The 72,089-nt window shown below is 35.4% G+C and overlaps 1 protein-coding gene across 3 annotated transcripts; it reads right to left on the reverse strand.

Moving 5' to 3' along the window:
• Nucleotides 1-23,401: 23,401 nt before the first annotated feature.
• On the reverse strand, nt 23,402-28,720 carry LOC104896657 (uncharacterized). Of its 3 annotated transcripts, XR_007274928.2 has the most exons (4): nt 27,369-28,720; nt 25,814-26,984; nt 24,862-24,958; nt 23,402-23,649 (listed from the first exon to the last, which is right to left on the reverse strand). XR_007274928.2 is itself a non-coding variant. In XM_048645755.2 (3 exons), the coding sequence occupies exons 1-2, from the start codon at nt 28,592-28,594 to the stop codon at nt 25,814-25,816; spliced, it is 2,397 nt and encodes a 798-aa protein (XP_048501712.1). In that variant the 5' UTR covers nt 28,595-28,719; the 3' UTR covers nt 23,402-23,649. The 3 variants fall into 3 exon arrangements, 2 of the variants coding, with proteins under 2 accessions (XP_048501712.1, XP_048501711.1); XM_048645755.2 differs by lacking the exon at nt 24,862-24,958 and having other exon boundaries at nt 27,369-28,719; XM_048645754.2 differs by lacking the exons at nt 23,402-23,649; nt 24,862-24,958 and having other exon boundaries at nt 25,519-26,984; nt 27,369-28,718.
• Between the last annotated feature and the right edge of the window lie 43,369 nt (nt 28,721-72,089).

Raw genomic sequence — 72,089 nt, forward strand, 5'->3', positions numbered from 1 at the left:
TTCTTTTGCTCTAGTTGAAACTCTTCCAATGAATGCTCCATGGGATTCCTTTAAGAATAAGTATAGTGACCTGATAGGTAATGGGTTTCCAAATTGGGAAAAATACTTAAGGTTTGGATTAGGAAGACCAAGATGGACCTCGACTTTTGAAGAATTATCGGGAGAACTGCTAGCTTATAAGAGGGACCACATGGTATTTGTCTCGGATGATGAGACAGAATCATGTGGAAGTATTGATCTCAACAAGGACCAGGATACACCAGGAAAGGATGGCGACGAGTAAGGAAGATATCAAGCTGAAGAAACTCTTTTATATATTAGGTGTTAACCATTTTTGTCTGTATAATATGTTGACACTCGGCTTAAGGTGATGTAGGGTGCATATTTTGTTGTTTTCACCTTATCGGATGGTTGAATAGAAATAGGTTTGGTTAATGTACTAACATGCTATGTATAATGTCATGTATACATATATATATATATATATATATATATATATATATATATATGTGTGTTTGTTTGTTTATTATACTCCTATTCATTTCACAAATGCTAAACTAACCTAACTGCAAATACAATTTTAACTTCTATCTTTTATGTATTTAGGATAATGGAATCTGCAATTAACCACTCTACACAAGAAAATTAACCAGTTCCAGACCATGATAACGGAGAGGGAAATGTTAAGGAAGTCACATCACTTTTATTTGAAATGCTTAAAAACAACAGAAATCATGAAGAAGAAGAAAGTGCAAGGTATTTTAGAAAAATAGCCAGTTATAATCCTAAAACCTACGACGGAAAACCTAACCCTATAGAATTTGAGGATTGGGTAAGAAGTATGGATAAATTGTTTGATGCTATAAATTGTCCTGAAAAATGGAAAGTAGGATTTGCTGTTTACTATCTAGTTGGGCAGGCAGATCTATGGTGGGAAACTGTGAAGGAAAGGAGAAATAATGAAGATTTCGGATTGACTCAGTTGAAGGATCTTATGAGAGCAAAATTTTACCCATTAGCCTTGAAAAGACAAAAAGAGGAAGAATTTAATCAATTAAAGCAAGACAATAGGTTTGTTATGGATTATGCAGCAAAGTTTATGGAATGTCCCGATTTGCACCACATCTAGTAGCAACTGAAGAATTAAGAATGAATAAATTTGAGAAAGGTCTTAATTGGGAACTTCGTGACCGACTTTCCACCCATAATTGTCATAACTACCAAGAGATGTATGATAAGACATCAAATGCTGAGAGAATAATTAGAGAAAGAGAGGCAGAAGATGTAGTATATAAAAGGAAGTGGGAAGGAACACGTACTACAAATAGAAATTTTCAGAATAGGCCTAATTTCGGGAATGCAAAACCCTTTGTACCTCCAATCCACTATCCAAAACCCCCTTGTGCCAAATGTGGTTATTTCAATCATTCAATGCAAAAGTAACTACACTTAATCCCTACACCTCAAAACCTACCTCTAGATATCAAGGTGGAGCTATCTAACGTTAAAATCCAACTTCTGGTCGTGTGTTTATGATAAATCCACAAGAGGTCGAAAACTCAAGTGAGGTAGTTACGGGTAACATTTCTATACACTCTTTCCCAATACATGTTTTATTTGATACCGGGGCATCCCATTCATTTATATCCATTACCATGTCTAAAAACCTACATTTGGATCCTAGTGAGCCAAATTTAGAATTTTGCATTAGCCTCCCTACAGGAAAGATCATCCCATGTCAAACAATATATAAAAATTGTCCTTTAAGCATAGAGGGAAATATATTTCATGCTGACCTAATTCAATTTGACCTTAAGGGATTTGATGTTTTTTTAGGAATGGATTGGATAAATAAACATCGTGCCATAGTTGACTGTCAAAAACAATCTGTAACCTTAGTAAATTCTGAAGAAAAGGTAGTTCCATTTCAGAATAATAAGACAAAACTAGAATCTAGAATCATCTCTTTTCTTCAAACACAAAAGATGTTGAGACAAGCTTGTGAAGGATACCTTTGTGATGTTATTTAGTACTGAAAAATCTGAACTTAAAATTTCTGACATCCCTGTTGTTAGAAAATTCCAAGATGTCTTTCCTGAAGAAATTGTAAATATGCCTCCGCAAAGAGAAATTGATTTCACTATTGAGTTAGTACCTGGGGTAGCACATAATATCTCAAAAGCACCATATAGGATGGCACCTGCAGAATTAAAGGAATTGAAGATACACCTTGATGAGTTATTGGAAAAAGGATATATTAGAGCAAGTACGTCACCGTGGGGAGCACCTGTTTTATTTGTAAAGAAAAAAGATGGAACCCTAAGGTTATGTATAGACTATAGAGAACTTAACAAGATAACCATTAAAAATATATATCCTTTGCCTCGTATTGATGACCTTTTTGACCAATTACAAGGTGCGTCAGTATTATCAAAGATTGACTTACGATCTGGATATCATCAATTAAGAATCAGACCTTTAGATATTCCGAAAACTGCTTTTCGAACGAGGTACGGGCATTATGAGTTTCTTGTTATGCCTTTTGGTCTTACCAATGCCCCAGCTGTATTTATGGATCTTATGAATAGGATTTTCAGACCTTATCTAGATCATTTTGTTATTGTGTTTATTGATGATATTTTAATATATTCCAAAGATAAGAGGAAGCACGAGGAACACTTGGGAATAGTTCTAGAAACTTTAAGAAAGAACCAATTATTTGCAAAGTTTAAAAAGTGTGAATTTTGGTTAGATAAAATAGCGTTTCTAGGACATGTTGTGTCTAGAGAAGGTGTGCAAGTAGATTCCTAGAAAGTAGAAGCAATCATTAATTGGCCTCGACCCACTAATGTGTCAGAAGTGCGAAGTTTCCTAGGGTTAGCAGGATACTACCGTCGATTTGTGGAAAACTTTTCCCGAATAGCTCAACCTATCACAAACCTAATAAGAAAAACAACGAAGTTTGAGTGGAGTGACAAGTGTGAAGTAGCATTCCAAGAACTGAAATTTCGTCTTACCACAGCTCCAATTCTTACTCTTCCTAGTGGTACCGAAGGTTTAGAAATATATAGTGATGCCTCCAAACAAGGGTTGGGATGTGTGTTGATGCAACATGGGAAAGTGATAGCTTACGCATCTCGTCAGTTAAAACCACACGAGCAGAATTACCCTACCCATGACCTTGAACTTGCTGCCATTATTTTTGCATTGAAAATTTGGAGATATTATCTATATGGGGTTAAGTTTAAAATTTACACAGATCATAAAAGCGTTAAATACATCTTCACTCAGAAAGATATAAACATGAGACAACGAAGATGGTTAGAATTTATAAAGGATTATGAATTGGATATTCAATATCACCCTGGAAAGGCCAATGTGGTAGCTGATGCTCTTAGTCGGAAAAACTACACTACCCTTAACTTACTTACAATTTAGCCCGTTACCCAAAGAGAACTTCGAAAGTTAGAAATTGAGTTGATTGTAGGTGAACTGGAAGGATATTTAGCAGACTTAGAAATCAAACCAACCTTGAGTGAAGAAATTAAGGAGTTGCAGAAAACAGATCCGCAATTAGAGAAGATTCATGAAAGAGTGTTGATTGCGAAAGAGACTGGTTTCGTGATACAAGATGATGGGTCACTTCATTTTCATGGACGATTATGTGTACCGAATAGGACAGATTTGAAAAAGAAATTAAAATCATGAATGAAGCACATAATACCCTTTACTCTGTACATCCAGGTGGAAATAAGATGTATAAAGATCTTTGTGGTATGTTTTGGTGGAGTAACATGAAACAAGAAATTGCAGAGTTTGTTGCTAAATGTCTGACTTGTCAACAAGTAAAAATAGAACATCAGCGCCCTTCAGGACTTTTACAGCCTTTGGATATACTCACTTGGAAATGGGAGTCAATCGCAATGGATTTTGTTATGGGGTTACGAACAACTCCTCAAGGGATGAATTCTAATGGGTTATAGTGGATAGGCTTACAAAAAGTGCTCATTTCTTAGCAATTCATAATACTTGGGATCTTGAGCGATTAGCAAGAGAGTATGTTGAAGAGATCATTAGACTTCATGGAGTACCTAGCTCTATTGTGTCTGATCGAGATTCTCGATATGTGTCTAAGTTTCGGCAAAAGTTACAAAAAGCATTGGGCACACAACTAATCATTAGCACAGCCTTTCACCCAGCTACAGATGACCAGACTGAGAGAACAATTCAAACTTTAGAAGACTTGTTACGAGCTTGTGTTCTAGAATTCAAAGGTTCATGGGAAAAGCATTTGCCATTAATAGAATTTTCCTATAACAATAGTTACCATGCTAGCATTGATATGGCACCTTATGAAGCTCTATATGGACGAAAATGTAGAACTCCTTTATGTTGGAGCGATATAGATGAATCAAAGATAATCAGACCTGAAATGATACAAGAAACATCTGACAAGGTTCGAATCATTCAGGAGAAAATGAGAACTGCACAGAGTCGTCAGAAAAGTTATGCTGACCTTAAAAGAAGACATGTAGAATTTTCAGTAGGTGAGTCAGTATTTCTAAAAGTTTCCCCTACTAGAGGAGTAGTGAGGTTTGGCAAAGCAAGAAAACTTCATCCTGGATACATTGGGCCATTTGAAATTATCGACAAAATTGGAAGCGTAGCATATCGATTAGCACTCCCTAGTGAATTTTATCGAATTCATGATGTGTTCCACGTTTCACATTTACGCCGATATATACCAGACCCATCCCATATCATTACTATACCCCCTGTTCGAGTTGGAGAAGATTTGACTTATGAAGAGCAACCTGTTCAAATTTTAGATCACAAAGATAAAGTACTACGCAACAAAGTAATTCCGTTGGTAAAAGTGTTATGGTCTAATTACATCGAAATAGAAGCTACATGGGAAGTCGAACAGGATATGCGAGACAAGTACCCACACTTATTTTAAGGTAATTTAACTTCAAGTTTCGAGGACGAAACTTCTTTTAAAGAGGGGATAATGTAATAACCAGAAAAAAAAATATTAGTAAGGGATCAAAGGTTATAGTATTATTATAAGATAAACTAGTTCCTAAGATCTTATATACGTTATTTTGTCGTTTATATGATTATTTTAGGTGAAGTTATGTGTTTCCCTTGGCTTTGTACATTTGCTCAGGGAATGTTATATGTGCATACATATATCAATTTATATTAACATTATAGTTTATAAAGTACTTTAAGGGTCAAAGATTAATAAAGTTATCAATTACTAGTTTATGAGCTTATAAATATATCTAGTAAGATTTTTAGTAAGTACCACATAAACCTAGAATGCTCCAAACTCATAAATGGTTAACCTAATGACTAACGTTATTTAGTTTTTAGAATCGTCACTAATGATTTTACCTAAGATCATACAATCGCTTCCCGTTTAAAAAGAATATGTAAATGCAACTTTTATAACCGAAAAAAAAATATAAGGAATAGCTTATATTGGATACTTTACTACAAGTATATCTAAATTATCCATTTAGATAGAATACATGCATGCTTGGTATAATTCACTGAAGAACTTGGGCTCCAAAAGAAATTTTTCTTCTCTTATATTTGACGTGTCAAAAAAATGAAGTGTATGAATTTTGCATATCAGTTGTGTAAAACCAGTATATGGAGCAAGTCATTTTGCTAACTACTAACCTAAAAAGGTAGTTGACTTATTAAGACATTTGATTAGGTAAACCGGCATAAATCCCCTATAAAAGCATGTAGAAATGCAAACTATACATTACATCTCACAATATAAAAAAAAAAAATAATAAAAATAAATAGAAAGGATATAAGAGTACCAGAGGAAAGTTAATACGTACAAATTAAGATTACTAAAGTACATTCTTGAATACCCCTTTTTAATGTTGTTTTGCTACAATGTGTTATTATATTAATCTTTTTTGTAGAAATATAGTTTTACTTAATAATAAAGGTACATTGTGATTTGCAAATAATGTGGTTATAATGCAAATGGTATTTGTCACATTATGATTTATATACAAAGGTGATTCTAAAAAGATTATCATATGTGGAAATAATGAGATTATATAAAGATGTTACTATGATAAAATGAAATGGAGTTTCGGGGTGGAGGAAAGATGTTAAAATAAAATGGAGGTTCGTAGTTTGTGTTGGAGGAATGAATTATATAAGGAGTGACGTACGTCATTATAGGGGTGTGCACACAGAAGTATCACGAGAGGCTAAAGGCCTAAAAAATATTATTCGGAGTGACGTACGTCATTGTAGGGGATTGCACACGAGATTTGTCGGAGAAACTAAACCAGATAATTTTATACAATTATAACTGATTATTTTATATAATTATCTACAAGGTGTTTTTACATGGTATTGAGAATGTACTGGACCCTTTTGTGTTGACTATTATAAAATCTTTTGTTTTCAGGTACCAGTACTGGAAATGGGCAAGAGTGAGGGAAAAAAACTTAGGATTAATATACTATATGTTGTTAACTTATGTTTTATAATATTAGTATCATGTTTTAGGTTGTTTTCGCCTTGTATTTCTATTATTAGGAATACGACAGTAATATCCTGTAAACTCTTTGTATCCCATAACAAATAAAGATGTAATATTTGGTTCGATCCTGGTACTGACATTTAATGTTCTTTTATTAGAATTGTATAAATTACAGGGCGTTACACTATGGGAATGTGCATTTTCCTTAAATTGTTCAGAAAATTTTTGTGGTTTCTTTCCACACTCTTGTGATTTTGAGGATATACATTTGAATTCTTTAGTCATTTGATAAATGACCAGTTGAGAATCCCCATATATCTTTGCTCTCTTAGCTCCCAAATCTAGCAACATCTCCGATCCGATCAACAAAGCTTCATATTTAGCTCTATTGTTAGTGCATGGACCTTTTAGGGTTACTGTTAATTTAGTTGGGATCCCATAAGGAGATAGAATATATATTCCATTCATGTTGTTTCTCTGGTGTTGGATCCATCAAAGAACAAGATCCATGGAAGGATGTCCTCATCAATGATTCCCGAGTCACGTCAAGGATGGGTTGCTAAGAAATCAGCTAGAGCTTGACCTTTTAGTGTCTTTTGTAGCACATATATTAGGTCAAATTTCACTAAATGTAGGCTCCATTTGCTTAACCTTCCTTTTATAAAAGGTTGAAATATCATATATTTTATGACATCTGTTGGAGATACTAATTCTACTATGAAGGCCATGAAATAATGTATGAGCTTGATTGATGCATCATATACGCACAAACACCATTTTTCTACTATGGTATACCTTTTCTCTGTGTCATGTAGGATTCTACTTAGATAGAAGATAGCCTACTCATGTCCTTTCTCATTTTCTTGAGTAAGAAGACTACCGATGAAATCTTCACATGCAGACAGATATAACCTTAATGGTTTTTCATTTTGCCTTGGAGGGATCAATACAGGAGGACTTATCAAATCCTGTTTGATTTGGTCAAAGGCCTTTTAATGCTCCTTGTTCCATTTGAATTCTGAATCATTTTTTAGTCTTAGCAACGGTGAAAACGAATCTTTTAACATAATTGACATGTCCAAGGAATCTTTGTAATTCCTTCTTATTATAAGGTGGCTTGGCTGCCAATACTTCTTTTGTCTTGTTTTGATCAATTTTCATTCCATTTTTATGATTGAGAAGTCCTAAGAAGTTACTAGCTTTAACTCTGAATGCACATCTGAGTGGATTCATTGTTAGGTGATATTCTCTCATTCTAGTGAATGACTTAACCAGATGCTTTTTATGTCTTAAAAAGTTATTTGATTTTACGAGTATGTCATCCACATATATTTCCATGATCTTACCGATCATATCCTCAAAGATTGCGTCCATTGCTCGTTGGTATGTGGCTCCAAAATCTTTTAATCCAAATTGCATGGCAACATATTCAAACAAGCCTAATGATTTTGGACATCTGAAAGCTGATTTATTACAGTCCTCATGTGCAATCCTTAACTGGTGATATCCTGCATAACCATCCAGAGAAGATAATGTATTCATATCATGATGCTACATCTATTAGGAGATCAGCTACAGGCATGAGATATTGATCTTTAGGTGTTGCTTTATTTAGATCCCTAAAGTCAATGCAAATTCATATCTTGCCATTTTTCTTAGTTAATAGGACTATATTATAAATCCAGTCAGCATATTGGCAAGGCCTTATGAACTTTACTTTAAGGAGTTTGTTTATTTCCTTTTGTATAGGCTTTGTCAGTTCAGGCACTAGTCTTCTAGGATTTTGTGGCACATGCTTTAATCGTTCCGTGATAGGTATGTTCAGCTATTTTCCGATTAATGTCAGACATTTCATGATGTTCCCAAGCAAAACAGTCCATAAATTCTTTTAGAATTTCAATTATTTCATGTCTTTCTTGGTTGGTGAGGAGCTTACTTATGTAAGTAACACATTGATTTTTACTATCCCCTAAATTTACTTTCTCTAGTGGATCATGAACTTCCTGTTTAATATCCTCACTTTTAGCCCATACTTTTTCATCCTCCTCTACTAAGGATTCAATTTCGTGTAAAGTTGAGCAACATACATTAGAGTTTATACGAAAATCCTCTTGGTATTTTCTAAAAACTAAATCTTTCATAACTTGATCAACAATAGGGGTAAACCCACTACAACATTCTTCTTGATTTATAGACATAATAAACTTATATAAGAAAAATACTCACTCCGTCCTAGAATACTCTTTACACTTTCCTTTTTTATCCGTCCCAGAATACTCTTTACACTTCTATTTTGGGATATGACTCACTATTATTTTAATCATTCTACCCTTTAGCTATTGGCCCACACTCTCTTTCCTCAAAATAAAATAATAACATTCTTATTACCAGGACCGTCTCAAACATTTTGGAGTCCCTATACTAATAATTAAATTTGGGCCCTAAAAAACACAAAATGAAAAAAGTTACCTTTGAAAAAAATAATGTGATAAGTTTCGTATATATAATTATTATTGCTCTTTTTGCAACTATTTTCTTACTAGATATCACCAAAAGTTCTTTAAACTAGTATATTGATACTGTTATGAACTATCTAAATTAACTTTAAAATTATATTAATAAAAAGTCTAGTCACATATTAAAAAAGTACGATTTTTTTAACCTTACTTAAAATAAAATTACAATCTTCATAATCTTACACCTATACTAATATATTAAAAAAAGTTCCTAAGAACATACATGTGCCACGTGTTACCATCCCTCATTCAATAACATTATATCCACGTCTCACTCATATAGTAAAAAAAAAGGTATTCTTAAAGTGAAGATTTGAACCCACAATCTCAAGTATGAATGAAAGAGATCCAACCATCATTCCAACATATTATTATTGCTTATTTAATCAAAATTAGTGATCATATATGAATCGAAAACATTTGAATCCATTTAACGAATGAGATGGCTTTTTTAAATGAGTATGAGATGTCTTATTTAACTACTACTACTAAATTGTAGTACAAAGAAATCTCGGGACATCGCTCGAGCCTAAATATTAGTTACTACTGCTTAGTATACTACAATAACCAAGAAAATTAAATGAAAAACACTATTATGAAGCTAAGATTGGTGTCAAATAATCCATTTAACATAAGAGTTTACGATTCATCATCATTGTTGTAAAAGCAACCAATTAACATACACAGGAAAAAAAAATTGGTTCAAGGAAAATGACCAACCTTTGCCCTTATGTTGAGGGCACGTGGGCACTTGGAGACCCTTCAAACTCTTCTCAAGAGTTTACTCCATTATCATTCTCTTTCGTTTAGAAAAAATAATACTTCCTAGAAAGGAGAAGGAGAAAAAAACACTTTCAGACTCTTACACTTCATCTTCTCATCTTCTTCTCCTATATATGTGCACCATACCAACACAAATTTTATTTCTCCAGCAACAACTGTTTCAATTATGATTTTTTTTAACTCGTATCTGATTCACTATTTGCATGTTAGGAAGGAGTGAAAAATAAAAATAAAAAAAAGAGTTGGGGATTATGAGTATTGATAGTCTGCTAAGAGTCATTTTGGGAGCAATTTACCCTTACTCTTTGCCAAGATTTTAGGAATATGTATCATTGGCAAACCTTAATAGAAGAAGGAAAGGATCTCTTAACTTTTTTGTCAATTGAATATATGAAAATTATATGGAGTCATGGAGTAAAAAGAGTTTTGATAAAGAATCAGCTAAATTTTAGGCCTTCCCATTTGGAGGCCTTGTTCTCTAGAACTGCTTGCATCGACAATTAGCTGACCTGCTTATTACCTACCAACTCGAACCATTGCCCACATTCTCTCACTTTAAAATAAAATAATACTATTTTTACTAACTAGTAACTCCTATCACATCTATTTTTCAACAAAATAATAATTAATAACCAAATAATAACTTATCATATAAAACTATGTGCCTTGATAAGTGTCAAGAGTATTTTGGGACGGAGGGAGTACATTCTAACTCTATAAGCTAACAAGAGCTAGTGGTTGATCATAGTTGACTCCTGTTGAATATATTCATATTCTGATTGAATGTGTTCAAATTCTGGGACGTCCTCGACTTCTTCAATGAGAATTGCACTTGAGTCTTCTATCTCTTAGTTAGTTTGTGATTTAAGTTGTAGAGCAACCTCAATTTTGATAGTCGGAACTGACTTTAGAGAGTCCTTGATAAATGCTTATTGCTGCGGTCAAAAAGTGGCCTATTACGGCGGTTTTGGCTGCGCAGCAATTAAGGGGGCAGCAATAGGTAATAAATATATTGTTGCGGTTTTAAACCGCAACAATATTTGAAAATATTGCTGCGGTTTCTATGTAAAACCGCAGCAACACTTTCTTTTTTTAATATTATATATTTATGTCTATTGCTGCGGTTTCTTCCCAAAACCGCAGCAATAGATGCCTAGCAGGGTAAAAAAAACAATTTTTTCATTACTCAAAGTGTAAATTTTTTATCTAGTTATATAGTACATTATAATATAAACGTAGCTACAACAATCTACTACATGCTAAACAAATTCATTCACCACATTCACATCAAAATTACAAATTCATGAACTCTAACATAAAATTCATTCCCAAAAATAAAAATCCTAACATTTAAATAAAAAACATCTGCCATTATTGACCGAGTAGATAGCCTCGTTTAATTACAAAGAGTATATCAAAAAATAAGAAATAAAAATCAAAAAAATCCTAAACAAACAGATCTAAGAAAAGGATTAAAAACGGAAAAAAAAGAAAAACAAAAAACGAACAAATTCAGATCTGGTATACTGATAACCAAAAAACGAACAAAAAACGAAAAAAAAATCGAACATCATCACTGATAACCAAAAAAAAAACAACGAGAAAAAACAAAAGGCTGGCAGATCTGGATCGAACAGCGGAGTAGAGGAGCACGAACACTCTGGTCGAGGCCGATGGCTTGGCGGCTTCGTCGCGTCGCTGCGTTTGAAGGTTGACGGGAGCGGTCGAGGCTGGTGGACGACGAAGATCGCGTCGCTCCGTTCGAGGTTGACGAGAGCAGTGGAGTTCGGTGGAAACGCCGGTGAAGTTTGAGGGAGAACGTGTCGCTCCGTTCGAAGGGAGCAGTGGAGTCCGGAGGAAACGCCGGTGAAGGTTGAGAGAGATGAGAGAGAAGAGTCGTTGAGCGAGAGAGGTTGAGAGAGATGAGAGAAAACAGAGAAGAGAGGTTGAGAGAGAGAGAGGGTTGAGAGAATGGAAGGGAAACGGCTGGTTGTGAGGATTGACAGAATGAGAAGGAAAAAACCCTAACACGCGTTTATATATATTTTTTTAATAATATTGCTGCGGTTTTTACCAAGAACCGCAGCAATATAGTAAAATATTATTTTTTTAATATTTTAATATATTGCTGCGGTTCTTGACCAAAATCGCAGCAATATGTTTGGTCAAATAGTCAACTTGTTTTCAAATTTTTTTCTGTTGACACCATATTGTTGCGGTTTTAAGAATAAACCGCAGCAATATCTTTATTTCATATTTTATATACATTTTAACGTGATATATTGTTGCGTATGGGTAAAACCGCAGCAATATCACCGTAGCAATAAGTAATTATTCTACTAGTGAAAAACAGAATCAGGAGATGTAATTAGACAAACTTTCTCATCTGCTTGCACCATTTCATAAGTGTCGCCATGCCATAGAATTAGGACTTGGTGGAGTGATAATGGAATAGCATAATTATGATGTAATCATTCTCTTCCTAGTATGCCATTATAATTAGTACCACTTTCGACTATGAAGAAACCAGAATAAGTAGCTTTAGTTCCTACCCTTGTCTTTAAGATAGCCATTCCTTCCACTTTCTCTAACAAACCAGAAAAACTAGTTATGTTGATTTGTATGTTATGAAAATCTTTTCTAGTTTTTCCTAGTTTTTTAAACACATAGAGTGGCATAATATTAACAGTGGCTCCAGCGTTCACTAATACTTTTCCTAAACGAACTCCCTCAAAATCGACATTTAGAAAGAGAGCTTTCGTGTGCTTATTATCAATATCAACTGGCCTAAATATTTTTTCTACAATTAATTTCTTTAGGATAGCTTTTAGAGATGTCTTATTAGGCACTTTCTTATGAGGTGCATTCAAATAAGATGACAAGTTTCAAGAAGAAGTAATCTTAAATTTATCTACCTCTCTCTTCCTTATCAACTTCGTCTACCCATGATGTAGTATTGGTCTGGAATCCTGATTGGTCTTCTGACCTTTTAAACTCTGTTGGTTTCATGACCATATTGCACTGCATATTTTGGCCCTCTTCCATTTCTGGCTAAGGCTCATTCGTCAGTGGGTCTCCATTCAACGCTAAGTCATTGTCTGACACCAATATGCCCAAATCCTCAGATCCAAACACTAGTAGAAAAAGGACGATTTGCGTCCCCCCATGTGCGTCGCACAAAAACGGAAACGACGCAAAAAGTGAATTTGCGTCGCATGGGAGCCAGAGTGCGACGCAAAATAACTGCTCAAACCAACAGATACGAGCCATATGCGTCGGATCCAGACGATGTGCGACGCATATCGCTCATGTGCGTCGGACCCCGAGGCCCATTCGATGCACATTGTTGACAACTATCTGCGTCGCACGTCGTTGAGGTGCATTGCAAATTATTAATTTGCGTCGGACCCCAAGCCCATGCGACGCACATCAGTTGGGCCGCCCTAACAAATACTATCCCTCTTAACCTAAAACGAAACAAATCCTTATACCCTAACCCAGCCGCGTCTCTCCTTCCCTCTCTCGCTCTCTCTCTCCCCCCCCCCCCTCTCTCTCTCTCCCTCTCCCTCTCTTTCACTCGCCGAAATTCGTTCATTTCACTTTGAAATTCGTTCGTTTCACTTCGAAATTCATTCGTTTCACTTCGAAATTCATTCATCGAAATTCGTTTCATTTCATTTTTTCTTTGGCCGTTGTGAAGGGCATCGTTACAGATCAAGGGAGCCGTTGTGAAGGTATTCTTTATTTTTCGTTATTTTTCTTTATTTTTCCTTATTTTTCTTTATATCTGATTTTTTTGTTTATTTTTATGGCATTTATCTTCTCTCGTTTTCAGATCTGAAATTTCTTCTCTCGTTTTCAGATATGAAATTTTAAGTAAAAGGATGGTATTTTCCGATGAACTTTGATTTTGATTCTTAATCTTTTCTCCTTTGCACCGAGGTTGAATTTTGATTTTTAATCTTTTCTCGTTTTCAGATCTGGTTCTTCTTGAAGTCTTGTAGTTGCGTTTGAGGTGAAGATCTGGATTGCTATGAAATTACATGAAATTCTCGAAGATCTGAAATTTCGACTGGATTGCTATGAAGATTGCGTTTGAGTTTTCTATTTTTATTTTTAATTTTATCTCCCCTTCATCTTCTGGTTAGGGTTCGAATTTCTTTTTTCTATTTTTGATTTAGTTTCTTGATTGTTCTCTATCGCTTCTTATTTTTTTTTTGTATGTTTTAGTTATAGATCTGATGTTAGTGGTAATGGTGATATTTTTTTCTTCTTGTATTTTTCAATTAAAATTATATAAAACAAGTTCTTCATTTCCTTTTCAATTACTGCACACCATGTAACTTCTAGTTTTTGTTGTTTCCGTACCACTACCAACTCCACTTTCTATGCTTTTTTAGCAAGTGTACATGGATGTGCGACAATTGGTGGCTAAGTCCTGCAATCGCTAGTTTTTTTTTAATAAAAAAAAATTATTTTAAAAAAAAAATTGCAATTTGCGTCGCACGTAGCCCAAGGTGCGATGCAAATCACTCATCTGCGTCGCACCCTAGGCGATGTGCGACGCACATTGCCCTTTGAAGCTTGGTGTTGGGCTGGGGAGAGCCATCTGCGTCGCACCGTATACAACGTGCGACGCAAATAGCTAACTAATCTGCGTCGTTTTCGCATACGACGCAAATCAATTTCAGGTCATCTGCGTCGTGACCTGTGCCGTCGGACCCAAATCCGACGCAAATAGGCGTCCAGGGTCTGACGCAAATCGACGTTTTTGTACTAGTGAAACTTTGAATCATAGTCCTCATTAAAGCCATTTCCTAGCGTCTCCTTCATAAGAGAATCATCTCCTTGAGGCGTCTTATTAGGCACTTTCTTATGAGGTGCATTCTTTTGTAGATGATGCTCCACACTATTCCTCTTCCAAAGGCAACAATTTAGTGATACCAACTTGTAGAGCCTCTTCGTGAATTCTTATGGTTACAATAAAAGACTTTGCACATTTTGAGTGCTAATTTGAGCCCTTACTATAGTAGCTTTTGCACTTAGCTCTTTCATCTTTAACGTCCTACTTTTAGGTAAGTTTTGGAAATCTTGTAATGGTAATATCCTCACTACTGATTTGATCTTTATATCTCCCTGGTCCGCATGGGATTGTAATTTTCTTTTGAGAATTTTGGGCACAAGAGTTTGACTCTGCTCCCTTTCTTTTCCTTTTGAGAAAGGGCGTGACCAGGGACCATTGCTTTTTCTTGGTCCTTAACTTTCAGACCTTTTATGAAATGGACGCTAATAATCATGTACATAGACATGATCATTTGGAATGATCTGAATTCTAACCATTTCAAAGGTTAGCCTATCTGCAGATTGCGAGCACATTCCATCCCTTAGAGCCTTTAACCCTTCTATTACCATGGTTTGCAACTGGAATTTCTAAGCAGCCTCTTTATAGGTCTTAGCTCTTTCCTCAGGCATCGCCAGGCTTGGAGCGGGGTTGGATTAACAAGCGCCTTAACTTTGGCTAAGTTGGCCTTGTAGGCTTCTAGCTCCAAGTCATGTTGCTCCATTTATGAGACAACCAATCTTTTGAGACTTAGTTGCCTAGTTAGGAATCCTCTGAATACTCAACACTGGTATGTTGTATGTGATCCATTCATATCTCATTCGCACATATCTTCCAATCCTTCTTCATTGGCTATCTTTGGCATAACCAAGATTCCTTCATCAAGCAATCTGCTGAAGAGTTGGTTACCTATCTCAGTAACTTAAGATGCCTACAAGGTGATAGTAAACACATTATCGATATCTACCATACCACAGAATAATTCAAATGGTTTGTCCATTCCAACTACATTAGCATCTTCATCATCATGAAAAATGATATTTTTCTTATCAATTTCATCCTGGATTTTATTTTCAAAAACGATGCATTAAGAAGTGTCATGAGTTACTGCATCATGAAATTTACAGTATTTTTTACCCTTAACTTGCTCAGCAGTTCTTACTCAATGCCTTCCTACCGGTTTTATCTTTTTATTAGATAATGACCAGTCGAAAATAGCATTGGATTTCTTAGCATCAAAGATATATGTCATCTTTTTTTCCAGATTTCAAATCCTTTGGCGTCAGAAACTCTTTATTCTCTAAAGGAGAACACTTATAAGGTACTCCATGAATGATTTCTGACACGCCCACTTCTTGTGCAACTTCAAAGTGTAAGGGCTCCTCATTCTCAACGAAGAAACTTCGGTGCCTTGCTGCACTTTCAGCTTGTAGGTTTCTCTCATATCTTATAGTTAATTCTGCTAATTCAACAAAATCGCCAAAGGCATGACCATTAAACTTTTTTCGAAACTGAACTAACACTCCCTCTTGAGCCATTTGCACAAACTCACTTTCAGGATTGCTAACATGACACCTAATCTTATCCATTTTGAATTTAGATAGGTATTCTTCTATAGACTTTCCTAGCTTTTGTTGGATTCTGGCCATATCACTAATGGTCACTCTGGGTTATGTGCGTGCAAAATGATTTGTAAATTGCACTTGCATGTCCTGCCTGGAGTGGATAGAATTTGGTGGTAAATTGGTATACCAACAAAAAGTCGTCTCTGTTAGAGACATAGGAAACATTCTAAGTTTTAAGAAGTCATTGTTAACTGCTCCCCTACACTAACAATTGAACCTAACTAAATGTTCCTCAGCAAATACTATGTCATTGCCTGAGAACAAGGTAAAGTTAGGTATCTTAAACGTTCTAGGAAATGGATTGCCTCTATCAATCCATTCATGGTAAGATTTTTGACCTATTTCCCTCTTATTTCTCCTAGAATTATCCCTACTAGTCTTTGAACTAATGCCTCAACTTGTGCCGCCAATGGATCCTGATGCCTTCCTGGTATCTCATATTCACATTTCCTACGCCTCCGCTTGATCATATGCAGGATTAGGGTTGGGATTGAAATGTTGATTTTGATAACCTCCCATAGGAATCTCCTAATGTTGTAGTAAATTACGATTGGCTTCTCCTTGTGCCATTTGTGGTGGAATGTATGTGCATTTGTAGGGATCCCCTGAAGATAAGCACCAGTTGCTTCGGTAAATGGAGCTTGGGGATGTCCATACCCCGGAATATTCCCATAATGAAGCATACCAACCATAGTTGGTTGGTTATGAGGCAAATAAGCATAGGGGTGAAGAAAGAATCCCTGCCATATTTGGTTGGTTAAGAGGCACATATGCATGCAGGCTATTGTTGTTTGCAACAAAAGTACCATGCCTCTGTCCTCTTTGTGATGGTCCAGATTGGTGTGTGTTGTCACCAACTTGTCCAACACCCATGGAAAACGAAGGCTGATGATGTCCTGACGCTTGGTGCCAACCTGGCTCCACGCTCGCTGCCATTCCATCACTTCTCCTAAGGTTTTCATGATTACCCTCTCCAAGGCTCAAGGGTTTTGCCCGTGTTGGGTGCTCATAGGAGGAAGTTTGTGGATCATTTGATATTAGTGGATCTCTAGTTTCAGGATGGGAGATATGTACCCTTGGAGGGTAGCTTATTGGAGGAATATTTGGTGATGTGCCACAACTTCCCCTCGCTCTATTTAATGGGACCTTTTCTAAGGCCTTAAGCCTTAACTAATTTCTCGTTTAACTTAGTGTTTTTCGACTAGTGGTTCCAAGCGAGTAACTATTTCAGTTGCGGGAGACTTTGCCATTATTGTCGTGAAAGTTGCACTCAGTATCATTGATATCTACGAGTATCCTATCAATTTGCCTAGAGTTAATTTCTCAATTCTCCTCACTTATCCTTTGGAGGATGTTTGTGAAGACTCTTGCAGACTCATGGGCTAGAGTTATGAAGTTAGAATCAAATTGTTGTATATGACTCTCTCTGGCTTCTAATAGTAAATTCTTTACAATCTTTGGGAATTTTCCATACATTTGATGTATAAGTCCACGACCATTAATTACTACCTAGAGATGAGCCTTCTCTTTGTCGGGTCTCCCCACTTGACTCTTCATGACCATGGTGAATTATATCACCACTTTTACCTTGTACCCTAGTTTCTAGATGGATTGAAGAACTAGTTCCATGTTTTGAAAACTTGATTATATTCATCATGAGCAACTTCTTTAATGAAAATGACAATAATTGTTTTTTACAGTTAAATTGTAAAAAGTATGAAGAAGAAATTTCACACTTCGATTATGAATCTTCTCTTCCCATTCTGGTCGCCAAAAAACTTGTTGGTGCAAAATCAGTTGTTAACCTTGCAAATAATTTAATGCACATCCAATAGTTTTATACTAAATGTCACGGGAGGCTTAGTCCTTGAGGGTTACCGATTTTAATTAGATAAAACCTCGCTAACGTACTTTACTGTAATTTAATTAATGATTAAACTACAATGCCTGTTAAATTCAGGCGAATTGCAATAAATAGAGCAAGTGATAATGAATCTTTTAATTAAAACAAAACAACCCCATATACATACTACAAACATTAAGAAAGATTTTCAACACATAAGAGGATAAGACAGGCTGGACACCTAAAGGGAAAGCACGAAGGCTGTTACCTCCATGGTTTCTTGCTTCAATCAGAGAATTATAGAAGTTGGCACCAAAACATGTTCTAAGTCTAAGGTGCTAAACTATAACCGCAGAAGGGGGTTGGATAGACTAAGGCTAGGCTATGCTAAGAAGAGAGTAAATGCAAGTTGTTGCGTGTTGTTTGTTTGTTCGTTGTCTACTTGATGATCGTTCATCTATTTATAGGAAGACGTGTTATGTAACTTTCATGCTTTCTTGGAGGGAAAACATTTGAATCATCTTTGATTCAAATCTTAACCGTCTTCTGGCGCTGAATAACTGTAACCTTGCATGTTCTTCCTTATATAGATTCATCTCATGATTTTCTTTAACCCTATGTACTTCTACTATTCTTGACTTCCATCTCCTAATAGTCTTGACAATCTTCTTCTTTTGACTTTGACTTATGTTGACTTCCTCCAATGAGATTTATGTTCTAGTTGGGCCTTCATATTGAAGCGAAATTAAACCTTTTGAGGTTTAATAGAATGTACCATAATAAATGCTACTATACATCTAACAATGGTGGTAACAATCCTACACAATAAAGATTTTAGAAATCACACATCCCTTATCATCAGATGAATTGGGTGAAATTTGTGTGCACATACCTTCTTTGGTATTGGGTTGGCTTGACTTGTCATTGCCATTCTTCTTTCTCATTTTCTTCTCCCAAATGGTGCAATCCTTCTTGAAGTGACCGAGATTACCACATTCATAACAACCTCGTTGTGCTCCTCCAACAAACTTAGGCTTCTTGCCTTTGTTTCCTTTGGTGAAGTTGTTTCCCTCTTAATTGGATTGGAAGACTCTTTTGATTTTCCAGCATCCACCATGTTTATAGTGGATGAACTCGGATGTGCATCCTTTTGTCCACCTTGGACCCGAATGCCCTCTTCAATCCAAAGATTGGCAACCAATTGATCAACATTTATATCATCCTTTCTATGCTTAAGAGAATTCCTTACTACAAAGGTCTCAACATTCTTTGATTTTCATGGAATTTTTCCGTGATAGGCCTTGAATCAACCATTTTAAAGTTTTTGAAATTACTAACAAGAAATTTCTTGCTATAAGCATCCTCGGGCATATACTTACTTTCTAAATCATCCAAAAGAATTTTAGCAGATTCAACAAATTGATAAACATTAAACAAAGTGTCGGACATACCGTTAAGAATTTGACCACGACATATGTAGTCATCCTTCTCCCACTTGTTTCTCCTCCTTGTGGCCTTCAGTGTCTCATTTTCACTATCATCTCACGAACTGTAGCCATCTTCGATAAATATTACTTTTGGATTGTTAGGATTACTAAAATCAAGTTACAAGGATCAAGAATTAGACTACTAGAAATAATAATGAACAATCTTCTAGGCACGATTCGCTTTTCCAAAAGTAATATTCCGACCCTTACTTTGAGCACGGGTAACATGAAATTCACTCTCGAGATACAAGGAAGAAACAATGATGATCACGCTTACTATGATAATCGTTAAATGAGAATAAGTGTATGAATGATTTTCATGTGATGAATAATGACTTTGTGCTTTTGAAATTGAGAGAGTTTCTCTTGTTTATTTCATAAACTTATACAGAATAATGAATTAGAGTTCTTTTAAACACAAGAACATCCGGTATTATATGACAAATAACTATCACAAACCAACCGAAGAAACGCGAAACTAACACAGTGAGCGATTGCTCATAATGGAGCGAGCGCTCCTCGCAGGAGTGAGGGCTCCTTGTGCACTTCCATCAGTTTTATTGTTCCATAAAATCTCTATCAATCCTGATCGCTCGCTCTAACCTCGAGAGGACGCACGTTCATCAATGTAATATATATATATATATATATATAATATATATATAATATATATATATATATTATATATATATATATATATATATATATATATATATATATTAATGAACTCTATATCTCATGTTGATTCGAGTCATGACACCATAACCACTGCGACTCAAAACAACGTTACATGAAACTAATACATCTAATACTCTAAATCTCCAACAATACGTCTCAATACCTGAAATTCATCAAAAACACAAAAACATGCCAAATAAGAGTAAAATAGCATAACTTAACAATATGATGCAATAATGAACCTAAATCCGAATCTAAATGCTCTAAAATGTAACATTAATGCACCTAACAATTATATATAAATATGACTTATCATGAAACAAGGATTGCTACCCAAAGGAGCTTAACACATGAGCAAGAAGAAATGAAGACCACACTAAACAAGTTCTTGAATAAGACACGTGGAGGAGAGAGAGAAAGTGAGTGTGTTTGAGTCTTTCTTTTTCATTACATCTAATTAATGTTTAATTAGAATTAATTAGTGTTTTATGAGAATTAACTAGGTTAATTACGATTATATGGCTTAATTAGGTTAATATAGACTTAATGACTAATGGAGTTGATAGTGCTTTAGTCATTAAGGGTAGTCAATGTACTTTTCAAAACCTCCGTGGTAGCTAGAGCATTCTTGGAAATACGAAGACACTTTAAAATTGATACTTCTTTCATTCTTTTTGTTCTTATAATTTTCGTTTTTAGACCATTTTTTTTAAAAAAAAATTCCTACTTAGACTATGTTCTTTTTGAAATGAAATTTGTTGAACAAAATTGAAATTGAACATAATAGAATTAACGGTTTTTTTCACCATATACACCTAACAATTTTTTTTGACACTATATACTCTTTTGAGTTTTGAAATTCACCATATACCCTGCACTTTTTGAAAAATACATCACTTGCCCTTAATGACTAACAACGTTAACTTTCGATAGTTATTAATTCTTAATCTCCCCTCTTACCCTAATTAACTATCCTAAACACTAGCCCTACACCTAATGCTAACCCCTAATATAATACCCTAACCACTCACCACCCCTCCCTCCACCCCACCCTTTCCCCCACCACCCTGAAGCCCTCCCCCCCTCCCCACCCTCGTAGCCCCCCTCCCTGCAGCCCTACAACCGCCCTCCCTACAACACTCCTCCTATTTTCCGCAGCACCCTTCCCTGCAACCTCGTTCTTGCCGCTTTACTACTGCCGTGAATGTTCTCTCGCGTTCCACTGATTGGCCAAGAACCCGACAACCAAAGCACCACCAGCGAGAACCCCTCAGGTACAATAACAATAACATTAATAATAATAATAATAATAATAATAATAATAATAATAATAACAATAACAATAATAATAATAATAATAATAACAATAATAATAACAATAATAATAACAATAATAATAACAATAATAATAACAATAATAATAATAATTATTATTATTATTATTATTATAATAATAATAATAATAATAATAATAATAATAATAATAATAATAATAATAATAATATTGATAATAATAATAATAATAATGATAATAATAATGATAATAATAATGATAATAATAATGATAATAATAATAATGATAATGATAATGATAATGATAATGATAATGATAATAATAGTAATGATAATAATAGTAATGATAATAATAGTAATGATAATAATAATAATGATAATAATAATAATGATAATAATAATAATGATAATAATAATAATGATAATAATAATAATAATGATAATAATAATAATAATAATAATAATAATAATAATGATGATGATGATGATGATAATAATAATAATAATAATAATAATAATAATAATAATAATAATAATAATAATAATAATAATAATAATAATGATAATGATAATAATAATAATAATGATAATAATAATGATAATAATAATAATAATAATAATAACAATAATAATAATAATAATAACAATAATAACAATAATAATAATAATAATAATAATAATAATAATAATAATAATAAAATAATAATAATAATAATAATATAATAATAATAATAATAATAATAATAATAATAATAATAATATAATAATAATAATAATAATAATAATAATAATAATAAATAATAATAATAATAATAATAATAATAATAATAATAATAATAATAATAATAATAATAATAATAATAATAATAATGATGATGATGATTATGAAGATGATGGAGTTTTCACCAGATACTTCTGAGTTTTACGAAATTCATGAGGTACCCTTGCGGTTTCAAAAATTCATCAGGTACCACTTAATTTTGCATATAATGTACCAGAGACCCTCAAGAATTGATTGATGTTTATTCTGTTAACTTAAATGACCTGAAATCACTTGAACTCCAACCTAATTCGCCTATTAACCCACATTACGCCAAAAAGTCCTTTAGAGTGATATAAATGCTTTTTTTTTTCCCATGCGGTCAAGATAGTGTTACTGACGATCTAAATACCTATTAGAAAAACTTGTCTGCTTTTTAAAGACTTTATTGGGCATAATATGAAATATTAGGGGAATTAGGATAAGGGTCAACTAATTATGGATCATTTAAGTTAACATAATCAACACCAACAAGTTATTGACGATGTTTGATATATTATATGCAAATTTAGAGGGTACCCAATAAATTTTTGACATTATAGGGGTTCCTAATGAATTTCATAAAAACTTATAAATATCTAGTGAAAAATCCGTAATAATAATAATACTCCAATAGGTATTCCTACTTTTTTTATGTAAAGGTGCATATGAAAACTTTATTTTCGATCTAAGAATATTCTCTTACTTTATCAAAAAGAAAAGGGCTACAATGATATGCATAAAATGATCGAAAATTATTAAAAGAGACGGTCTAATTTTAATACAAAATTAGACCTAGTCACTAAATGGATAAAACTAGTCATCGAAATAAATTAACCTATTCAATATTGGGCTAATTCTCTTTTTAATATATTAAGCGTATCATTGCTTAATTTTAATTTATAAGTAAGCGGTCTCTTACAAGACAAACTATAAAATGATATTTATGTCCTCCCTTGTTTTAAAGATCTTGTTATAGACTATAATAACATAAATAAAGGTAAGAAAGAGAGATAATGTGCAAATGGGTCAATTTTATTAATTTAAATAGGAAGGGAAATGTAATTTTTGGATAGCGTAAAATTATTAGAGTCCAATAAATAGGCTAAAATAGTGTAGAAAGAGAAAAACACTACTAAATAATGAATTGAAAATAGGCCACAAACATCTTATGGAATACACTCAAAACATAAATTACGAAGATCCTTGGAAATCGAGGGAGTATCCATCAAGATGTCCTGGGCACATGAGAAGCTCCTTGGCTTTCCAATTCCAGAGTAGGAAGAGCAATAAAAAGAAACTAAATTAGTAGAAGCTTAGAAAGGTTCAAAAAAGTTTAGAAAAATTTAGTTTATATATATTCGACAAAATAAGGTAAAGAGAATGCACCAATAATATGCTTGGATAAAAAAGAAAGAAAAGTTTAAGATCACCTTTAGGAAGGTTCCATGAACCGTTTAACCACATTAAAGCTCTGCAAATTTCATACCTATGCCTCTTTTCCTTGTTGTTACACTATTAACATATCCTACTTTGACCGATATATTTTAACTAATATACAAAAACAAATATTATTATGTAAAACATCATCATACTGGTCTCGATCATGTATTTTAATATCTCTGGATTGTAAGAAACAAAGCTCATGAGACTCATCGGAGGATTTTTCCTTATTCCCCTCAAATTATTTCTCTTCATCTTACCTTAAAAAAAATATATTTTAAAAATAAAAACTTCTCATAATTTTTACAAACAAATACGAAAGATAAAAACATATGCATTAGTAAACATAAAACTCGAAAATAAAACACTAATCAAAAGACTGAACAAGTATTTGGGTTTTGTTTCTCAAATGGCATTTTTATAAAAAAAAATTGTCAATTATATCTAGTTGTAATTTGTTTCAAAATAAATTTTTTTAAAAATCACGATTAGATATCTAATCTCTACGACTAGATATTTGAAAAGCTCGAGGGAGCATTGGCATTCTTTACGAAAATATCACATAATTGACAAATTTTGCCAATCTCGATGGTTTATGAATAGCCCTCACAACATGTTTGGTTAGTGGCACTAAATGGTGGTAATGATAATGTTTTTTAGTGTAAATTAGTGAACAAATCTCGATGTTAACATTCATGGTAATCAAACTTGGTGTCAAAACATGTGTTTTACTTCAAAATGTTTCTATTACCAGCCAATACCACCTTCCAAGTAGTAATGGATGGTAATGAACTTTTATGAAGAAAATAGATGTTTTGAGATAAATTAGCATTACCATGAATGTTGACATGAGAATAGCTTCACAAATTTGCACTAGAAATCATTACCATTACCACCAATTTAATACCACTAATCAAATGAGCCTATTTGGTTCCCAGATTCGCATTTTTTTTACGAAAATATCACTTGATTGACATATTTGCCATTCTCGGTGATGTATAAAATTCATTAGTCTACAATGCATTTCAAACCTGAGCACGATCGTAAAATTTAATCGACGTCTTCGAAGGTATGTTGTTGGATCAAGCAAATGGTGGTAGATGTGACCAAATTTCATATGATAAGAAACTAGACAGAGGAAAAAATTGGTTAGTATTGACGACTCCAACCCATATAGTCAAATAGCTCAACACATCACGACACGTCTTACTAAATGGGTTGGATTAATATTAAAATTACAACATAAAGATGACACGCTTATACCCATTCAACACAATCACTACACAAATACGATATGACATGACGCATTTCTTAAATGAGTTGGTTTAGTGCTGAAGATTTCGAACCATTTAGCTCTACTTTGGATGTTTAGGGTGGAGTAAGACCTTGAGATTTCAAAAGCACAGGAGAAGAAAGGTTCAGAAGGCCCTAGTAAGCATCAAGGATGGTGTATGAGCACGATTCTGATAGACCTTGGGAAGCAATCAAAAACGAAACAGAATTTGACATATTGTGAATAATATTTAGAGAATGATTGGTTTGGATCATTAAACTTTGGAATCTAATAAACCAAATGTGACCATTTCTTATCTTTCTTTCATTCAGTTTCCTTTTGATTCCATGAGCTCAACCAAAAGTTCAATTAAGACTTGTAATGATTAGAACTAACAAACTTAATTCGCTAAATGTAAATAATAGATTGACTACATTATATTACACTTATTAACTCCATACATCAAACAAACACAATAGATAAAATTGAGCTTTTACAGTATGATCTCAGTTCACTTCTATATACTTGGAATTGAAATGGAGAGATATAAGATACAGGACACCCCAAATGCTTATTCCCTATATGAAATACACACGTCACACCAATGCTGAAGAATAACTAAAAACAGAAAATAAATATAGTAGATCTTTTAATGTATACCAAATTGCCAAAGGGTTGCTTCAAAATTGACTCTGTGATAGCAAACTAACCTACAGAGGCTGAGAGCTCCGGATTTGTTGTTTGACATTTTCATTTTGAAGCTGAGAAGATCCATCCGGCAACACCATGGCAGGACCTGACGTCACTCCTTGATATTGAGCAGCAAGAGCAGGTGGCAGGGGTTGAGTATAATATATTTGAGCATGAGCAGGATCAGTAAACTCATATGCATAACCACCAGCACCACTAGCTGAACTTGGAGCAATCGATTGTGATGGGTGATGAATCTGGGAGTAACCCATGAATTGTTGTTGCTGGTGAGGCTGAGGCTGAGGCTGTGCCTGGGACTGCGGTTGTGAGTGAGGGGGTTGTTGCTGACTTGGAGGAACTTGAACAAGCTGTGGACCTGCTGCAGTTGCTGTTCTGTAGACACTTGGAGCCATTTCAGGCTTTGGAGGGGGGACATTTCTAGGTGGGTTGTAGGCTGGAGGTGCGGTGATTATGGTAGGGTTTGGGGGGGTTTGGGGACGAGTAGAAGGATTGGGAGTTGGGGCATCACCCAGATTTGGTGGCGGCTGCTGCTGGACAGGTAAGCTGTAACCTTGAGCTTGCCCAGCTGACACATAATACACAGGGTATTGATGAGGGTGATGGTGTGACTGCTGAGAAGGATATACAGAATAGTATGCTTGCATAGGCATTGCACCAGCAGATGGATGATGCATGAAATGTGCACCAGCAGGAATATATTGCTGGGACTGTGGCTGTGTTTGTGCTTGCTGCTGCTGCTGGTGCTGCTGTTGGTGTTGCTGCTGCTGTTGGTGCTGCTGTTGGTGTTGCTGCTGCTGTTGGTGCTGCTGGTGCTGCTGCTGTTGTTGGTGCTGCTGGTGCTGCTGGTGCTGCTGCTGCTGTTGATGCTGCTGATGCTGCTGCTGCTGCTGTTGTTGGTGTTGCTGCTGTTGCTGGTGCTGCTGCTGCTGCTGCTGCTGGAACAACTGTTGTTGATGCTGTGACTGTTGCTGCTGGAGCATTTGCTGTTGCTGTTGTTCATATTGAGGAGGCAGTACATACCCAGTTTCTGAAACTTGTTGCATCTGAATGCGGGTGTTTGAATCAGCCATGTTTGTTTGAAGTCTATTGCTTCCAGACGATAATTGACCACTTAAATCTTGATACATGAGTGGCTTTTGGCGAGACATTACATTCGAGAAACTATTATCACTGTGAAATCCCACAAAATGCAAATTCTCAGAAAGCAGACAACACATTCATCAATCAAAATTATCGATGTCAATCTTATTGGTTAAATACAATACTAAAATAAATCCATCCTGCAAATCTTCACATAAACTTAAAAGGAAGTAGACCACAATTGATAACCTAATTCACAAATCAGTTATCAGATACCACTTTAAAAAATTGGCCTATCAAAGCCTGGACCCAAATCAAAAAAAATTAAAACTCAAATCCACATCTCAGACATGATAATACAGCAGCATAAAACAAAAATGAAATCCTAAAACCTTAGCATACACTTAATCAAGGGATATCATAACTTTCAGCAATACAAACACACCATAATCAGAAAGCAATTGATTAGAGTACCTAGAAACAGAATCAGGAGAAAGCAATTCAGCACCACTTAAATGCTTCTGGGAGGCTTGTGAAGTCATCATCATAGGATGTCCCATTTGCTGCTGCTGCTGCTTTCTACCCCCATGGTCTGATCTCTCATCATCCGAAAATACTCGATTTGCAAAGTCTCCACCACCACCACCACCACCGCCCACTATCGTTCCTCCCGCTGCAGAAACTCCAGACACCAAACCAGCAGGTACTACAAAACCCTGATCGTCCACTCCTTGTTTCTGAACACTAACACCCATCTGAGCAAACTGCTCCTCAATCCCACCCATCATCCTCTGCTCCAAAACCCTACCCCCTTCCTCCACATGAACCCTAATCGGTGGCAAATTCGCTAAAGAAGGCGACGACGACGTCGAACCAAACGACGAGGTAGTCTCAATAATCGGCGAATCCGGCACCGAATGGATATCCGGATTACTTTGACTCTGGACCCCCAATTTCCCCATCTTATTACTCTCAATCTCCTTAGAATTACAACTATTACTATTATTACTATTATTATTGTTATTATTATTATGATTGGACTCCGAATTCGCAAAACTATTCCCCAAATTCCCATTCTCCTCCAAACCCAACAAACAATTAACCCCACTAGGATCCGAAAAGCCTCTCTGAAGCGCAGCAGCTCCATTCAAAGCATTCAAAAACCAATCTTCGGACCTATTGGACCCATCCAAAATAGACCCGATCGAAGCCGCACCCTCAGGTTTAGACGGAAACAGAAACAACCGAATCCGCGATGATTTCCCGACGCTAGAGTTAGCGACCAAGCGATCATACTCATCAATCATATTATCAAGATCTTCCTCAGTAGAAACAGTAATAAGTGAGTCGAGATCTTCGTTGGGGAGCTGATACTTCAAGGTGAAAGCGCGGCCGTTGAGGACGGTCTTGGACAGGCGAGAGTGGAGGTCGGAAAGAGTGGACGTACGCTCCACGACGACCATGCGAGTGTCACCGCCGACGTAGCAGAGGGACTTGTCGTGAGGACGGGGGACTATGTGGCCACCGTAACTGCACATCAGGCGGAGTTTCGATGTGGTGGGTGGGAAAGGATCGTCGAAGTCAGTGGCGCGTGAACGAGGGGATGAATCCAGGGAGTCGGGGTACGTTGTGGGTGGTGGTGGTGCGGTCGTGGTGGTGGTGGGTGGTGGTGGAGTGGTGGGTGGAGGTGGTGGGTCCATGGAGGGTAGGATTTTAGAGAGAGAGGGAGAAAAAAGGGTGGGGAAATAGGTTGATTGATGGAGTTTTATAATGTTTACAATAGTTTTAATCTACTGTGGAAACAATTAACAATTATGGGGGAAAATGAATGGGTGAGTGTGTGTGTTTTTTTTTTAATAGTTTCAAGTATTTTATGATTGGGTGGGTGGGGCAGCGGGGAAAATATCCGGTATTAAACCCAGAAACAGGGGGAAGTGAATTGAGGATTGCGGTTACGATAACGTAGAGGGTGGGTGAGTGGGGAAGAAGAGAAGTAGGGGGAGCTTTTGAGGTTTTGACAGCTACGAACAAACTGGCTTGGTTGGCTGGCTGTTGCAGTGCTGCGTCAAGGGCTCGTGACACTTGAAACCTTTGCTTTTCGTTTTTTTTTTCTTGGGGTGGTACGATGTTTGATGTATTTGTTGAAAATATAAAATGTTCATTATTTCTTTTTGAAATGTCCTTTTCAAAAAAAAAAAAAAAAAAAGACTAATTAAAGTAATATTGATCAGATTAGCAATTACTCCATTCGTTTCTTTTTTACTTGTTACATTTTTTATATATGAATGTTTCTTTTTACTTGCTATATTTTCTTATTTTGGGGTACTTGGCCTACCATAAAGTATTACTATTATATAATGGTTGATGATATTGTTTCTAGAATTTCGAACCTAAAAATTATGGCAGAAGAAGGCATAATCGTGGCTCTAGATGACGTTACTGAGGACGATTTCATTGCGGAGATCAATCTTACCCTAGTAGGTAAAGTAATGACTGTAAGATCTTATAACTTTGCAGCCTTGAATCGCACCATGAATCAGATATGGTCTCTCTCGAAAGGCTCCCTTTTTAGGGCTATTGAGAATGGGTTGTTTGTAGTGCAGTTTGCTAATGCGAGGGATAAGGCGAAAGTATTATCGGGTAGACCTTGGACTTTTGATCAAAACCTTGTGATGTTGAACGATATTGATGGTACACAGCAACCATCGGGTATTGCGATGACGATGTTCCCGTTTTGGATTCGCTTGTATAACCTACCTTTGGGATGTCGATCGGAAAACACATTCGACTGGTGGTTGGTGGTGTGGGAGATGTGGTTGAAGTTGATTCGGACGGGGTAGTCTGGGATACTTCAGCGAGGTTTCGGGTCATTATTGATGTTTCGAAACCATTGCGGAGGATGCAAACAATATCCACGAGCAAAGGTTCGGCTTTGATCGAAATTAAGTACGAAATACTCCTTACTTTTTGCTACGATTGTGGGGTTATTGCGTACATTGAAAGGGATTGTTTGGCGAGCGATGAAGAGGAAAGATCGAATGAGAAACAATGGGGGTCCTGGCTTTGTGCCTCTCCGCGACGAGGTAGACAAAGGATTGAAGATGAAGCAATAAAATTCCTAAGATGTGCTCGTGTGCTGAGTTTTGCAAGCCCATGGAGGGAGTCAGGAAAGGAAACTATGAGCACTCCAACACCTTTTAATCGGGTGCACAATGGTGAGGGGACTGCTGGGTGTGTGATGATTGACAAGGATACTCAAGCGAAGGAGGTGGTTGTGGCCCCTCCTCTCACTTTTGATAACTCATCCTTAGTAAATAATGGTGGGTTGAAGGACGGGTGTTTGCAATATGATGGCAGTGCAAATTTGAAGGAGGTGGCAGTGGCCCCTCCAGTTTGCCTTCATAACTCATCGGTGGTTCCTATTGAGAAAGAACACAACATAGCATCGAGTGAATCAATCTTCGAGACCCCACCTCAAAGCAATGCCGAGGCCTATTCTCAAACTATACAAAAGAATGATGTAAGTCCCACTTTCTTACAATTTAGTGTTGGTCGTATTTCACCTAAAAAAGTTCGAAGATTTAAAACCCACGCACTAAAGAAAGTCCAAGAATCTATTATTCCTATCCATGTTGAGGACTGCTGCTTAAACATGGAATTAAAGATTAATACAAGATTGAAAAGAAAGCAAGCAGATGAGATGTGTATTGATGATAATGTGGACATAAATAAGGGACTAAAAAAGAATAAAGAAAACCATGACATTAAGGATGGCAGTGTTGGAACACTTGTCGAGGCGGCGGTTGGCGAGGTCCAACCCCGCCCGACATTATGAATCTAATGTGTTGGAACTGCAGGGATATGGACAACCCTTGGTGAGTTCGGAGGCTCTGAAAGTGGAGCTCATTATATGCCCCTGATTTAGTTTTTGTCTCAGAAACTATGATCAGTAAAGCTGCTGCTGAGATGGTGAAGGATCATATTGGCTACTCTAATGCACTAGGAGTGGCTAGTACTGGTCGTTCTGGGGGTCTTTGTTTGTTTTGGTAAGAAGGTTGGGTACAGTTTGACCTTGTATCATTATCTAGTCACCACATTTGCGGGGATGTTACCAAAGGAGGGATAACATGGCAATTCATTGGCATTTATGGGTGGGGAGATTTGAGTAACAAACATTGTACTTGGGAGTCACTGTCTTTGTGAAGAGGGTACAATTCCAGTTTTGTTAGGTGGTGATTTCAACGAGATTTTATCCTACGAAGAGAAGGAGGGGGTGTGGAGAGAGAGAGGAGAGAAATTGAAAATTTTCGTGAAGCTTTGAGAGATATTGGGTATGTTGGACAATGGTGGACTTAGGAACGCGACAAATCGATTGAATCTAGGATAAGGGAACGGCTTGATAGGTCATTGCCTCGACGAGTTGGGCTCTTTTATTTTTGGATGCTTCAGTCGAGCACTTGCTTCACTACAACTCGGATCACTCACCGATCTTGATTAAACTTCAATCTACTCTGAGCTCTTCCAGGCACCCCCAGAAATCTTTTAAGTTTGAAACTGCATGTCTTTTTGACGAGTCATGCGAGCAAGTTATCCGCGAAGCATGGAATGATCAAGGTAATGATTCGATAATATACCAGCTGGATCATGTAGGGTACAAGCTGAAAGCTTGGAGCAAAAGGAACTTTGATAACTTGGGGAAGCAGATTGAAGATGTGGAAAAACTCTTGAGGGTTGCGTAACAAAATGCAATATCAAGAGAAAGCTGTGAGGAGTGCGAGAAATACGAAGCTTTGCTCGATGACTTGAACCGCAAGCACGAGGCTTACTGGTATCTCCGGTCTAGAGTTCTGGAGGTTAAGGACGGAGATTGCAATAAAACCGCATCCATGGTCTTTATGATGAAAATGGTGTTTGGCAGTCGGAGGACGACAAATCAGAGGAGTTGATCGAGCACTACTACAAGCAGCTTTTTTCTACGGCGAATCCACATTTATCTCACGTGGATGAAGTTCTCTCTCATGTTGATCGATCCATCACTGCGGAATATAATGAAATCCTCCTCAAGCCTTACACAAAAGAAGAAATTCATGCTGCACTTCTTCAGATGCATTCTTGTAAGGCCCCGGGCCAGATGGTATGCATGCTATCTTTTACCAGCGTTTTTGGCATATTGTTGGGAAGGATGTGACTAGCTTTATTAGTAATATTTTACATGGTAGATTGTCTCCTAACCATGTCAATAAGAATAATATAGCCTTAATTCCCAAAGTTAAAAATCCGACATCCATGACTGAGTTTAGACCTATTAGTTTGTGTAATGGTTTGTACAAACTAGTTACTAAAACTCTAGTTATGCGTCTGAAAAATATTCTCCCCCATATTGTCACTGAAGATCAAAGTGCTTTTGTTCTGGGCCGTTTGATCACTGATAATGGTATTATTGCTCTTGAGTTGTTTCATACAATGAAGAAGAGAAGTAAGGGGAGAGGCATCGTGGCTCTAAAACTTGATATGAATAAGGCCTATGACAGGGTTGAGTGGGGCTTTCTCAGAAAGCTTCTTTTGACGATGGGTTTTGATGGAGATGGGTGAACTTGGTGATGGATTGTGTTTCTTCTGTTTCATACTCTTTTATTCTAAACGGAAGAGTATGTGGGGATGAGACTCCCAAGCGAGGGCTTCGACAAGGAGACCCTCTCTCTCCCTACCTGTTGATTTTAGTAGCTGATGCTTTCTCTCATATGCTTCAGAGAAAGGTTCACGAGAGGAAAATTCATGGAGCCAAGGCGAGTCGAAATGGCCCAGAAATATCCCACCTTCTTTTTGCATATGACAGTCTTCTCTTTGCGAGGGCTAATCAACAAGAATGCATGACAATCGTTGATATTCTCAACCAGTATGAAAAAGCATCCGGGGAGAAAATTAATTATGAAAAGTCGGAGGTGTCTTTCAGCAGTGGGATCAGTACTATACAACAACAAGAATTGATGGGTATTCTGAACATGCGACAAGTCGATAGACATGGCAAGTATTTGGGTCTCCCTACTATTGCGGGAAGATCAAAGAAAGTTATGTTTGAAGCTTTGATGAATAGAATCTGGAAGAAATTGCAGGGATGGAAAGAGAAACTTTTGTCACGAGCAGGGAAAAAAATATTTCTCAAATCTGTTGTACAAGCCATTCCAACTTATTTGATGGTATACAAGATTCCTAGTTCGATAATTGCAAGGATTAGTTCGGCGATGGCTCGTTTCTTTTGGGGGACAAACTGGACCGACTAGAAAAATTCATTGGAAGAATTGGGATGATATGTGTACCCCAAAATTTCTAGGGGGGATGGGGTTCAAAGATTTGAGTGTTTTTAATGATGCACTACTTGGCAGACAGGCTTGGAGATTAGTTCAGCCTGCTACCTCTCTGATGGGGTGCGTAATGAAGGTCAAATATTATCCAAAAAAGTCGTTTCTTGAGGCTTCTTTGGGCTTCGCAGGGAGTTATTCTTGGAGAAGCATTTGGAGTGCGAAGGCATTGGTAAAAGACGAGTTCTGTGGAGAGTTGGAGATGGAAAATCAGTGAACATTTGGGACGACCCATGGGTAGTGGGGGAGGAGGGAAGATTTATCACTAGCCCGCAAGTTCATGAGGTTAGTAAAGTTAGTGAATTAATTGTTTTCCTTAGAATGGAATGGAATAATCATCTTATTTCACTTCATTTTAATGAGAGAGATCAACAACACATTCTTGCTATACCTTTAAGTGTGAGAGTTCCTCAAGATTCTCTTACTTGGGTGTATTCAAAATACGGGTTGTATTCCATAAAAACAACGTATATGCTAGGGAAGGGAGGGAATTTGGAGAACTTACATGCGGTATGGATGGATATTTGGAGTATGGATATTCCCCCAAAGGCTAAACATTTTCTATGGAGACTTTGCTCAAATACTCTACCTACACGATCCTTGCTCAAGTACCGGCACATGTTGGAAGATGATTTTTGTCCATGGTGTGCTACTGCTGAAGAAACGAGTGATCACGCACTTGTCCAATGTACTCGGGTTCAGGATTTATGGGTGAGTAGTGGCTGTAGCCATATGATTCAAAATATGGGACTGAATTGGAGAGATATTATGTCGGGCTGGCGAGGCATGGAGGCTTTGAAGCGCCAAAGAGCTGCACTCTTGCTATGGATAGTGTGGACGGAACGCAATAACAAAGTGTTCGAAGGCCACACCACTCCTAATGATGTTCTCTTGGCTTGGTTGGAAAGAATGGTTGCTGAGCAGACTGTATACTCCCAGCAAGTGTACAAAAGCTTAGTCCCGCGACTCGCTTATAGTGCTCACAAGTGGTTCCCTCCACCTTCGGGTGTTGTGGAAATCAACTCGGACGCATCACTGGCAGTTGAGGGGAGGGGTGGGTTGGCATGGGTGCAGTGGCAAGGAACGAACATGGTGAAGTTTTGTTTGCAGCGTCCCGAAGAATCCGAGCATGGTGGTCCCCCAAAATTGCGGTATGTAAAGCTCTTCTCCTTGCAATTAAGTTGGCTAAGCGTTATGGCTATGAACACATTGTCCTAGAGTCAGATAGTCAAGTACTTGTTACTCGTCTTTCCAAAGCAGCTATTTTCTTGTCTAATTTTGATAGTATTTTAGAAGACGTTTTGTTTTTGAGTTCCAGTTTTAGTTTTGTAGTGTGGTCTCATGTTAAAAGGGGTGGAAATTATGTTGCCCACCACCTTGCTAAGTTAGTGCCTTTTGGTATGGAACAAGTATGAGAGAATCATTGCCCAGGGGAATTTTACCCCTATGTACTCTCGGACGCTTTGTCCATGAACTAATGCACTACTAAGCTTTTCCTCTAAAAAAAAAAGTATTACTATTATACTTATTTATCTCTTTTTCCACCCAAAAATACTACTTTTTCACCTTCTCCCGTTATTTTACATTAAACGGCTCAAAAAGTACCCTCTCAAAAGCTTGAAAGTGACATTGTCGTAATTGTTGTGCATTATCAAATGTAGCAAGTAAAAAAACGGAGGGAGTAGTTTTAAGTAAGACAATCTGACGTTAAGCTTCAATGTCAGACCACTAATTAAACGATGAAATCTTGATAAATAAGGGTCTATATATTTGTTAACTTCTACAATCAATTAATCCAGTAAAAAATCAAACTATTAACCCCAAAATGATAATAATCAACGAGAAAAATATAAGTATGAACCAAAAACCATAATACTAACCAAAATATCATAACCAAGGTTGTCAAATTCACGATTCTATTTTAAATCGAAATGATCTATCAAAATCAGATCGTAAAATCGAATCGTAAAATTATAAGATTATACGAATTTTGCGGCAATAAGATTCTATGATAAGATATGTAATATTATTTACCTATTTTTTCAATGGACAGTACTAATATTTCAATTTTAGTTGTAATGATAATCATAAAAGATAAGATATGATGCGATCAAGGGAATAAAAGAGGTATAGAGAATACATATCTCTACAAGTCAAAAGCAAATGAAATGATTCAATAAACATATTGCACCAAGAAGAACCGAAAAAGATAGGGAAATTTGTGCTTGCGTGCGAGATATAATGGTGAAAATCTGGCAGCTAGGGTTTGAAACAAATGAGATCTTATGGGCCTGGTCCATTTATTTTAATATCCAGCAATAGACTTCAATAGAAGGGGTAAATGCAAAATCATTAAATTAGTAATTGTAGGTACATAGTCGTGTCTCCACATTTAAGGACCTGGTGACGGAACATGTTATTTCACTAGGAACACTACAAGAGGGGGGTGAATTTTATGTATAGAAATAAACATATTATTTGCGGAATTATAAAATTTAAACAAAGAAACAAGCTAAAGGAACATAAATAAATTATGAGGAAAAACTTCTTAGGCCAAACAAGAAGAAACAACCTCGACCACTAAGGATTTTAAACTCAACAATTTCATTAATTAAGCCAATTACAACTCTGTTCTACTCATGGACCACACCTTAAATTCTTAAACTTAAGTTCCTAAATAAATGTTCCCTTAATAATTTTTCCTCTCAACTTCACTTGAAGTTTTCTCACTTTAACTCGCTTCACTCAAAGCTTCTCTCTTACATATTTTCACTCAAAATCCCCTTATCCCAAAACCAAAAATACAATAATCAATAAACTTTGTGGAATAGAGTAAGAAGGCAAAGAACAAATAGATTTATGAGAGAATAAAGACATTGACACTTTAATTAGTCGAACTCACTAAATTTCTTGGTCAGACACAAATTGGAGCTTACTTAGACACAATTATTTGTAGCAGTGATTAACTAGAACGTGGGATTGAAACATGTGTTAATGGTAAAAACATGTATTTGTAGCAGTTGAGGAACACGTTCCTTTTGTTACCCATGAACTTCACGATCTTATGAACGTGTGTAAACAAAATTACTACTGCTTCCTAAATTTTTGCATTCACTTGTTCAACAATCCTAAATCTTTAACTAAAAAGTATTTTAATTAATAAAACCAAAATTAAGTCCTTTTATATTATCATTAAAATATTTTCCTCTAAAATGAAGAAGGATTTTTATTTCCAAATAAAAATAAAATTTTTTCCTTAAAAAAGATTTTCCTTAAAATTATATTTTTAATAATTATAAAAACGATTTCCTATTTTATAGGCATTAATAGTTCAACCGACACAATATAATCGTTGCTCTAAGTATAGTTCCTTTAAACTCGTTAATTCCTTTAACTTATTATAATAGTGTTGGTTCTTCTGTTCCTTTCAAAGGAGCATACCCTCGTTCTCTTTCTATGTTGCCATCGTTCCTAACTGTTACTTACATATGAACTAAAATAAAAGCCTCGCTTAGATTCTCTTGTTCCAATGCTTCTCGAGTATCAGTTCTTTGAGCATGTTCACTTAGTCTTCAAAATCCAAATTTGATTTCTCCCTTAGACTTAATATTCTCTTTTCTCAACGCAATGATACCTTTGCAAATCTATTCACTTAACAACTTCTTAGTTCATTACTTAGTTTGTATCTTTGTTCCTTTGTCATCATCAAAACTAGGGTTCAATATTATTCAACATAGTTTGTTCTTTGTATCTTTTCCCGTTTTATCATCCTGAAAAATATCTCACTCTTGGTGATTTTGGGACGACTGATATTTGCAAGACCTTGAGACCATTAACAAGCACAAAAGATGGTTAAGTTAGTAATTCAAAAGGTAGACTTGGTCAAACGTCAATCACATAATACTAGTCATTTTAAGTAAGAAATTATATAATCAAATAAAAAACAAAGACAATGTAGCAAAAGTCATTATATTTACATCACTTGTTTCAAAAGATTACAAAACAAAAAGGAAGAAAAGGAAAGAGAAGGAAACAAAATCTAGAAGTTTCTGTTCCTTTTAGAGAAACAGGAACCTAGACATTAGGAATGGAGGGGAGTTGTGTTCCTCTACTACTTCTTCTGCCACCACTTCTTCCAACTTCTTCATCACCTACTCGTGATGACCATCCACTTGCTTATTCACTGAATTCATTGTTTGAACCATCATCTCCATATTCTTTTGTTGTTTGATCACCGTATCACTAAGAGCCTTAATTAATCCCGTCATTTTATCAGTTTTATCATCTAAATTTGCATAAAATTCATCCACGGCTAAAGGAACTAAAGCGTTGTTAAACATTGTTTCAAATAGGTATTCCATACCATGTTCCTTTAAGAATTCTAAGAGTTCATCAAAATTGACACTCTTAGCCCACTCTAGATCAATACAGAAACCAAGAACATACCTAGATTCACTTCTTTCAACTCGTTTCTTTGAGGAAGTAGAAGCAGTTCCTTTGGGAGGAACATGTGTTGCTTCTTCTTGCCCCTCAACTATTTCGGGTGCTTCTTCCTCTTCATCATCTTCTCCAATCAATCTCTTTCTCCTATTACCTCTCCTAGGTTCTCATATTTTTGCTCTTCTGCCTTCAAAAGTGTTTCTTGAGGTTTTTCGATTTCTAGGGTTTTGGATGGAGAAGGGGGGAGGTTTCGTTTAAGAGGTTTTGTTACATTTTTCTTTAGAAAAATGTGAATTGAGAGAGGTTCTTTCCATTTGGTGATGAAAGATTGAGGTTTTATGTGGTGTGAAGAGGTGGGATGAAGATTAACAGTGGTGAAGATGAAACGATTAAAGGAACACAATTTCGGAAGAGAAGAAGGAAAATAAGGAATATACATGTAATAGTATCTGAAGGGTCACATGTGGAGAATTAAAAAGATAAATAAAATGAAAGAAAATAAAAGATAAAAATTGAATCAAGACTTGATAAATCTGATTCCAATATTTTTGGGATTTTCTAATTTTTCGATTTTCATGGAATTTTAATTTATGAGAAGAAAAAGAAAATTAAGGAATGTGGGCTATAGGAACAACTTATACTAATTATCAACAATTCATCAAATCATGCATGTTTCCATCACTTAGGAACAATAAGGGGACTATCATGTGGAATTTGTGAGTGGCTTTCTTCCTTTGAATCCAAGTTTATGTTTTGAACATTTTAATTTGCAATGGTCTTAGACAATTATTCACTGTCACTCAATATCATATAGAGTAAGTCAAATCAATTTAGACACGGGGGATTGGAACGAGAACAATTACTCAAGTTTTATCAAACCTAAATCAAGCCTTAATTTTTCATATCTACCTCTTTGTAGAGGCTTAGTTAGTATATCAGCAATCTAATTTTCAGATTGACAAAAGTCAAGTTTAGTCAAACATTTTCTCACATTTTTTTAAGAAAGTGATGTCTGATATGTATATGTTTAACTCTTGACTGGTGCACTTGATCTTTAGAAATACTAATGGCACTAGTATTATCACAATACATAGGAACAAAATTAAAATTTATTCCATAGTCACGAAGTTGTTGTTTTATTCAAAGCATGTGAGAACAACATGCAACAACAACTATATATTATGCTTCAATAGTGGATAAGCAACTGAGTTTTGTTTCTTGGTGCTCCAAGAACGAAACTGAACTATGACTAAGAAATTAAACCCTACCTGAGGTGCTTTCCTTATTTTCAAGATCTCCAACATAGTCAGTACCAACATAATCATTTGTTCCTTTGAAATATCTAAGAATTCTCTTCACAACAGTTAAGTGAGACTCCTTAGGATTTGCTTGAAATCTAGCATACCAACCAACACAGAAAGCTATGTCTAGACAACTAGCAGTTGGATACAAAAGGGAACCAATCATGCCTCTATGTTATGTTTGATCAACACTTGTTCTTATGGAATCTTCATCTAATCTAGTTGAAGTTCCTATAGGATTGTGATTGATATTTGTTTCGAGCCCATATTTTTTAGTAGTTCCTTTATGTATTTTTGTTGGTGAATAATTATTCCTTTTTTCAGTTTGTTTTATTTGCAACATAAGAGAGAAATTTAACTCACTCGTCAAACTCATTTCAAATTCATTACGTATGAGTTTTGAGAATTTTTTGCATAATGACTCATTAGTTGCTCCAAAGATAATGTCATCAATATATATTTGAATAAGAAGTATATAAGTTCCTTTCGATTTTAGAAATAAAGTTTTATCAAATTTTCGTCTTTTGAAATTGTTGTTTTCTAAAAGGAATGTAAATAATCTTTCATACCGTGACCTAGGTGCTTGCTTTAACCCATAAAGAGCCTTGTCAAGCTTGTAGATATGGTTTGGGAAATCACTATTTTCAAATCCAAGGGGGTTGTTCAACATTTATATCTTCATTCAAATAATCATTAAGAAACACACATTTGACATCCATTTGATACAATTTGAATCCTATTTATATGCAGCAAATGCAATTAATATTCTAACGGCTTCAAGTTTAGCAACAGGAGCAAAGGTTTTTTCGTAGTCAATTCCTTCTTGTTGATTATAATTTTTTACTACAAGTCTAGCTTTGTTCCTTACAATTGTTTCATACTCATCTAGTTTGTTTCTAAATACCCATATTAATCCAATCACTTTTGGATGTCATACCTTGTTTCTTTGAAACTCATTTAACGCATCTTACATAGTAGTATTCCAATAAGAATCAGTTAATGATTCTTCATGATTTCTTGGTTCCATCATTAATAGGAATGCATGAAATGCACAAAAATTCCTTAATTGAGATCTAGTTTGCATACCTTTGGATATGTCACTTATTGTGAAGTCCACTGGACTGATTTTTTGTTGTCTGCAAGGTGTTGGTTGAAATTCTCTTATAGGAACAGGTTGTTCCTCTTGTATTTCTTGAGAGGATGAGGGGCTTTGTTCGTTTGTTCCTCTTTCAACCATTGTTGAATATGTTCCATCAACAATTTCGCTCTTAGTAAGAACAAGAACAACTCCTTCTTATGAGGGTTTTCATCTTATTCGTTCCTTCCCTCTTTTATTCCTTTTTCATCCTCAATTGAATATGCATTTTTTTCATTTGGTCGAGCTACGCCTATTTCAAAATCATCAACCTACTTTCTTGGAAATTGTCAGATTTATCAAAGATAATATGTACACTTTTTTTTAGCATAAATAGTTCTTTTATTGTATTCTATAAGCCTTACTATGTGAAGAATATTCTAGAAATATTATTTTATCACTCCTCGCATAAATTGTTCCAAGATTATCTTTTTCATTATTATGAACAAAACATTAACAACCAAATCTTCTAAAATGTGTAATATTGGGTTTCTTACCAAAATAAAGCACATAAAAAGTCTTGTTAATGATGGGTCTCATCATGACACGATTTGTTATGTTAACAGGCTCAGCCCAAAAGTTCATTGGTAGTTCACTAAGTAATGACATAGTCATAGTCATTTCCTCTAGAGTTCTATTTTTCCTCTCTACAACACCATTTTGTAATGTTGTCCTAGGAGCAGAAAAATTACGATCGAAGCCATGATCTCTGTTTGGACCATTAAATTTGTAACTTTCAAATTCTTTACCATGATCTGATCTAATATTGTAACCCCCCAAATTACTCACTTTAATAAAAATAAACAATTTAGTAGTATTACCACTTGACTAACACGCTCTCGGCAACCAACTACTAACTAACCAAATAACTTGCAACGGAAGACTTTAACCAGAATAATAACAACTCTTTATTATTAAAACTAAATATTTTCTCAAACTTAAACTAAATAAAACACCCTAATCTTGGTGAAGATGCCCTTCCTAATATGACCCCATGCACATCTAAAATTCACCTACAAAACTGCTTATCAAAATCTAATCAGGACAAACCCAAATAGGAAAAAGGAAAATACGCGTCAGCCTAAAACTGAGTACGAAATGTACTAGATAAGTAACACATATGCTAGTTCGTACCAATTTACATTTCGAAAACTCCATCACTAATAATTCAATAATAAATTTTTAAGAACAGACTCTTTCCAAATAACTTGGATTAACAATAATCTTGAAAACAATTCCTCTTCTTATCTCCCATTCCTTTTCCTAAGTGTACACCCCCAAGCTAGTCATCCCATCACGGAACTATATCAAGGGGTAACAATCATTGCCAACAAGTGGATTTTGATTATAAACCCTTCTTGATATTAATCAAGCGGTAATAATAATAATATGACTTGTAAGTAATGAATAAATCTCCTTTTCTCATGAACAACTTTTTGAATATTCAAAGTTCATAAAAATCAATCAAACCTATTCCTTGTAAAAATAATCAAAATTTTCAAAAAGGATAACAAAAATTTAATAAAAAAATAATTGATAAAATCATTCCTTTTTTACACTTACAAGAGTGAATGATAATATATTGTAACTATTTTAAACCAAATTTCCAAATCTATTCAACCATTAAATCAATAGAAAACCTTATCACATAAAACCACATTTCAATATATCTAGCTACATAACGTACCTTAATCTTGTACAAAGAGTATACTAGTATCTCCAATCAGTCTTAATCTTGAACGATCTCCTAACCAACCAATAATATAAAATATCTAATAAGTAACTTATCACATGAACTTAATCATAAATTTAAACATGAATAACCTATCATGAGCATAATATTTTTTAGTAAGAAATATGAAAATCTTTTCTTAACCCAAAGAAAATTAAAACTTGAATAAAAAACATAAAACTAGAATAGATAAGAAGAGAAGGAAAAACCTTGAAGTAAGAGAGTATGAATTATTCAAAGTTGTTGTGTGCAAAGATAACTTAAAGTGTGGGGTATTTATAGGAGTAGAATAGGAACAACTTAATATTTCAAATTAAATAGTTCTTAATCTTCACCATAAATTAGGAGATTATACCAAGATTTGTAACCTCTATCATAAATTTTGAAGTTTTAGGAAAACAAAACCCCCCCCATTTACTATAGGTGGTCGTCGAAAAAATGGCTCAAAAAAAAAATTTCTCCAAAATTCATTTTCAATTTTTTTTTTAAAAAACTTATTTTAAATTTTTTTGACTAGGTTTTAAAACCAAAAGCTTAACAAATTCAATTTTGGCGCCATCTCCCGCCAAAATAATTTTAAAGTAAGTGAAATTAGTAAAATACCCTTTGTATAATATATTTATTTTAGAAAATAAATATTTTAATTACTTGCGTAAATACTCACAAATATGCGGTATTACAAATATGCATCAATTTGTGAGCACTCAAATCTTGAAAACTCTTTCCAAAGAGAAGGTTCTCATCATAAGTCTAATCCTTACTAGAGAGAAAAACAACCCAAGTGTATCTTGTGTAGTGATCAACAATAACTAGCACATACGTCTTACCACTTGTACTTTGAATCCTCATCGGGCCACACAAATACACGTGAATCAATTCCAATGGCTTTGTGGTGCTCACAACGTACAGTTTTAGATTTGAATAGGATCTAATATACTTTTCTTTGGTACATGCCTCACAAACTTGATCAATCTTAATTAAATTTTATAGATGGTAATCCCAAAACTAGATCTTTTGATCGAAGTTTGTCAAGTAATGAAAAGCTTGCATGACCAAGGCGTTTATGCCATAAGAGAGAAGCACCTCAATAACACTAAGACATGTGAAATTATTTTTGGAAACAAGATCAAGATCCATAACATATTTGTTTCGTTTTCTTGTTCCTTTTAAGATGACACTCTTAGAATTATTGTGTATGATCAAGCATTTTTCACTATATTAGATTTTAAAATATTTTTCTTGTCACAGAATTGGGAAATACTTAAAAGATTGTGCTTTAAACCTTGAAGTAAAAATACATTATCAATTGAATGTGATGGTGACTTACAACCTTACCCATGGCAACTATGTTACATTTCATATTGTCACCAAATGTCACACTTTCACATTCATAGGTTGAGAGTGAGAGAAACGTAGATTTGTCTCATGTCATATGCTCAGAACAACCACTATCAAGATACCAAGTGGTGTTCCCCCTCACTCTAACATGCAAAATTCAACTAGTTGTTAGTTGTAGTAACCCATTTCTTTCGTGGGTTCCTGTTCTTGACTAGCATTAGTTTTTGCAACCTATTTCATGTTGTTTTATTTCACATTCTTGCCAATCTTTCTAGTTCTTGGATTACATTGATTTATGTAATGATCTATCTTTCCACAGTACATGCATATTTTGTCACTGGGTAGGTTAACATATTTCTTAGGATTGTTCCTGATCTTCTTGTAATACTCGAAACCAAGACCTTTTATTTTTTTGTGGCATCTCAATCCATTTAGGAACAACCATCACCTTGCCTTTGTTCCTTGTAACTACAAGTTCCTTCTTGAGATTACAAATCCATTTCTTTAAAACGATTTTATCTTTATTCAACTTTTGATCTTCGATTTGTAACCTTTCAAAGGAGTTAATCTTATATTAAAGAACTTAGAACTGAGATAAATTTTTATTTAAGTGATAAATTTCTAAATTGATTAGATAATTTTCATTTTTCACGCTCTCATGAAATTCCTTGATTTTTAAGTTTTTATCAAATAAATCAAAGAACCTACTTTCAACATCCGTTCTCATTTTCTTAAGATATTCTATTTGTTCATTACAAGAAATATTGTTTATAGAGGCAAGATACATTTGCCTCTAAAAACAAAGATGTAGCCTCTAGTTGCTTTTTGAAGCAAATTAGTTGTCGCCTCCAATAGTTCCGTCGCTAATTAATGGTTGCCTCTAAAAGTTTTTTTTTTTGAGGAAAATATAACTTGTTGCCTCTAAAAGGCTCTACATTTAGAGACAACTATATATTCTTGCCTCAAAATAGAACTAGAGGCAACCATATATTCTTGCCTCAAAATAGAATAAGTGAAAATCATATATTCTTGCCTCAAAATATAATTAGAGGCAATATGAAACATTGCTTCTAAAAACTACATATATTTAGGAGCAACTATTAACTCCAGGTGTAGGAGTGTTGTTTTGATCTCATGGTCTTTGTCTACTTCTATTCATGTGGTTCGCTTAAGTTGTATCACATTGCTTTTGGTATACATGAATCATTTTAATATTCTTGGTTTCTACGTAAATTTTGACAGCACTTTCTTTATAATACGACTTATATGTTGATATCAATCTTGTACTCGGGGTGTTTTTTTTATGCTACATCCACTCACGATTATTTAACTCCATAATGTCCTATTTCTTTATAATCACATAAAATATGAGCTTAAAAGAAAATAGAAAAAAAAGAAGATAATATAGCACATAAGTGACATATCATATATAAAACAACACTACACACGACAATCAACTACCATTTCAAACAACTACACGTAACATTCAAGATTCAACAGTCCTTCTGTTCGAACACAAGGTGACACTCAAGAGGGGGGAGGGTCTAATTGAGTGGCTAAATTTAATCGATTTTTGCAAAAACTCGGTTATGGCACTGTGCTATTCACTCGTAATTCTCTGATTTGTGTTTTTGCGAAAACTAAAACTTAACACAATATGAAATCAACGATCAAACACAAGCTATAACGTGGTTCAATCTCACATATGAGATATATGTCCAGAGAAACCAAACTCTTTTAATATTTGAATCTTAAAATATCAAACTCTTCACTAGTGGAAAAAAGCCTATTCGATGCGGTCAAAATCAGACTTACTGATGCGATTTTGATCCGCATCGGATAGGCTCGCAGTAGCTCACTAATGTATTATGATGCAGTCCAAAACCGCATTAGAAAACGATAATTTGATGCGGTTTTACCTTAAAACCGCATCAGTTAAATTGATTAACTGATGCGGTTTTAAGGTAAAACCGCATCAGATTATCGTTTTCTGATGCGGTTTTACTATAGAACGCATCAGTATGTAGTACTTGATGTCAAACAAAAGTTACAGACCTGCAGTTGCAGGTCTGCACATTTAACATTCCTCAATTTTTGGCGCTAGGTATGTAAATCATCTCAATTGTCGGCGCAATACTTTCCCACTATATTAGTCTAAAAATATACCAAACCAAACATATATATACAACAACAATAAATTACACAAAAACAAAAATTATACAAAATACATATAAATAAGAATTTATACATAGAAACTAAATAAATTCATAGAAATAACATTATAATATAAATAAAGAATATTACGCAAATATACAAAAATAAAAATTTAACATATATATATATAGAATATTACAAACCTAAAAATAAATTAAGACTATACGAAAATTAAGAACTAAATCCCAAAATAATCGACAATAATGAGAATTTATATATAAAAACGAAACGAAATGAAAATAAGATCTAAAAACTCATTATACGAAAATTGCAATATACGAAAATTGCAATATACTAATTATACGAAAATTGCAATATACGAAACGAACTAATTGCAATTATCCAGTAATTATACAAAATAATTGAAACGAAATCGAAAATTAGATCTAAAAACTAAAATTAGTAAACGAAGGAACTAAAAAACAAAAATTAGAAAAAAAAATTAAGATACGAAAAAATACGAAAATTAGAAAACGAAGGAACTAAAAAACACCACCCAAATAAAACGAAAATTAAGAATCGAACAAAAAATCAAACAAAAACGAAGCCTAAAAAAAAACGAAACGGAAATGGATTCTAAAACGAAAAAATCAAACGAAAACAAAAAAGGAAATAAATACCTAAACCAAAACCAGATCTTAAAACAAAATAAAAAATAAACGAAAAAAACACCTAAAAGTAGATCCAAAAACTAAATCCCATAAAAACTCAAATGAACCAATTTCTTGTGTATCTTCGATTCTTCGTTCTTCGTCGTTTCGCTCGTCATTTTGTTCTTCATTTTCGATCTTCAATATTCGCTCTCCATTTTGCTATTCATTTTCACCCATCTTTTTCGATCTTCTTAATTGCGATTCATTCGTTCTTTCGTTCTTAATTCGTTCTAATTTCTTCGCGATTCATTCATTTTGTGAGGGAAGAGTATAGAGGAGGAAGAGAGGTGAGTGAGAATTTGGGTTGTGAGGGAATAGTAGATAGGAGGGAGTTAGGGTTTGAGGAAGTGGCTAGGGCTGCGTGTGAAGGAGGTGTAGAGAGGAGGGAGTTAGGGTTTCAGGAGTGACGAAATGAATAGAGGAGATAGGAAAGAGAATGGGCCGCGCATTAGGACAAAATGAAATGAGGTGGAATTTTGGCCGCGCTTTAGGTTTAAGTGAATGTAGGATTTGGGTCGCGCATGTTGTTTCATGGGTTGTTTCATGGAACGATTTTCGGATGCGGTCCCACGAACCGCATCAGGCTCATCAAAAATCGCATCAGATTTTGTTTGCCAAATTTCGCTCACGATGCGGTTTTACAAAAAACGTATCTGTTACTAAGTGACATATAAGGTTTTTTTCCACTAGTGCTTGATACAATAAGATTCCCCCACTACTAACCCTAGTAGTGCTCCCCAACACTTAACTCTAAGTGTTACAACTCTCTATAATAATGAAATTATAGAAAGAAAATTAAAAAATGACTAGTTTCTCTCGTAGCGCATGTTTATGCGATAAGCTTAACTTACGCTGCCGCCATGGCAAGAGGGAGAGGAGCCAAGAAGAGTGCACAGAAAAGCAAGCGTAAGGGAAAGAAAGGTCCATCTTCTTCTCCGGTAAGGAAAACAAAGAGTGTCGATGAGGTTATTAGTGTTTCAGAGTTACAAATCCCTAGTCCTATTCAGGAGAATCCTGATATCATGGAGAAGGAAGTGGAGGTAGCTACAATGGAGATGCTGACGGGTGTCGGTGATGAGCGAACTCAACAAGCAAATTCGAAAGCGGTGTTATCCGAATGGCTGAATGTAATAAAAAGTGGGTTAAAAGAACCTGCCACAGCGGCTCGAATGTCATGGGCGGATGATAATGTGGAGCTTTTGGAGAAGCAGGTTAATAATAAGGAAAATGTACTTGTTATAGAACGGAGGATATACAATAGGAGTTGGAATACTAGTCCTCTGTTGTAGTGTGCTATGTTCTTGGCGCGAATCTGCCATTACTTGTTATGGAGGGATTTTTTAGGTGTATTTGGGGGAAACTAGGGATTGACAAAATAGTTGTGATTGAGAAAGGGGTGTTTATAGTGCGATTTCAAACTGCTGAATCTTGTTTGAAGGTGACACATGAAGGTTTTCAATTCTTCGACCGAAAACCTTTAATAGTTAAGCTATGGGAACCAGACATGGTGATCGATAAGGATGTAGTAACCAGGGTACCAATATGGGTGAGATTCCCAAATCTCTCCTTCAAGTATTGGGGGGAGAGAAGCATGAGTAAACTGGCTGGCATAATTGGAAGATATATTAAGCTTGATCATGCTACAAAGGAGAAAGAGAAATTGCAATTTGCAAGGGTGCTGATTGAAGTTGAAATGCAGCGAGAGTTACCAGGTTCAATAACATTCTGTAATGAGTATGGCTGTATGGTAGAACAGGTGATTGAATATGAATGGAGGTATGTTAAATGTTCATAATGGTCAGGGTTTGGGCATACTAGTGAACAATGTAGGAAGAAGGGTGGGAAGAAAGCCTGGGTGCAGAAGGCAAATGTTGTGGATAAAGATGGATTTCAGAGGGTTGGCAGGGGTAATCAGGTTATTGAGGAACCAAATGAAATACCAGTGCATAATTATTTTAATCTGTTGCTTGATGATGCTGTGGATGTACCAAATGATGCTATGGTGCAGGAGGACACAGGACAATGTGGAGTTGGTAGCGGTAAAGCAGGAGGTGACTCTATGGTTAGAGTGATTCCAAATGATGAGCAAGTGCATAAGGTGGACAAAGGTGAGGGGGTGGCTCCCCCTAACCAAAATGGATAATGTCCTTGCGTGAAATGTAAGGGGCCCAAACAATGCAAATAAGCAAGGTGAGCTGAGGAATTTTCTTCAATCTCATAACATTAAACTGTTTAGCCTCTTCAAAACTAGAGTTAAAGCTAATAATTTAGGCAAACTTTATTCAAAAATTTATCCTAATTGGTGCTTTACTCACAATTTATCCTGTCATGAAAATGGTAGAATTGTAATTGGGTGGTGTCCAAGAGCATTTATTATGAACATAAGTCATGTGAATAGCCAATATATTCACTGCATTGTTTGTTCTAGTACTGGGAAGATGTTCAGATGTACTTTCTGCTATGGATTTGTTGATAGCCATAGGGTTTGAAAGAGATTGCTGTTGAGAGTGATATGCCATGGGTGTTGTTAGGTGATTTTAATCCTATTAGTAGTATTGAGGATAGAATTGGTGCTCCTGTAAGAACTGGTGAGATTGCTCCCATGTTAGAGTGCATTACTTACTGTCATATTAGTGATGTAAAGGCAAATGGAAGGTTGTTTACTTGGAATAATAAACAAGAGAGGGATAGGAGAGTCTTTTCAAGGATAGACAGGGTGCTAGCAAATCAAGCTTGGGTAGATTTATTTGAGCTTGCTGAAGTGAGCTTCCTGCCTGAAGGTGACTATGATCACACTCCAATGCTCTTGTGTGTTTATCTTAAGTGCAATGTAAAAAAGCTGTTTTATTTCACAATATATGGTGCTATCATGGTGAAGTAATTGAGGCTGTAAGAAGTGTTTGGCAACAACAGGTCAGAAGCTGTCCAATGTATAGAGTGGTTCAGAAGTTAAAGTTGGTTAAGCAAGCACTGAAGGAGTTGAATAGAAAGGGTATAGGTGATATTGAAGTTGTTGTTATGAAGACTAGGGCTATTCTGCAGGAGGCCCAAAATGCTATGCATCTTAATAAAGGTGATTATAGGCTGTCACAGGCTGAAAAGGAAGCAAAAGAAGAGTTTCAAACTGCTAAGAAAATGCTTAATAGCTTTTTGCAAAAAAAAAAAAAAAAACTAAGCTCATCTGGCTGAAGTGTGGTGATGATAACACAAAGATCTTCTATCAAGCTTTGAAAGCTAGAAGAAGACAGAACAAAATCCATGCTATTCAGGATAGTAATGGTATATGGGTGAACCAAAGAGAGAAGGTTGCTAAAGCCTTTGTAGAGTTTTACAGGAAATTATTGACTTGCTCTGAGTAGAAGACTGAAGTGCTACAAACTCTGATAAACAAAGGTAATCTGCTCACTGAAGGCCACTTGAATACTTTACAAGCTGAATTTACAAAGGAGGATGTTAAAAATGCCATGTTTAGTATACCAGATGACAAGGTGTAATAGCCCTGTTTGTAAGTACCTTTATTTAAATATTAATTATATTTATTAAGTTAATTATGTTTCGAAAATTCTTATTTTATTTGAGTTGGAGTATGAATTATTTTATCGTGCTATAATGTATTTGTTAATTTAATTATATGAGATTATTTTTATTATTATTATTATTATTATTATTATTATTATTTTATATTTTTAATTTTATGCATTTAGTTGAGCGGTATTTGGCCCAAATAGGAAACCAAAGTCGGGTTCCCATCCTTTAATGTTGTCGGTTTGTTTTGGAAGATAAACTCCAATTATCCCCTTCTTTTTGTCGGTTGGTTTAATGAAATAAAACCCCAGCCAAACCCCACGTTCTTTCTCTCTCTCCCGTGTCCTCTGTTCTCTCTAAACCCCCAAAACTGAAAAACCCCAAACCCCAATTGAGGAAACCCGAAAACCCCAGGACCGTAAAACTTTCTCGCTCACCTTCGCTTGTGCTTCGCCGACGTTTTTATTGCTCGCCGGAGTTTTCCCCTGGTCGGCGCCGTCTGTTCTCGTTTTCTCTCTCATCCTTTGTTTCGTGCTGCTGTTGTTCGCGGCTGGTGGTTCTTTCTTCGCGCCACCTTGCCGTCGTCGGTGCTATTGTGCGCTTGGTGCTGCTGCCTATCTAAGGTGATCTTGTTGGTGTTTTTGTTGTTGTTTTTGCTGCGTTGTTGCCGAAGCTTCGAAAATCTCCCTCGACCCTTCTGTTTCTCAATTCTTCTCTGTCTTCGCTGCTCCTAGTAGAGCAGAGGTAAATTCCTCTTTGTTCTTAATTCAAACCCTTTTTCCTTGTAATTCAAGCCCAAGTTGTTTGTTATTTTTGTTGTAGTAGTAGTTTGCGGAGTTGGTGTGGTGGTTATGGTGGAGTTGTTTTGTTGCTTTGGTATTATTGTTGTAGTTCTGGTGGTTGTTATGGTTGGTGTCATTGTGGTGGTTATTAGTGGTGGTGATGCGTTGTTGTTTTGCTGTTGTTGATGATACGTGGTGTAGAATTAGTTTAGGGAATTTAGTAATATGTGATTGGAATTAAGATCGTGAAGGATTTTCATATTGGGAATTACTTGTGATTATGATTTCTAGTTTAGATTACTCCAAGTTTAGTTATTAATTATTGTTATAATTGTGAGGTGATTCTTGGAGGAAGATTTTGGAGTGAAGTATCATTCGAGTTTATGAAAGAAATTATATTGGTGGAATTGGATTGCGATTCAGGTAACTTTTATGTTCAGTAAAATCATTTACTCATGCCCTTGTGTCTGTGTGTGTGAATATTTGTGTTCTGTTTTTAATAAATAAGTTCGTACTATGGCCATAGTTATGAATGTGATGTTATGAGTTGATTTTGGAAATGTTATTCAATGAATATGAATGTGCAAATGTTTTGCTGGCTTATTTTATGAACTGAAAATAGTAAGTGGGCAAGGTATGGGTGGAGGATGGTTACACTTTTGACCTGATACAGGTCGGCTACGCTCCATTGCGAACTTTGGGGGTAGTGTTGCTGGACTCCATAGCGCAGCTTGGAGGCAGCATTTGTCCTTTTGTCCAAAGCTTGTACTTGCCACTGATTTGTTTAAGAGAGTGAGCTATGCCAGCGTTATTACGAAATGAAAATGATTTGAGAAATAAAATGTTTATAATGGACTGAAGTAATGGTTACGAGTTTTCCACTCATTTTGGAATTTTGTTTGTTTTGTATTTCCCCCTGAATTTGCAGGTTTGGTGTCAAGAGCTTGGGAATGGAAGTGGAGCAAGAATAGGATTACGTTTTGTAAAGGATTGAGTTTGTATTCTAGTTAGTTGATTAGAGAATAGTTATTTATATAAAGGATTTTGTTTTGTGGGCCAGTAACCCACAGGTTCAGGATCGTTTTGTAGGTTATGTTTTCGCTGCGAGTAAATGTTTAATCCGAGGCTTATTAAGTATTGATTGTGATTAGTGGATCTTAAGTGTATTTACCTAGTAGCTCGAGAAAATGAGCTGTTACACAAGGCCCCAAGGAGTGATGGTTTTAATAGTTGCTTTTATAAACATTGCTGGGAGGTTATAAGAGATGAAGTGTGTGAAGCCATACTGGATTTCCTTAAAACAGGTCAACTCTTAAAGGCTGCCAATGTTACTACACTCACTTTGATCCCTAAAGTGAAGTGTCTTGAGAATGTAACTGAGTACATACCTATAGCATGCTATAATATACTTTATAAGTGCATTACAAAGATGATAAGTGGAAGATTAAACCAAATTCTTCCTGATATAATTTCAGCAAGTCAGGGGGCTTTTGTGTCATGGAGAAGTATTATCCACAATGTTATGATTTGTCAGGATTTGATAAAAGGTTATAAGAGGAAAGCTTCAAGGGCTAGCTGCATGATGAAGTTGGATCTTAAAAAGGCCTACGATACCATTAGTTGGCAATTTGTTGAGCAAATGCTAGATTTGGTAGGCTTTCCAAAGAAGTTCAAGGAGCTCATAATGGTGTGTATTAGGACCCCAACCTTCTCTATTATGATGAATGGGGTCCTACTGGTTTTTTGGAGCTCAGAGGGGGCTTAGGCAAGGGGATCCCATGTCCCCTCTACTGTTTGCTCTAGGTATGGACTATTTAGACAGAATACTCAAGTATATTGGTGAAATGGAAGGATTCAAGCATCATGTGAAATTCAAGGACTTAAGGTTAACACACCTTTGCTTTGCAAATGATTTGTTGTTGTTCCGTGATGGTGATTTCAGATCCATCTATACTATGCTTCAAGGTTTCCAAATGTTTTCCAATGCATCTGGCCTTGAAGTTAATAAGACTAAATATGAGGTGTACTATGCTGGTATGACTGATGAATTGATTCAAAGAGTAACAGATGTGAGTGGATTTCAAACTGGTAGGCTTCCCTTCAGGTACCTTGGAGTCCTTATGTCTACTAGTAAGCTTAAAGCAAGTGAATGCCAAGCCTTGATTGATAGAATGGTGCAGAGAAATAGAATCTAGATCACAAGGAATATTTCTTTTGCTGCTAGATCACAGCTAATTAATAGTGTGCTTTTAAGTATCCATGTCTACTGGGGGCAGTTGTTCATTATCCTTAAAGGTGTGCTTAAGGAGGTAAATGCAATTTGTAGGAGCTTCCTTTGGACAGGGACACATAATAATGGAAGAGCTGGGGCTGTTGCTTAGAATAGATTATGTCAAACTAAGTCTTCAGAGGGTTTGGGTTTTTCAGAGATACTGGATTATGGAATGTTGCTGCTGTGTGCAAATTAGCTTGGGCTGTGGCTAAAAAAAAAGACAATATGTGGGTGAAATGGGTGAAATGGAGTGTATATTAGGAATGATAGTTGGGGGACCTATGAAGCTCCTAGTACCTTAAGCTGGGGCATGGAAATACATATGTCAAGCAAAAAATGAGATGAATATGAGAACTGTTGGTGTTCAGTAGATGTTGGATCCTCAGTACAACATCAAAAAGTATTATAGTGGAAAAAACATCAAGTGCTCCGGTTAAAAACGCTACAAGTGCTCCGTATTTCACCCGTAGCAGACCCCATACGAGCACTTGAGTATTTTTCAAGTGCTCCGGTTAAAAACTGGAGCACTTAATATTAAAAGTGCTCCGGTTGCACTAACAACAGGAGCACTTAGTAATGTTTAATTGCTTAGAGTAGTTCAAGTGCTCCGGTTGATAGGAAACAACCGAAGCACTTGTGATTCATGTGCTCCGATTGTTCATTATCAACCGAAGCACTTGTTGTAATTCTTTTTTAAAAAAAAAACCTGCGCTAGTTATATTATTAGCTTCCTAAAGTATATATATTACAATAGAGCGCCTGCAGCCTCATTTTCACCACCATACTTAACCTCCTCTTGCCCTTCATATATCACCAACATAATATGTACAATGATACAAAAAAGTGCACATGAAATTCAAAATTCAACAAATAAACATTCAAAATTAAAATACGTACTATTATTATATATATAAAGTGTAGAATTGAGTTAGAAAACATTACCATAGATTTAAAGTACGCGTTTACAACGTATTTAGAAATTAAATTCATAGACAACAATCGGTAACGAAGGAAGCAAACTTGTCTCGAACTTCATTGACTTCCTCAACAGTAAATGACTCCTCCCTTGGTGTGTTGCAAACCTAATAATCAAGATCAAATATATATATATATATATATATATATATATATATATATATATATATATATATAGCATGAAATTTTTGGTCACGTTCTTTTCTATATGTTGTTTGAGAACTACTAGGACAACTACAAGTCTAATTTGATCGTTCTAGTCAAGTTTTTGCAAATAAAGGCCATTTCGAAACTGTTTTATGTCACATTCATCCATTTTGTACCATATCATGTAATTTTAGGTTACATTCTAATATAATATGTTTATTAAGGACTATTAGGACGATAATAATTCCAATTTGATCGTTCTAGTCAAGTTTGTGCAACTAAAGGTCGTTTTAGACCATTTTAAGCCGTTTTGGGTCAAATTCATCCATATCATACCATAGCAAGTAATTTTAGGTTACATTCTGGTCTAATATGTTGTTTAAGGAGCATTAGGACGATTACAACTCTAATTTGATGGTTCTAGTCAAGTTTGTGCAAGTGAAGGTCGTTTCAAGGCCGTTTTAGGCCGTTTTGGGTCAAATTAATCCATTTCATACCATAGGAAGTAATTTTAGGTTACATTATGGTATAATATGTTTTTTAAGGAGCATTAGGACGATTACAATTATAATTTGATTGTTCTACTCAAGTTTGTGCAAGTAAAGGCCGTTTCAAGGCCGTTTTAGGCCGTTTTGGGTCAAATTCATCATTTCATACCATAGCAAGTAATTTTATGTTACATTTTATCTAATATGTTGTTTAAGGAGTATTAGGACGATTACAACTCTAATTTGATCGTTCTAGTCAAGTTTGTGCAAGTAAAGGCCGTTTCAAGGCCGTTTTAGGCCGTTTTGGGTCAAATTCATCCATTTCATACCATAGCAAGTAATTTTAGGTTACATTCTGGTCTAATATGTTGTTTAAAGAGCATTAGGACGATTACAATTCTAATTTGATCGTTCTAGTCAAGTTTGTGCAAGTAAATGCCGTTTCAAGGCCGTTTTGGGTCAAATTCATCCATTTCATACCATTGCAAGTAATTTTAGGTTACATTTTATCTAATATGTTTTTAAGAGTATTAGGACGATTACAATCTAATTTGATCGTTCTAGTCAAGTTTGTGCAAGTAAAGGTCGTTTAAGGCCGTTTTAGGTCGTTTTGGGTCAAATTCATCCATTTCATACCATAACATGTAATTTTAGGTTACATTCTGGTCTAATATGTTGTTTAAGAGTATTAGGACGATTACAAGTCTAATTTGATCGTTCTAGTCAAGTTTGTGCAAGTAAAGCCGTTTCAAGGCCTTTAGGCCGTTTTGGGTCAAATTCATCATTTCATTATATTTTAGGTTGCATTCTGGTCTATATGTTGTTTAAGGACTATTAGGATGATTACTAGTCTAATTTGATCATCCTAGTCAAGTTTGTGCAACTAAAGGCCGTTTCTAGGCCATTTTGGGTCAAATTCATCCATAGCTTTCCATAGCATATAATTTTAGGTTACATTATAACTAATATGTAGTTTAAGGACTATAGGACAATTACAAGTCTAATTTGATCGTTCTATCAAGTTTGTGCAAGTAAAGGTGTTTTAGGTCAAATTCATATATTTCATACCATAGCATGTAATACATTCTAGTCTAATAAGTTGTTTAAGGACTAATTAGGATGAAACTAAGTCATAGTTTATATGGGACGGAATGTTACGAACCTTCTCAAGATCATCGACTTCGTGCAACAAGTAAGTATATCGAACATAAACCTCATCACGTCATAGCCGCAAGCAACTCCATCTTGTTGTTGTGCGCACTAAATTCAAAATTATTTTCCGAAAAATAATTCTCAACAGGACGATCAATAAAATTAGGGAAACTAATAACTTAAAGATAGGACAATCAAAATCCTTTACCTTCACTGATTTCCATTGAGGAAGTGTGGCTCTTCTTGGACCACATCCACGTAATCTTTTCATCACACTACAATACCACATTTTATAATAGTTACAATGTTATGATGTTAATAAAGAACAAAAAGGAAATGAAAATAAAACAATACCTATTCAATATGTTTTTGATTAGTAAGCCTCGGGGTGGTTCTTGACGCATAGAATCAAAATGGTATATTGTGTGAGTTGAAGGAGATATTACCAAGAGCATCCAATGGAGACTACAACAAAAAATTAAGTTCGACAATCATATGTATACCAACAATAGTTATCCAAAATAGTATTATGAAAAGACATTATCAACTAGGTACTAAAACATACTCTTCAAGGTATGGGGCAATAATATAGTTAGCTTTAGATCGAACACATGCGGTAATACTCCTTTCAACGTACTCACTCGCTTCAGCATGGTTCTTCAAGCAATTGTCACCACGAATCTCTTGTGGACATAACCACCCAACTTTTGATACAGCTTCACATCCAAGTAAATCTTTGTAAAGTCCACTAAAAGAAGATTTAGTTAATTTAGATTGAAAATCGTCAACAACCAACAAAATATAAAAGTAGTTATTTTTATTAGATCACCTCATGAAGACTTGTAATATAGATACATTTAAATCGCCCGGAGAGGAACTCACAATATCCACTTTATATACCCAAGTAGCTGAATCGTCATCTAAGTAGTGGAATTGAGATTTCTCCAAATCAACCTTTATTGGGGAGGAATCAGGCAAGTTGGTAACACGAGCATGTAGCCAAGAACATGACTTGCTAAGAGACTGGAGCACTTTTTCACACACAAGTGGAGTTCCTTTTGGATTCACATCAGGAGATGAGCCCTTAGATGAAATCTTTCCTACAACTACACTCTTAGGTTGTGAATCCGCCTTGTTATTATTAGCTTTTGAGTCCACCTCATTCTCTTTTGATCTGTTGTCTTGCGAACTCTCTTTGTCCGCATCCAAATTATTCACTTTTTTGGCCGATTCTGTTTTTTTTCTTCAAAAGTAAAAGACACCATTACACAAAAAGAACATATGAAATAATCATTAGGATATAGCACATATTTTACCTTATCTGAAAATCGCACCCAAGCACATGGCCATATCACAAAACTACCTTGCGCGTCGTTCAGAACAGTGAGCTCTACTCTGGCCTAGGGACCGATAATGAGAAATCTTCAAATCCACATATAATGGTGTCTACGGACACACTAAAATAAGAACCTGCTACCGGCAGCAAATGTGATGTCTGGCCCTCTCTCGGTGGTTGTGCCCGACCATAAGCGACCACAACCAACTCACCTGCTGATCGGTAAGTAAAAGATTCCAAGGGGTCTCCTCCTATTTAAAACATAATTGGCTAAGTCAACCATTAACAATATATATCATATAGTTTGTTGGAAAAGGAACTGAAAAAGTAATTCTTCATTTACCTCTATATCAGGCACTAGGGGGTCAAGTAGCAGAGGTTTAGGTATCGAACCAAGTACCTCTCTAGATGTCTCGGGATCTTGCTGGCTTGATTTGTCCCGAGGAGTGACATTGAGCTCGAGCTCGTCAAGACTAGGTAATCCCATGTGCTCCAAGATGGCGCTGAATTGATTCTTCATCCTTTTCTCAAGCTCCTCTATTGCAGATTTCATTTTGCTCTCATATCTTGTGATGCATTAGACACTGAGCTTGATCTTGTTGCGGAGTACTCTGCACCATAAAATTTTCTCAAGCCTAGTCGTACCCCTCCTTTGCCTTTCACACGTCCATCATGGTCCTTACCTAGAACCATATGTAAGGCATCTGTTGACCCTTGAGTTTTGAAGATGACCTAACCACAAAAGACATAGTATATTTTATTTATGTTGATTGCAAGGTAATTCATGATCGAGCTAAGAGAATACTTGATTGAAGATTAAAGCGGAGAATTAATCAAGATCGAAGTAAAGATGTTCGAGAAATGAAGAATCAAGCATGGAATGAAGATTAGAATACATTAGGGTATTTATTAATCTTCTTGTTAAGGTTGAGTAAAAGCTTTATTAAGTTCGTGGTGAATTCTCAAAGGAAATTGGTTCTGTTCCATGAAAGGAACAGACCTGCACTATAGGAACAAGGCTTAGGAACAAGACTTAATAATTAGGAAACAAGACTTAAAACTAATTTAGGAACTTCTAAGTGACTAAATATTGTGCGCCTAAGATAAATGTGTGCCCAATATAGTTGTTAGAGTTTTTAGGGATATTTTGACTAAGATCCATAATTTTAGGAAGTTGAAGTTTGTTAGGAAAAGATTTTAAATAGTTTTTTGATTTTAAAATAACTGATTTTCAAATCTTATCTTTTTAAAATATATATATTTTATCTTTTATATTTTATTTAAAAGATTTAGTTTTCGAAAATATATTATTTCCGGTTTTCAAAATGTTTCGGATTTTTTAAATACAAAAACTGTTTTCCGGTTTTTATAAAAGATTTTGAAAAAGATATTTTTTCCTAAAAACTAGCTAAAGGATTTTTTATTTCCTAAATTCTAGATTACACGCCTAAAGGTTTACTGCTACATGTTTATGTAGTTAGTGGATTTAGTGGCTTAAGTTAATTATCCTCCAAGTATTTAATTAAATTAAATAAGATTAATTATTCTCCAAGTTTGCAAAACCACGTAATATGTTACTGCTTCTATGAAGTGAAGTAGTGGATTAGTGGATGCTTTACATGACATGGAATAATTAATTTAATTTAATTAATTAATTAAACATCATGGAGAACATGTGATAATGGTCTAAGTTAGTGGAAATCATGTCTTGTCTTAATGTCTATAAATAGGCGCCTAATTCATTTGAGTAAAATGTGTCTGACTTAGTTAATTTGTCTAAGTTATCTAAAGTGTCAGTGCCTTTTCTTAAGAGAATTCATACTTACATTAATCGAGTTTTATTACTCTTCCATTATTTTACAAAGTGTATTTTTGAGAAAAAGGGTTTGAGTGAACTCTTGTAAGTGTGAAAAGCTTTGAGTGAAGCAAGAGAAAGAGAAAGAAAGAAAGAGAAAGGAACTTCGAGTGAAGTTTGAGAGAAAACGTCAGTTGTTGGGAACTGTCGTTGGGAACTTGAGTTGAGTGACTTAAGTTGAGAATCGAGAGAAAAGTAATAGGTTGTAATCAGAGTTGTTTTGGCCTATTATAGTGGAAAGTTGTTTAAAATCCCTTGTGGTCGAGGTTGTTTCTTCCTACTAGGCCTAGGAAGTTTTTCCTCGTAAAATCTCTCGTGTTCCCATTGTTTGTTCCCAAGTTTACTTTTAATTCCGCAAAAAGTAGTGCTTATTCTCTCACTATAATTCACCCCCCCTCTTATAGTGCTCATATTATACAACAATTGGTATCAGAGCGGGAACTCTAATATTCAGGAAACCCTGTTGAGTTCAAGATCTTGAAAAATATGAATACTAGAGAGAAACTGGAAGAAGGGTACTCTACGCAGAGGCCACCAATGTTCAATGGTAAGTTTTACACTTACTGGAAGAACAGAATGGAGATCTTTATCAAAGCCGACAATTACCAGGTATGGAGAGTCATAGAGGTAGGTGATTTTGAAGTCACTACCACTAATGACAAAAATGAGGTAATTCCTAAATCTATATCTGATTTTGATAAAGCTGATTTCGAAAAGATGGAAATTAATGCTTTGCTATAAAATTGCTTCATTGTGGTCTTGGACCTCATGAACACAATCGTGTCCATGGATGTAAACCGCAAAACAAATTTGGGATCTTCTTGAAGTCACTCATGAAGGTACGAGTGAAGTTAAGAGATCAAAAATAGATCTTTTGATGAACCAATATGAACTTTTTCAAATGAAATCAAAAGAGTCTATCCAAGACATGTTTACACGCTTTACTAATATAATTAATGAGCTAACATCTCTTGGTAAAGTGATTACATCTGAGGAACAGGTACGAAAGGTCCTAAGGAGCCTTCCTAGGGATCGTTGGATGGCTAAGGTAACTGCCTTACAGGAAACTAAGGACTTTACTAAGTTCAATTTGGAACAACTTGCTGGTTCCCTCATGACTCATGAGTTGCAATTGGACAATGAGAATGGAGACATGTCCAAGCAAAAGTCGATTGCCTTAAAAGCTGATGAAAGTGAAGGCTCAGAAACAGATGAAGAAGAATCTGCTCTCATGGTCCGAAAATTCAAAAGAATGTTTAGGAACATAGAAAAGTGATTACAAAGGTAAGAATAAGAAATATTCTAACAAACTTGTTTGTCATAAGTGTGGCAGTTCTGAGCACTTCATCAAGGATTGTCCCCAATGGGAACAAGAAAAAGGCAAAGGAAGGGAACAGAGCAGAGATAGGAACAAGAATACAAAAACTCCTATACTCGATCTGACATGAAGAAAGCTATGGTTGCTGCATGGGGAGACTCTGACTCTGAGGAAGAAGATGATCCTCAACCAAATGAGGAGACTGCAAACTTCTGTCTTATGGCTCTTGACAATTCCGAATCTGATGAAGAGATTGAATCTCTTGAGGCAAGTCTAGACACCATCAAAACTCGTCTTAATTCTTTAAGTAAAGAAAAATTATTTGAGTTTATTGTTGACGCTGTAAATGATTGCAAAGATGAAACCATTAAACTAAAACAATGTCAACATGCTTTAAGTGTAGCAAAGGAACATACCTCTTGGCTTAAAAGTGTTCGATTGATATTGAGAAAAGATTTTTCGAATTGTTTGACAAAAATCTTAAATTAAAAGAGGATTTCGAAAATCTTAAAAATGAGAACTACTTGTTAAGTCTTGAGATCACAACTAAAAGAGTTTGTTCCTGAAGTAAGTTCATTTGACATTAAGTCAGTTCCCTTGCAAAGTTTCAAATCTGAAATAAACGAATTGAAAAATCATGTTTCATTTTTGGAAATTGAAAATAAGGAACTTGTAGGGGAACTGCACCAAATGAGAAATGAAAAGAAAATGCTACCTATTCCAAACTGGATTAAGAACCCTCAAACCAAAAGAACTGAAGGTCTTGGTTTTAATCACAAAAAGAAATTTGAAAAACCTAAAAAGAGAGTTGATTTACCAAGTGATAAAGTTTGTATGTTTTGTGGAACACTGGTCATTTTAGGAACTCTTGTCCTAAAAGACTTGGTCGCATCAATGAGAACTTGGAAACAAGTAAAGTAATTTGGAAAAAGAAATCTATTGTTCCTGAAGGAAAGGAACCCAAGAAAGATTGGGTTCCTAACTCTAACAATTAGTTTTCTTGCAGGTTGGAGTGAGGGGGAACAACACATGGTACCTAGACAGTGGTTGTTCTAAGCATATGACTGGAGATAAATCAAGATTTCTCTCACTCTCAGCCTACAATGGTGGAAGTGTGACTTTTGGTGACAACAAGAAAGGTAACATAGTTGCCATGGGAAAGGTCGGTAAGTCATCGTCACATTCCATAGAAAATGTGTTTCTAGTTGATGGATTAAAGCATAACTTGTTAAGTATTTCCCAATTCTGTGATAGAGGGAACTGTGTGAAGTTTAATAGTGAAAAATGTTTGATAGTCAACAATAGCACAAAGGATATCATTTTGGAAGGAACAAGGAAAGGGAACACATATGTTGTGGATCTCAACCTTGTTCCCAAAAAAAATTCACATGCCTTAGTGTTATTGATGATGATTCATTTTTATGGCACAAGCGTCTAGGTCATGCTAGCTTTTCCTTGCTTGACAAACTCATTCTAAAGAACTAGTTTTAGGTTTACCCTCTACTAGGTTTCATTTAGATCATGTGTGTATGCATGCGCAAAAGGCAAGCATGTTAGGTCCTCTTTCAAGTCCAAGAATGTGGTGAGTACCACAAGACCTTTAGAGTTAATACATATGGATTTATGTGGACCTATGAGGATACAAAGTAGGAGTGGAAAGAAATATGTGTTAGTAATTGTAGATGACTTCTCTAGATTTACTTGGGTTATTTTTCTTTCTAGCAAGGACGAGACTTATGATGAGTTCCTTGTCTTTGCAAAGAAAGTACAAAATTTGAGTGGTCATAAGTTACTTCACCTTAGATCCGACCATGGTAAAGAGTTTGAAAATTTAAGTTCGATGACTTTAGCAGAGACAATGGATTAGATCACAATTTCTCAGCCCCTAGAACACCTCAACAAAATGGTGTTGTTGAAAGGAAGAATAGAACACTAGAAGAGATGGCTAGGACTATGTTGATAGCTAGTGGACTTCCTAAAAACTTTTGGGCAGAAGCTGTGAATACTGCTTGTCACATTATAAATCGAGCCATGGTAAGACCTTTATTAAATAAAACGCCCTATGAGCTGTATTTTGGTAAAAAGCCCAATATTACATATTTCAGAACATTTGGATGTAAATGTTTTGTTCATAATAATGGGAAACAAAATATTGGAAAATTTGATGCTAGAAGTGAAGAAGCTGTATTCTTAGGATATTCTTCTAGTAGCAAGGCTTATAGAGTGTATAATAAAAGGTCTATGTGTGTAGAAGAAAGTGTGCATGTTATTTTTGATGAAACAGATAAATTTGATGCAAGCACACATGTTACCTAAGTCTTATTGATGAGACTTTGGAAGACGAAGTCATGGGAACAAAGCCAAGGGAACAACATCCTGTTCCTGTTCCCAATGAGGAAGAAGAGGAACTAAGTGATGATGCACTAGTGAATGAATCCACTATTGTTGAACCTGGTTCCCAAGTACAGGAAATGAAGATGATCAAGGAAACCAAGTTTCCATCCAGGATTTCCAACCAAAGCCTTGGAAAACTCATCGTTCCCATCCTGTGGAACTAATAATCAGTGACATAAATAAGGGAACTCAAACGAGATCTCAATTGAAAAACTTTTGTGCTTTTCATGCTTTTCTTTCTATGTTGGAACCTAGGAATCATGAAGAAGCTCTCACTGATGCTGATTGGATCGTAGCAATGCAGGATGAACTTCATCAATTTGAAAGAAACAAAGTTTGGCACCTTGAACCTAAGCCTAAACATAACAAGGTTATTGGTTTAAAGTGGGTGTTTCGAAACAAATTAGATGAGTTCGGAACTATCATAAGAAACAAGGCCAGGTTAGTTGTGAAAGGATACAATCAACAGGAAGGCATTGATTATGAAGAAACTTTTGCTCCAGTTGCAAGATTGGAAGCAATTAGAATCTTCATAGCTTTTGCTGCCTTCATGGGTTTCAAATTGTATCAAATGGATGTAAAATGTGCTTTTCTAAATGGTTATCTTAATGAGGAGGTATTTGTAGAACAACCTCCAGGTTTTGAAAATAAAGAATTTCCTAATCATGTCTTTAAGCTTGACAAAGCTCTTTATGGGTTAAAGCAAGCTCCAAGAGCATGGTATGAAAGACTTTCTAAGTTCCTTCTTGAAAATGAGTTTAAAAGAGGAAAATTGGATCGAACCTTGTTTTTAAAATCAAAAGGAAAACATTTATTAGTTGTTCAAATATATGTTGATGATATTATATTTGGTGCCACTAATGAATCTTTGTGCAAGGACTTTGCTAATCTCATGAGTAAAGAATTTGAAATGAGTATGATGGGTGAGCTCAACTTCTTCTTGGGTTGCAAATCAAGCAAACAGAAGAAGGAATCTACATCCATCAACAAAAATACATAAAGGAACTATTGAAAAAGTATGGTTTGGAAGCATCCAAAGTAATCATACACCTATGGGAATCTCAACCAGATTGGATGAAGATTCTATAGGAAAAGTGTGGATCAAACCAAATATCGAGGTATGATTGGCTCATTACTATATCTAACTGCAAGTCGTCCTGATATTGCTTTCAGTGTAGGATTATGTGCAAGGTTTCAAGCCAATCCAAAGGAATCTCATCTCACAGCTGTGAAGAGAATCCTAAGATACCTCAAGGGAACAGATGATTTAAGCCTATTCTATTCGAGGAGTGATACCTTTGAATTGAAAGGATTTGCGGATGCTGACTATGCAGGAGATCTGGTCAATAGAAAGAGTACATCAGGTATGGTTCAGTTCCTTAGTCATAGTTTAGTTTCTTGGAGCACCAAGAAGCAAAACACAGTTGCTTTATCTACAGCAGAGGCTGAATATGTTGCAGCAGCAGCATGTTGTTCCCAAATGCTATGGATAAAACAACAACTACGTGACTATGGAATCTACTTTGAATGTGTTCCCATCTATTGTGATAATACTAGTGCTATTAGTATTTCTAAAGATCCCGTACATCATTCAAGAGTCAAACACATCCATATTAGGCATCACTTTCTGAAAGATAATGTTGAAAAGGGTCTTATTAAAATGGAATTCTGTGAGACTGAACGTCAAATTGCAGACATCTTGACAAAACCCTTAAATAGAGATAGGTTTGAGAAATTGAGACTTGAACTTGGCTTAATCAAATTGAAATGATTGCTACATTATTCCCCTTTGTGTTAATTCTTTGGCATTATGTCTGATGTGCATTTTTGATTTTTTATTTGCTTAAATACATCACAATACTTATATGATTATTTTATATGTATAAGTAAAAATGTCTGAAAACTGCTCACCAATGTCCAATAATATTCCCCTTATTGTTCATAGGACAATTCTATGCCTTAAGTGATGACAAAGGATTAAAAGAATTAATGGAGTTCCAAAGTAGCAAAATTTCATTGTTCCCATTCACTGTTCCCAAACGCTGTTCCCAATTCCCAGCGTATTAGAGTTAGATTTTTTTTTCTTTCAAAATTCGAAAAACCAAAAATATTCTGTTCAGATTTTATTTCCTAAAAATCTGATTTTTCCTTATATCTCTCAAGTTAGTTGAAGATATTTTTTTAGAAGATTTTTTTTCTTAAAACGTGTAAATACACGGTTTTATATTATCTTTCCTTAAAACAAAACAAATTTTTTTTCCTTCTTCTATAAAACCGAAAATTCTCCACAAAACATGACTACCAAAAACACTTCTCACTCTCTCTCCTCCCACAAAGCCGAAAAACCCTCTCCTTCATCCTCTAAAATTGAATCACCAACACCCATGGATATTTCTCCCAATTCTTCATCAAGAATTCTAAGGAAAAGGAAGAAACAAGAAGAATCGGTTGAAATGGAGGTTGAAGAAGCTCATGCAACTAGTGAGGGGGAATCAGATGTTCCCGAGAGAGGAACAACTCGGGTTGTTCGAAAAAATTCCACGGCAATCGGTTCACTACTACAGAAAAGGCAATTTGCGTCGGATGTGAGGCTCCTATTTGCGTCGGACTATGGTGCGACGCCAAAGCCCTCGACGCAAATGACTCAGAAACGATCTGCGTCGTATACGGAAACGACGCAAATGGTTCAGCTATTTGCGTCGCACCTTTATACGGTACGACGCAAGTGGTTCTCCCTTGCCCAACATAGAGCTTCAGAGGGTAATGTGCGTCGCACATTACCTAGGGTGCGACGCAGATAAATTGATTTGCGTCGCACCTTGGGATACGTGCGACGCAAATTACAATTTTTTTTAACAAAACGACTGCTACAACGAAGAGAGAGAGAGGGAGGAGGTGTTCGACGAAACAACGAAGAGAGAGAGGGAGGCGCTGAGAATTCCTAAAAGACGCTGAGAATTGAGGGGCGTTTGAAGAGAGAGAGAGAGGGGAGTTTGAAGAGAGAGAGAGAGAGAGGGGAGTTTGAAGAGAGAGAGAGGGGCGCTGAGCATTGAGGGGAGGGAGGGCGTGTGAGCTAGGGTTTTTGAAGTAGTGGGCCTCCTGAAATAATATGGGAATGGTAGTCTTAATATGCGTCGCATATTAGAGAGGTGCGTTGCAAATTGGGTATTTTGCAACGCACCCAAAAGACGTGCGACGCACATAGTTTGATTTTTTTTTTTAATATAGAGACAATTTGCGTCGCATAAGTCAGGGTATCCGATGCATATTTGGCTTTTGCAACGCATGTAAAGCAGGTGCGACGCAAATGGGTCACGTTGTGCGTCGCACTCCTCCCACATGCGACGCAAATCCCAGTTGTGCGTCGTTTCCGTGTCTGTGCGACGCAAATCAGGGGACGCAAATTGACCTTTTTCTACTAGTGGTTGCATGGACTTTTTATTGATGTTTCTTGGTGCAAAAGAGTAAACTTTCGTCAATTGCTTAATATGATTAAGTTTCAAGGTTGGGAAAATCTTTTTGTGAAATGTTATGGAAATAGTTTGATTCCTAAATTGATGGACGAATTTTGTGAAAACTTTTCCATAGATGAAGAAGGAAATTGTTCCACCTTGGTGAAAGGAACTCAAATAGATTTTAATGCAAAAATTTTGGGTAAACTGCTTGGTGTTCCCGTGAGAGGAACAAACGTTTATTTCAAGAAACAACGAGGTTCATATCCATTTTCGGACATTTCCTTTGATCAATTGATTGTTAAGTATGGTGGTCAAAAGGGAAAAACATTTCTTGACCATAATCTTCTTTCCCCTTATCACAAAATTTTGTTTCACTTCCTCAAGAAAGCTTTATTGCCTCGTCTTTCCAAACGTGCCCAAGTTAGCATGTTGGATTTAATTTACATTCATTGTCTAGCTTCTCACAAACACATAAACTTTTCCTCTTTAATGATTCAACATTTGAGTCATTGCATTGAAAATGGATTTGTTGTTGGATATGGAGCTTTAGTAACCGAAATTCTACTTAAGTTTAAAGTGAAAATTTCGGGAACTCAGTCCATTGGAGTATCTACGGGAAATATGTTGAATGTGCGTGCCTTGAATAACTTGAATGTTTGTGTTGTGAATGGAGAAGTTATTAAGGGACGTGCTAATCTTGATGATGATGAGGATGATGATGTGGATGATGAAGTGGAAGAAGAAGAAGAAGAAGAAAAAGAAGTTGAAGAGAAGAAAAATGAAAAGGCCGAAAAAGAAAAAGAAAAGAAAAATCAAAAAGAAAAGAGAATTGAAAAAGAAAAAGAAGAAACTAAAAAGAAAGGGAAGAAGGTGGTTGATGAGGTGGTGAAACCGGTTGTGAAAAGCACTAGAGCTAGTCAAAGGGTTCAAAATATGAAAGTGCTTAATTTTCCTTTACTTGATGCCGAAGAAAGTTGTGAGGAAGATGAAGTAAAGGTGATTGATAGGGAAGATTATTAATCTAACCTACCTCCTTCTAGGGAATCAACCCCTGTTCCCATGGAAACCAATCCTCCTTTTCCTCCATCTCCACAAAAATCTGTCTCACCCTCTACCCAAGCACCACAAGATGATCCTATCCCTCCCTCTACCTCAAAACCCTCCTGTTCTGTTCCTAAAGCTAAGGAAACAGGTGGTGTTCCCATTCTAGAGGAACAACCTGCTGTTCCCAAACCTAAGGAACAAACCGCAAACCCCACGCCTTCTCAAGCTCCCTCGTCTTCTCAAAATCCTACCATTGGTTCTACATATACTCTAGCTCAAGCTAGAAGGTTGGATTCTTTGTTTTCCTTGGTTATGGGTCATTCGGAAGCAATGATGGAGTTTGCTACGGAAGCTAAGGATTTAAATGGGTTGGTAAAAGGGGTAATGAGCAAAGTTGACAAAGCCTTGGATGGACAACAAGAGATTATGGCTCGGCTTAGTGAACTTTCTTCCTCCATTCAAGCTATGAACTCGAGATTGTTGAAGTTGGAAGACATTGTGCTCAAGGGAAATGATACATTGGCCGAAAATCATCAAGTAATGATGGCAAAGCTTCATGATGTGGTGGAAGAAGTTAAACAACCTCCCTCTCCTAAAACATAAACTTTTCTCGTTTAGCTTGTTTTATTTTGTGTGGGAACATGAACTTTGTTTAATATTTGTCTTTTCTATTCTTTTCCTTTAATCATGCTACAATGGAACTTATTAATTTGCTAATTCTAAGTTTGATCTTTTTGCATGTGTGCGTCTAAATGAATGGCTAATATTCTTGGATTGCGGTTTTTGAGAGTTGAATGCTTTATTTGCTTATATCAACCAACTTAATTCTTACAAGTTTGGTGCTGTGATGTGTTTAGTGAATAATATTCATCTTTTTGAAATCGTGGACTATGTTTTTGAAGATGCCAAAGGGGGAAAGATAAGGCAAATCAGAGTAAATTTTTTTGTCATGAATTATGTTCTCATATTTCGACTTTACAAAATAAAATAACGAATCTATAATACTTAATTTAACTTGGTTATATACTTTGTTAAAATTATTTTTATATGACTTATGAATATTATTTTAGTATATGCCTTTTGTTGCCATCTTCAAAAAGGGGGAAATTGTTGACCCTTGAGTTTTGAAGATGACCTAACCACAAAAGACATAGTATATTTTATTTATGTTGATTGCAAGTTAATTCATGCTCGAGCTAAGAGAATACTTGATTGAAGATTAAAGCGGAGAATTAATCAAGATCGAAGTAAAGATGTTCGAGAAATGAAGAATCAAGCATGGAATGAAGATTAAAATACATTAGGGTATTCATTAATCTTCTTGTTAAGGTTGAGTAAAAGCTTTATTAAGTTCGTGGTGAATTCTCAAAGGAACTTGGTTCTGTTCCCATGAAAGGAACAGACCTGGCACTATAGGAACAAGGCTTAGGAACAAGACTTAATAATTAGGAAACAAGACTTAAAACTAATTTAGGAACTTCTAAGTGACTAAATATTATGCACCTAAGATAAATGTGTGCCCAATATAGTTGTTAGAGTTTTTAGGGATATTTTGACTAAGATCCATAATTTTAGGAAGTTAGTTTAAGTTTGTTAGGAAAAGATTTTAAATAGATTTTCTGATTTTAAAAATAACTGATTTTCAAATCTTATCTTTTTAAAATATATATTTAATCTTTTATATTTTATTTAAAAGATTTAGTTTTCGAAAATATATTAATTCCGGTTTTCAAAATGTTTCGATTTTTTTTTGAAATACAAAAACTGTTTTCCGGTTTTTATAAAAGATTTTGAAAAAGATTTTTTTTCCTAAAAACTAGCTAAAGGATTCTTATTTATTTATTTCCTAAATTCTAGATTACACGCCTAAGGTTTACTGCTACATGTTTATGTAGTTAGTGGATTTAGTGGCTTAAGTTAATTATCCTCCAAGTATTTAATTAAATTAAGATTAATTATTCTCCAAGTTTGCAAACCCACGTAATATGTTACTGCTTCTATGAAGTGAAGTAGTGGATTAGTGGATGCTTTACATGACATGAAATAATTAATTTAATTTAATTAATTTATTAAACATCATGGAGAACATGTGATAATGGTCTAAGTTAGTGGAAATCATGTCTTGTCTTAATGGTCTATAAATAGGCGCCTAATTCATTTGAGTAAAAGTGTGTCTGACTTAGTTAATTTGTCCTAAGTTATCTAAAGTGTCAGTGCCTTTCCTTAAGAGAATTCATACTTACATTAATCGAGTTTATTACTCTTCCATTATTTTAAAAAGTGTATTTTTGAGAAAAAGGGTTTGAGTGAACTCTTGTATGTGTGAGAAAAGCTTTGAGTGAAGCAAGAGAAAGAGAAAGAGAAAGAGAAAAGAACTTCTAGTGAAGTTTGAGAGAAAACGTCAGTTGTTGGGAACTGTCGTTGGGAACTTGAGTTGAGTGACTTAAGTTGAGAATCGAGAGAAAAGTAATAGGTTGTAATCAGAGTTGTTTTGGCCTATTATAGTGGAAAGTTGTTTAAAATCCCTTGTGGTCGAGGTTGTTTCTTCCTACTAGGACTAGGATGTTTTTCCTTGTAAAATCTCTCGTGTTCCCATTGTTTGTTCCCAAGTTTACTTTTAATTCCGCAAAAAGTAGTGCTTATTCTCTCACTATAATTCACCCCCCCTCTTATAGTGCTCATATTATACAACAGCATCCTTGTTCGCTTTCGGAACAAACTCGCCGATAACCTCTTTGTGCCTCCACCCAAGTTAGTGAAAGAAAGAACACATAAGAAAACGGTTAGTTGGAAACTGAAAAAGCTAAATTTAAGTTAAATGACCATAAATACTAACCACTGCTTCGGCTATCTTCTTTGTTCCCGGATCAGAAATGGTTCTTCTCCCACTTGCATCTTGACTATGAAGCGAACAATACCAATCAGCAACTCGATCAATGTTCTTTGTCGTAAGTGTAGAGCCAGAAGTTGCCCCTGATGACGAGGTCATGCTTGGGTAAAAATCTTTTTCTTGCATCCACTCCTTTCTTTTCTCTTCATAAGTTTTAGGACCCATATGATGATAAAACTTCTTCTGCCTTGAACTTTTGTAAGCTTTAGCACGCCTTTCCTGTAGATTTAAAATAAAATAAAAGGTAAGTTTAAGTCAATAAATGCATATACTCACCGTCACCCCAATTGCTGCCATCTACTGATTTACATAGACACAAACTCCACACATATGATTTAATCAGAAGACGATTTGATAAATCAGGCAGACGATTTAATGTGGTGAGCATCGTGTGTTGAAAAAGGTTTGTGTTCTAATTTAATTGCTAGTCCCTCTATGTAGTTTTGTTTGCAATTAAATTAGAACGCAAACCTTTTTCCTTCTATGTAGCTATGGAATATGAACACTGGGGCGTGGAGAGGACTAGGCAACCCCTTTTTTCCCTTCTTTTATTAGGCGGGGTGATCAGCATCCTTGAGTCCATTCCAGCAGTAAGGAAATTAAATTAAACAGTACAAGTCAAAGGGTACAGTTATGAATACCAAAGTCTGTTGTTTAGCAGCCATGATACAACTTAATACTCTTTATTAACATCAGAATATAGAACAATCCATTTTAGTGAAGAAAGACCTGATCAACAATTTAGACACTATAACATGACAGAATGAGCTGGATGGAGTATTTTGTCCTCCAAAGTACTTAATTTACAAGGATCAAAAAACATAATGGAAGGATATTACTGTACGATAGCTTTAGCCATATGTACCCAGATCAACTATATCTCTATAATGGAACACTACATGTCAAACATATCTCAATGTAACATCACATTTCTCCTTGTACAGGTTTCTACTTTTACCATTAAACAATTTTGGAGAAAAAATGTATGATAACGCCTTTCCTATGGATCTTGCATAAAGGAGCAATTCGAAAAGCCTCAAACAGCTGTTGTTTACTACTCATTGTGGTTTATGGAAATTCTATTTTGTCTGGAGGAAAATGTCCAATGTTATTGATAAATTTGGGAACACATGGTGTTACTGATAAAACATCAGTTAATTGTTAACACATTATGGAGGTAAAAATTAATGTTAGTTAGCACACCATCAACCTGTATCAGCAAAAGAAGCATCTCAATGTTAGTTGAGTGCAAAACACAGAGAACATGGCAGTCATCAAGACAACCTTTGCAATCATAGGATCATAATGCATAGATTAACGCATATTACAAGACAGAGGGAAGTACTTGTTTAGAGGAGTTTGGACAGAAAAGGCCAACAGAAAATTGTGTTAAGTTTTAGTTAGCGTTTTGGAGTACTCAAACCACTAGGAAGCTTGATATCTACCTTTATCTATTTATGTAATTTTCAAATTCTATCAAAGATCATAATCTACCTTATTTATTACCATCAGAATCTATACAGGTCAAGGCAGATTATCACATTTGAACTTTGAAGACAACCACCATGTGAATTAGCTTCAGGTTCTCTATGAAGAATAAAAAAGACAATTCTTAAGTGAGCCACAATCTTATGGTGCTTCACAAACGCAACAGCCCGCCCCCTACTCACCCCTCGGGTTTCAAATAAAGATGGGGCAAGGGTGGTGTAAAAAGAAATGCACAACTCTAGCAATGTTGATTATACAAAGTTCCAAATCGCTGATTATACAAAGTTTCAAAACACATAACAGACAGCCTTCAAAGGAAACAATTACTCAGGGAGATACAACGTAAAACATGTGAAGTTTAAGTTTTTCATTCATGCCTGAAATTTTGGTAGGCAGTCCTTCAATTTAAGTAATGCTGTAGAGTGATTTTCCCCCCAAAATTACAAGCTTTGCCATCATAGTCAAAAGGTGAAGGAGGCCTACACTACTCGCAATGCATTCGATTTCAAACATGGTATGCTCATTGAAATGTATATAAAACAAAAAGAACATATCTTCCAAAAATAAGGAAGATTGATCTTTAAAACATTTAGTGTCATTGATGGGTTAACCTTGAAACGACCTGTTGGGCATGCTGGTAAATCTCTATTTCATCGGCTCTTTAAAATTATTACCTATTCTTGTCTTTCTTAGTCATATCTATTTATCTTCAATATGCAAAAATTAGTAACTCCAATTGGAAAAGTGGAGTTTGGGAGGGAAATTGGATAAGTAGTTGTCTATTTCAATATGCACAATAATACTTTTCCTCTAGAATGTTTGACTTCCATTCAATTTTGATTCTCTTATATGAAAACAAAATACGAGATGAAAACTTACAACTTCTTTCGGAGTAGTTTTTT

This window comes from Beta vulgaris, chromosome 6, assembly GCF_026745355.1.
Source record: "Beta vulgaris subsp. vulgaris cultivar EL10 chromosome 6, EL10.2, whole genome shotgun sequence".
Taxonomy (NCBI): Eukaryota; Viridiplantae; Streptophyta; class Magnoliopsida; order Caryophyllales; family Amaranthaceae; genus Beta; species Beta vulgaris.

Bases quoted from the DNA above. Each gene is read 5' to 3' on its own strand.
- LOC104896657 (XM_048645755.2), bottom strand. From the start codon at position 28,594: ATGGACCCACCACCTCCACCCACCACTCCACCACCACCCACCACCACC. The intron at 26,985-27,368 runs GTACTCTAATCA...GGGATTTCACAG, and splicing joins TCTCCTGATTCTGTTTCTAG to TGATAATAGTTTCTCGAATG.